Here is a 68743-nt window from a genome sequence, read left to right as displayed (position 1 = left end):
AGAACAGAGGGGAGGGTGGTCTGTGTTCTGTACCATACAGATTTTACAGGCAAGACAAAAACTGTAGCTGCTGACTTTTAAAATACAGACACTTACTTGTCCCTCGGTCCAGCGGTGTCCTCACCACCACTGGTTTCACTGGCCGTCTTCTCTCCCCAGCTCCGGCATCTTCAGTGTGGGCACCCGGCTGTGACATCCTGCAGCTTCCCAGCTGGGTGCCCACTGTGCATGCGTGAGCAGCACTGCGATTCTGTGAATGGCCCCGTAGTCTTCTGGTTCCTATCATGTGTCTCAGAAGACTAAGGGGAGGACAACTTCCGCTTCCGATTGCCTTAGGCAATCACAGCGAAAGTGGGAGCGGGTACCTGTCAAACTCAGGTACCCGCTCCCCAAAGGTGCTAATTCTTAATGGGGAGTGGAGGACAAAGGCCTAGAGTGGAACTTCCCTTTTGGGTGGAGCTCCGCTTTAATCGTACAGTAAAAACACAGTGGTGGGCAACAAGAGAGTAATCAGAATTGTGCTAACAAGACCAACAAAATCGAGAAACAGTCAAAGGCCCAAGTCAGAGTGCCACTGTGGCCGAAAGCTTCATTCACAGAGGCCTGAATATCCACCTGGCAGAACATGAAATGGCCTTAGAAAGCTGAGCATCGTATGCTTGATGGTAGAATACCCAGGTGTATAAGTTCTAAATGAGGAAAGAAAAAACAGAGGGAGCACAGGCCTAGTGCATTACCATAAAAAATGTTTAATAAAAAATAAAGTAGGTGTTGTACTCACAAATGACAATATAGTCAAGGCACATCTAAAGAACAGCTGGGTTAACACCACGCTGAGTAACAGTCCGCAATAGGGAGTGTAGACATCCAATAGGCTGACGCGTTTCGAGGACACAGTGGCTCTGATAGGGATGTCTACACTCCCTATTGCGGACTGTTTCTGGAACAGGACACTTTTTAGTAAATTCTTTCTCCAATGGATACAGCTCTGCAATAATTTTCAGAGGGCTGAAAACCTAAACCTAATTGTCATAAATTACCCATTCTATTTATTCAGGAATGGGGAATGTCTTTTAAGTCTTTGCAGGTCTCTTAGTACCCAGAGGGACCTCGTGAGACTAAGGAGAATCAGGTGTGACTATACCGAGGCTTTTGCGCACAGCAGAAATAAGCATATATAAAATAGCAAGCATACTACATGAAGCCATGACATCAGGTGTATGGGTGGGGGCTACATAGTTACATAGTTAGTCTGGCTGAAAAAAGACAAAAGTCCATTCAGTTCAACCATTAAAAAAAACAACAATATAATCCTATACGCACAGTTGATCCAGAGGAAGGCAAAAAAGCTCAGCAAAGCATGATCCAGTTTGCTCCTGCAGGTGAATAAATTCCTTCCTGATCCCCCGAGAGGCAATCGGATATTCCCTGGATCAACTTTACCTGTACATGTTAGTATCCAGTTATATTCTGTGTATCTAAGAAACAATCCAGGCCTTTTTTAAAGCAATCCACTGAGCTGGCCAGAACAAACTCTTGAGGGAGTCCATTCTACATTTTCACAGCTCTCACTGTGAAGAAATCTTTCCGTGTTTGGAGAATACATTTATTTTCCTCCAGACATAAAGAGTGCCCCCTTGTCCTCTGTGATGACCTCAGGGTGAATAGCTCTATACCGAGTTCACTATATGAACCACTGATGTATTTATACATGGTGATCATATCCCCCCTTAATCTCCTCTTCTCAAGAGAGAATAAATTCAGTTCCTCTAATCTTTCCTCATAGCTGATCTCCTCCATGCCTCGTATCAGTTTGATTGCCCTTCTCTGTACATTCTCCAGTTCCCCAATGTTCTTTTTGTGAATTGGTGCCCAAAATTGAACTGCATATTCCAGATGAGGTATTACTAATGATTTGTACAGGGGTAAAATTATATCTCTCTCTCTGGAGTCTATACCTCTTTTAATACAAGAGAGGATTTTGCTCGCTTTAGAAACCGCAGCTTGGCATTGCATGCCATTATTAAGCTTCTGATCTACCAGAACTCCCAGATCCTTCTCCACCATTGATTCCCCCAGCTGTACTCCCCCTAGTATGTATGATGCATGCATATTCTTAGTCCCCAAGTGCATAACATTACATTTATCAACCTTAAACCTCATTTGCCCAATTAAACAGTGCATTGAGGTCAACTTGTAAGTTGAAGACATCCTGTAAGGACGTTATTCCACTGCACAGCTTGGTGTCATCTGCAAAGACTGAAATGGGATTTTTAATCCAAGACCCTATATTGTTTATAAATATATTAAAAAGTAAGGGTCCCAACACTGAACCTTGGGGTACACCACTGACAACCCTAGACCATGCAGAGTATGACTCATTAACCACTACTCTTTGAATACAATCTTTTAGCCAGTTTTCTCCCATTTACATACAGATTTTTCCAAGCCCGTAAACTTTACACATTAGCCGTGAGTGGGGAACTGTGTCAAACACTTTTGCAAAATCCAAGTATACCACGTCCACCACCACCCCTCTGTCCAAGGTTTTGCTCACCTCCTCATAAAAAGAAATCAGATTTGACAACTTCCGTCTTTCATGAATCCCTGCTGTCTGTTGCTTAAAATATTTTTTTTCCAGCAAGAACTCATCTATGTGGTCTTTTATTAAACTCTCCAGTATCTTCCCAACTATAGAAGTTAAACTAACAGGTCTATAATTACTTGGTAAAGATTTTGACCTCTTTTTAAATATTGGCACCACATTTTCCTTACGCCAATCCAGTGGTACTATGCCAGTCATTAAAGAGTCCCTAAAAATTAGAAACAATGGCTTTGAAATGACGGAGCTCAATTCTTTACGGACCCGTGGGTGTATGCCATCCGGTCCAGGTGCTTTATTCACCTTTATTCTGTCTGAATATTTTTGGATCATATCAATTGTGAGCTAATGTGGATCATCTGGGGCTGTGTCAATACCATGCCCATTATGGACAAGAGTTCCCCCATACTCCTTTGTATACACAGAGCTGAAGAAAGTATTTGCCTTCTCTTTGTCCCCATTCATCCACTCTAGATTATTTTGTAAAGGGCCTACATGCTCAGAAAAGGCTAGGGTTGGGAAATCTTCCACGACCCCCTCTAACACCACCTCCAGGTTGTCTTCAGATTTCCTATGTCAACATCTTCTAAGGGAGGTAGTTCCACTTCCGATTCAGATAGTGAAGTTGGAGAAGAAGCCTGGTACTGTTGGGCTTTTGACAGTGATTGCTGAATTAAGGCTGTCAGTTGTCTGTGAAATTCTGATGTAATTGCAGAGAAACCTGCCTTGGTAAGAAAGGCCGTAGGCCACTTGTGTGCCTGAGACAGAGCTGGAATCAAATGCAGAGACCAGTGTTAAACTAAGGTCCAACTCTGGTGCAATGAAAGCACTGTCACTCTGAGTGGTTTGAGTCCTTTGCAGCCCATTGGCACAGCAAATATTTGCCTGACCTTTCTGCAATTCCCATGCACCTGGTTTCCACCAAAGCTATAAGTGAGGTATTCCCCTGTGGGTTACTCATGAAGTAGAGTGCAGAAATGAAGTAAGCATGTCTGGAGAAGGATACACAACACAGAAGGTGTTGACTGTCCTTTAGTGAAGTTATTGTGGCAAAACTGCGGCAGTATCCTAAAAGGGCTCTGGGTGAAAGCTGTCAGTAATAGGGAGACCTGCAGTGTGTTAACACCTGGTCATCCACTTGAATGGTGGAAAGTTTAAGTTCAACTTTATTAACATGTTACACCTGTATTTAGGGTGCAAAATGTAACATGTTCAGCACGCGCCCCCTCTCCCGAACTCCCTCTGACAGCATGCGTGGGATCTTCTGCCTGCACCAGCTGTCACAATTTGAAAACCCACATGGCTACACCATTGATCCAGTTTCCTGTGGATCAATGACTTGTGGTTCTCAATGAACTACAAGAGTACTGATGAGATCCTCTTGCTCTCAAGTACCTGCCTGCCCATATGGGAGGTACGGGCAGACAGCTATCCTGAGAATTTGCAGGAACCTGACAATGCACCCATGATCTACTGATTGAGGATGCAATGCTCTGCAGGCTTCTTTGAAAACAAATAATAAACAAGTAGATTTTTTTGTTTTTTCAAAAGGTGAGCTTATCCTTTAAACACTCAATAAGTGAATATAGGTGAACACAATTCACCATTTTTGGATAGTTATGTAAATACAAATACTATTCAGAGACACTAAGATGCATACTGCAAGCAGTGGAAATATTAAGTACCATACTTGCTATAGGGCTACTAGAATGACCCAATAAAGGACAAACCTGTCTTGTCTTTCTAATTTACTAGTCCCTGTATGATTCCAGGCTTCACCCATCATGGTGGGCATACCATGAGGCGTCTTTAGTTTCTGTGCTGAGGTGAGCACCCAAGCAGGATCCAGTGCCCGAACATTACAGGTCGTAACCACAGCATGCAGTCTGGGTACAGTTCCCAAGGTTTTACTGAGGTTGCACAAATGCAGATTTACTGCTTCTTTTGTAGTAGAAGGCAGTGAAGAGGTTGATTGAAGAAATCCATGTAAATAAGAACTAATTAAGCACAGAAACATCTTCATAAGGGAGAAGAGGTTCATCACCTACAGGACACGGGAGTGGGGTAGTGTTATAGGAGTATCTGTTCAAAAGCTTTGCAAGCGTCCTATCAAATGAGGGTAGTAACCTACAACCTAGGGTCTATAAATATACAGCCTGTGTCCTGTACTGTATGACTTTAGATAATCATTGTTGAAAACTAGATGGATTGCAGGAAATAAATGCTACATGAATCATACTTACTCAAAATGGCCATGGCTAGAAATTCTAGGGAGATGCTTAATAACCACCTCCCGTCTGGCCGTTGTATATAATGGCCGGACGGTGGCAGTGCAGGGGCGGGTGGCCATTTATAATGGCCTCCCCGCCCCCTGCTTGTGACCGCTCCCTGGGAGTGCGCAGCACCGCGATCCGGTGCCCGCTGTGTCCTCCGGACACAGTGGAACACCGATCATCCTATGGGACCTCTGTGTGAGGTCCCGATCATGTGATCGCTGATTGGCCAATCAGTGATCACATGCAGAGTAGTAAGCAAGATGTCACTTCTGACATCATTGCTTACTACGTGTGAGATCTGTGAAGGTTCACAGAGGTCACATTGTACATGGTTATTCACAACAGCCTTGTACCATGTGACAAGCTGTGATCAATCACAGCTCACACAGTATTTCTTAATGGCTGCAAGAAAGCAGCCAGAGAGAAGGAGAAATGATTGCTTTTACAGCCTTCATGGGTATAAAAGCAATCTGTGTTAAAAAAAAAAAAAAAAATCTTCATCACCCCCCAGAAGTAGTACAGTGTCACCATGGTGACACTGTACTGCTAGGGTGACAGTATGTAAAAACAAAAACAAAAATTAAAAAAAAATGTACAAAACATTTTTTAAAAATTATAATTTTTGGTTATAAACTAATTTGGGTTATTTTTTGTTTTACTAAAAAGATAACTGAATAAATTTTGGACAAGATTTATGATGAAATATTATTTATTTACAAAATTTTGCAAGAAAAACACTTTTTTTTCAAAATGTTTGGACTTTTTCATTTATATAGCAAAAAAAAAAAAATCCCAATGGTGAATAAATACCACCAAAATAAAGCTTTATCTGTCTCAAAAAAAATGCTAAAAAATTCATATGGGTACAGTGTTGCATGACCGCGCAATTGTCAAAGTGTGATAGTGCTGAAAGCTGAAAATTGGCCTGAACAGGAAGGGGGTAAAAGTATATGGACATGAAGTAGTTAAGGTGATTTCTCAGCAAATTAAAGCATGAAGACTTGGTTGGAGGGGGAGTTTGCTTTGAATATTAAAATGAAGCAAATCGTGTTTTCCATTTGTAGTTCTCAGATGCAGTGTAGTTCCGCTTTAGGTTAACTTGTTGGTAGTTTTAAAATCTCTCCTGAAGCTACTTTAACTTAGTTACTAAGGGCCTCACTTACCAAACTTTGGGACTAAATGGTATCAATTTGCCTTGGCAGTGTGCAACAATAACACTCTTATTAGTCAGGGAGGTGGCAAGTGAACAAGCTTAAGCAGGCCATATATGGGTCAAATGCCAAACAATTTTTTGATCGAAAATCAAAAACGTTGTTCGTTCTGTAATCCGATGGTGCCACCAATGATTTAAAAAATCGGTAGTTTTTCACGAATTTTCCAGAATGCCCAATAAACAAAATGGGGAGGATCAATGAAAATCGTTCGGTGCCATTGCCTCACTAACATAGCGAAAATCAGCCAATTATTCTTAGGTCCGATTTTCGAACAATAAATCGTTCGGAAATCGACCCATGTATGGCTGGCCTTAGTCTAGAAGTCAGAGACTAGTCCTTAGTAACAAAGTGAAACCAGTCTCAGATGTGTGCACAGAGAAGGTTTTTCTTCTAGCTAATAGGTAAAAGATATCCAGTTTATGATGAGCTAGACCACGTGTCAAACACAATGGCCATAAGCGAAATCCAGCCCATTAAGCCATTTCATGTGGCCCTCACACCTCTTCTGCAGGCCCTTCATGTCTGTCCCCTCACCTTGTCTCAGCAGTTAACAGCAGAAAGGATGACAGAACTCCTCCCCTAGATCCTCTAGCTCTTCATGCAGCCAAGGACAGGCTAGTCTCTGCTCCCTTCCCATTTTAGCAGTCAGCAGCAGAGAGGACAGAACTCCTCCTACAGATCCCGTGCCTCTCTATGCAGTCACAGGACACCCTCATCTCCACCTCCCCTGGTCTCAGCATTCAGCGGACTCCACCTGCTGACTACAGCCCTCCTCCAGACCCTGCACTTACTGCTTCTCAACTCCAACCCAAGATTTTCCCTTCACAGCAGCACAAGGTAAGGGAGGGTGGGGACTCTCAATGGGTGCTCTGGACATCTAGTCTTAGAAATACAATCACCCCCTTGAGGGTAACCATAATGCTGATGTGCCCCACAAAGAAATTGAGTATGAAACCCCTGAGCTAGACCAAAAAACCTTCCACTGAACCAGTGTGAATTTGTTTTCTGGATTTATGATTGAAGCAAAACCTATAGACACCTTCTCTTATGGAAGGGCTCTGATGTGCTTGGCACTGGTTCAGTTGACTTCTCAAGTCCTAGTCCATAGAAGCCATTTCTTCTATTTATTGCATTGGTGGTGGCTAAAAAGCCTGAAACAACTGTATGCTGCCTAGAATAAGCTGATCTATAATGTTAAGCTGCATAAACAAGAGGTTCTGGATGTACTGTACTATTGCCAAGGAGCATACACGAAATGTGAAGCATGCAGATACCTGTGAATATTATCCACAACAAAGCTAACCCAACCAGCATTCACAGCAGCCTTAATCATGGGAAAAAAAATATCAGGGAAGGACATAAGGCAATTATATCTCTGAAGTGAATGAAAGGGGTTTGAGTGGATAGTAATATCTTACACAAAGGTTTCAAAATCATATATATATAGTCAGGTCCATAAATATTGGGACATTGACACAATTCTAACATTTTTGGCTCTATACACCACCACAATGGATTTGAAATGAAACGAACAAGATGTGCTTTAATTGCAGACTGTCAGCTTTAATTTGAGGGTATTTAAATCCAAATCAGGTGAACGGTGTAGGAATTACAACAGTTTGCATATGTGCCTCCCACTTGTTAAGGGACCAAAAGTAATGGGACAGAATAAAATTCATAAATCAAACTTTCACTTTTTAATACTTGGTTGCAAATCCTTTGCAGTCAATTACAGCCTGAAGTCTGGAACGCATAGACATCGCCAGACGCTGGGTTTCATCCCTGGTGATGCTCTGCCAGGCCTCTACTGCAACTGTCTTCAGTTCCTGCTCGTTCTTGGGGCATTTTCCCTTCAGTTTTGTCTTCAGCAAGTGAAATGCATGCTGAATCGGATTCATGTCAGGTGATTGACTTGGCCATTGCATAACATTCCACTTCTTGAAATTTTAAGCCCTGTATGTATGTATGTATATATATATATGAATTAATTATATATATATTTATATATATATATAAAATGATTCATGGAACCTTCAAATAGCAAATCTTTACATCTGAGGTACCAGAGGAGAAATGGTTATACAGGTGAAACTCGAAAAATAAAAATATCGTGCAAAAGTTCATTTATTTCAGCAATGCAACTTAAAAGGTGAAACTAATATACGAGATAGACTCATTACATGCAAAGCAAGATAGTTCAAGCCGTGATTTGTCATAATTGTGATGATTATGGCTTACAGCTCATGAAAACCCCAAATCCACAATCTCAGAAAATTAGAATATTACATGCAATCAATAAAACAAGGATTGTACATAGAACAATATCGGACCTCTGAAAAGTATAAGCACGTATATGTACTCAGTACTTGGTTTGGGACCCTTTTGCAGCAATTACTGCCTCAATGTGGCGTGGCATGGAAGCTATCAGCCTGTGGCACTGCTGAGGTGTTATGGAAGACCAGGATGCTTCAATAGCAGCCTTCAGCTCTTCTGCATTGTTTGGTCGCATGTCTCTCATCTTTCTCTTGGCAATGCCCCATAGATTCTCTATGGGGTTCAGGTCAGGCGAGTTTGCTGGCCAATCAAGCACAGTAATCCCACGGTCATTGAACCAGGTTTTGGTGCTTTTGGCAGTGTGGGCAGGTGCCAAGTCCTGCTGGAAAATGAAGTCAGCATCCCCATAAAGCTCATCTGCAGAAGGAAGCATGAAGTGCTCCAAAATCTCCTGGTAGATGGCTGCGTTGACCCTAGACTTAATGAAGCACAGTGGACCAACACCAGCAGATGACATGGCTCCCCAAATCAACACAGACTGGGGGAACTTCACACAGGACTTAAAGCATCTTGCAGTGTGTGCCTCTCCATTCTTCCTCCATACTCTGGGTCCTTGGTTTCCAAATGAGATGCAAAAGTTGCTCTCATCAGAAAAGAGGACTTTGGACCACTGAGCAACAGACCAGGTCTGTTTTTCTTTAGCCCAGGTAAGACGCTTCTGACGTTGTTTGTTGTTCAGGAGCGGCTTGACAAGAGGAATACATTTGAAGCCCATGTCCAGAATCCGTCTGTGGTGGCTCTTGATGCACTGACTTCAGCCTCAGTCCACTCCTTGTGAAAGTCCCCAACACTTTTGAATAGCCTTGGAAGATTGGGGCTAAAGAGGATATTAGTCAGTGCAGAGCAGTCTGAGGTCAGTGCAATCCTGGTCCTACATTTCCGCCAAATACTCATGGAAAATTGCATGGAGCCGAGGAAGAGACAACGGAAAGGGGCAAGGTTCACCGCTTAGGATGACCAGAGGAGAGAGCAAGGATGAGTCAGAGTCAATTGTAAGGACTCGATCTCAGTCCACAGATTGGGAGGAAACTGGGTGGATCATGACGGAATGAAAACAGAGGTGAGTAGCATAATAGTAGGTCACGATATCCGCTGCCCTTAGGCCTCCTCTAGAGCGCAGAGACAGTAGCACACTGCGTGTAATTCTATACCGCTTATTATGCCAGATGAAGTGTAGAAGAGATTTCTAGAGGGAGTGTAGTTTGGACAAGGGAACAGTAACGGAGTCGCAAATAAATATAAAAGTTTGGGTAGTACAGTCATCTTTAATTACGTTGATACGTCCCAAGCATGATAAGGGTAGGGTATCCCAAAACTTTAAGGAACGGGAAATAGCTATAAATAGTGGGGGGTAATTGGCATCATAAATAGAACTGTAGGAAGAGGTAGGATTAGTACCCAAATATTTTAAAGAATGGGTGCACCATCGATATGGAAAAGAGTCTTGGAGGGATGAGAGGACAACTGGTGGTATGTGGAGTAGGAGCACTTCAGTCTTGGATGTGTTAACCTTGTAACCTGAAAGAGTCCCGAATTGTCGTAAAAGTTTACGTAATGCTGGTAGATTTGGGGGTTCGAGAGAGTAAGGAGAATATCATCTGCAAATAGGGATAGTTTGTATTCATGGCCATGAGACATTACCCCTTTTATGTCAGGATGGGCCCGGATTGCAATAGCCAATGGTTCCAAACAGAGGATAAACAATAGGGGAGAGAGTGGGCATCCCTGCCGCGTACCATTCGACATCTGGAAAAGAGGTGAATGAAAGGAGGCTAGTCTGACCTGTGAGGAAGGGTGAGAGTAAAGAGCTTTTAAAGCTGCCACGAAAGGGCCACGGAAGCCAAATCTCTCCAAGACCATAAACATACAAGGCCAGCTGAGGCGGTCAAAAAGCTTTTTGGGCACCTAAGCTCAATAAAATAGTGGGGATGGAGGACCGGTTAACCAAGTCAACCAGATCAATAGATCTTCTGGTATTATTCGCTGCATGTCTGAAAGGGACAAAGCCAACTTGGTCTCTATGTATGAGCTTGGAGATGAGCCTAGATAACCGATTGGCGAGGATCTTAGTAAAAATCTTGTAATCAGAGTTCAACAGAGCAATAGGACGGTAATTATCTAAGATGGAATGGTCCTTGTCAGGTTTGGGAATCACAGAGATATATAAACGGGAAAAGTTGGCTTGGGGAACAATACCTCTGAAAAAATCGTGATAAAGAGAAAGAAGATGGGGAGCTAGGATACCAATGAAGGTCTTGTAATAGGAGTAGGGAAGTCCGTCTGGTCTCAGAACTTTGCGTGAGGGAAGATGTTTGACTGTATCAAATAGTTCTTCAGATGTAATGTCAGTGTTGAGGGGAGCAATGTCAGAAGATGATAGCTTAGGTAATAGTAGGGGATTAAAAAAAACCTAACAAAAGAGGTTTCAATAAGAGGATGGTGGAGGTCTGAGGTCAAAAAGTTGTAAAGGGACTCATAATATGAGCCAAAAGGGAGACCATCACACGAGGATCGTAAGTAGGGCTCCCATTCGGCTGGACAAGAAGGTCCGGCAATGTAGAAGGGGACTGTGTTTTAAGTCTATTGACAAGCATACGGTGGGGTTTGTTGGAGAGTTCGTAAAATTTCTGCCTGACCCAGAGGAAAGATTTTGTGGACTTACAAGCATCAAGGGTTTTGATTTGGTCACGTAGGAAGGTCACTTTTTACAGCCTAGAAATAGACGGCTTTGCGAGAAGTCTACATTCAGCTAGGGTTAACTGGCGAACTAGGGTAATCCTGGCATGCTCTGAGGATTTCTTCAGGCGAGAACCCATGGAGATACAAAGGCCTCGAAATACCGCCTTGTGGGCTTCCCATACGGTCGAGGTAGATGGTACAGAGCCTACATTGTGCTGAGCTCTCACAGGACCTTGATATGTACTTTCAACACAGAGATGTTCCGTGGTTAAAAAGGACTCATTGAGACGTCAATGGCCTGATTTTGGCATAACATTGGGGAATAAAAAATTTAAGGTCAGGGAGGCGTGGTCAGACCATGTAATAGGGTTGATGTCAGAGGAAACTAGGAGTGGAAGAAGAGGAGCTGAAATGAAGAAATGATCTAAGCGGGAGTAGCAGCGGTGAGGTGTGGAGTAGAAGGTGAACTGTTTGTGGGTAGGATGTCGAATCCGCCAGGCATCAAAGAGACGATGCTCCCTGACCAATTTACGAAAGGATTTTGAGGAGGAGCACTGCCGCTTCAAAGGAGTGGACTCGAAGAGGACCTTCCTATCCTTGTGCGGTGAAAGGATTAAATTAAAGTCACCCCCTATAATCATGTGTGGAGCGGAAAAGGAGCCCAATTTGGCGAGAGTTTGTGTAAGGAACTGTAATTGACCTGAATTCGGAGCACAGATTCAGCAAACTAAGGGGAGTGTCACCAAGCATACATTCTAGGAGAATGAAGCGACCATGATGATCGACCTTGGAGGAGACGACCTGAAGGGAGCATGGTGTCCGGATCAGTATTGCCACTCCGGCCTCACCCGATGGGTCAAAGGCCGAATAGGATTGAGAACAAAAAAAAAACCTTGAGGCAAAACGAAAGGAGCCTGCTGACTTAAAATGAGTCTCCTGGACAAAAATAATATCTGCTCCTGAGGATCGGAATTCCTTCAAAGCCATCCACCGCTTCTGAACAGAGTTAAGGCCTTATATGACATTATATGACAGAAGTCATAAAGCCATCACAAAATGACAATGAGTATGGCACATGTACCAGCAGAAAAGATAAATGAGATACCATCGATGAGACAAAACAGAGAATAATAGACAAACCAAAAACATTGCAATAAAGAACATAGATATCCGTAAGGATATGGACTTGGGAGAAACATCAATACCCAAGTCGTCCAGACAATTGTCTGGAAGGGATTGGGGGCAACAGGACAACCAGAACATATCAGTCGGCAAATCCGTCCAGAAAAGTATGACATATGGGGGACCCAGCACAGGAAAAAAGAAAAAGGAGGGGGTTAAGGATACAACCCCGAAGTGCCCACAGAAGACCGCAGAGACGCATCAAGCAGGCACAGCACTGGAAAGAGGACGTTGTGGAGTACGGGAAGGACGCGGAAGGGCGAGATGGAGAAGGCAGTAATTAGGAATTGTCTTCTGGCAGTGGAGGTAGTCCCAATTGCTTCAGGAAGGAGTCTGCTTCAAAAAGATCACGTAGAGTAACTTTGGAATTATCTTTGGAGATGACCAACCTGAAGGGAAAACCCCAGCGATAGGGGACACGGTGGTGCTGGAGATGAGTGGTGAGTGGCTTCAGCGCTTGCCGTTTAGCCAGGGTAATCGGAGAGAGATCACAGAAGAGCTGAAGCCTGTGGATGGGATGTTGCGTACAGAGGCTAACAAGGCTTCCTCTCAAAAAAATGAAAGCGGATGATGACATCATGTGGTCTGGTGCGGTCAGCATGTCTGGGACCTAATGATCGAAGGGCCCTGTCCATGCGCCAATTCGCTTCTGGGACCAAGGGGGCGGTTGCGGTGGACAAGAGATGTCAGCAAAGTTGGGAATCAGCAATAGATTCAGACATACCGCAAATGCGGATGCAAATTGCCGGCGTTCCCCGTTTTCCAAGTCCTCTTGTTGGAGCTGAATTTGGGACATGGTGTGCTTCAGATACGCATTATCTTCAAAAACATGGACGTACTGCACCAATTCATCAAATTTATTCTCCAATTGATCCGCACGTTCCCCAATTCTGCGCTATTTCTCCCCGAAGATCCAAAGCCAACTTGCTCACTTCAGCGGCTATAGTGCCGGTAATATTGCATAAAAATACCTGCAGGTTTTCCTCTAGCGTAGATATCATGAGAGTAGCTGACACATGAGGATTGGCAGAAGCAGGTGGTGAAGGCCTCAATGCAGAATGCACTACTGCCCCCCCCTACAGGGGTCAGGGGCTTGGATTCCTCCATCTGGGGACACTGAGGGTGTGAGGAGGTTGGCTGCATTGCAGAGGCAGCTGCTGCAGTACCTCCGGTTATAAGAAATCCCTCCAAAGTGAGGGACCCCAGGATGTTATCAAGGTCACTAGAACTAGTGTCTCTGATTGGATTTCCCCTCTATTACTGTTCTGGTGTCAACCTAAAATTTGGGATTTTTTTTTCCACTTTGGATTAAAACAGTAAGCAGGACAAATAGGGTGACTCTGTAATGGGAGCACAGACAGCAATAAAAATATGACAAGAGTTACTAGGCAGCATTGCAATTTTGTTTCTAAAATATAATTAAAAAAAAAAAAAAGCTGAGCATGTACAGTATCCAATATTGAACTAAGGCTACGTTCACACTAGCTTTGTCAGCAGACGTCAGACAGGCGTTTGGGGAGCATTTTTAATGCTTCTCAAACGCCTATGAAAATTCTGCACGTGGCAGCACACAGTGCTGTTCACACGAAAGCGTTAGCGTTGCGGCAAACCTGATGCCTCGGGTCGAGTCAGGAGTTGAAGACTCCCATTCAAGTCTATGGTGCCATTCCGCAAATGCCTGGCAGGAGTTTGCGAGGCGTTTGCGGAGCGTTAATACCATCTAACTTCATCAGGAGTTTGTGGTGCGGTTTTAACAGTTGCCAAACGCCTATCAATTGCCTCAAAGGCATGCATGGGGCGTTATGGGAGCATTAAAAATGCTTCACAAACGCCTGTCTAACGTTTGTCAACCGCTATAGGGGCATTTGGCAACAGTTAGAAATAAAGTCAAGTGTGAACGAGCCCTAAGTAGAGCACGTGTAAAATCACAATTTTCCTATACAGCAGCTGATACTAAACTAACTGCATATGCTAAGCTGCCATTAAATAGCTTACTAATCATAACTGTAAGTGAAATTGCAAGGCAGAAAAAGCAACATGTTGCTAATTTCTGCCTATATAAACTATATTAGGAAGCAGAACTATTTTACTGTCCACCCAATATCCACAATGTTTTAAGAAACAAAACATGGAACAAACTTGTGTTTGCTCTATACAGTCATGGCCGAAATTGTTGGCACCCTTGATATTTCTCCAGGAAATCATGTATTTCTCACGAAACGTATTGCATTAACACATGTTTTGCTATACACATGTTTATTCCCTTTGTGTGTATTGGGACAAAACAAAAAAAGGGAGGAAAGAAAGCAAATTCGACATAATGTCACACAAACCTCCAAAAATGGGCTGGACAAAAGTATTGGCACCCTTTCACAACTGCGGATAAATAAGAATGTTACAAGCATGTGATGCTCCTGTAAACTCACCTGGGGCAAGTAACAGGTGTGGGCAATATAGAAATCACACCTGAAAGCAGATAAAAAGGAGAGACGTTCACTTAACCTTTGCATTGTGTGTCTGTCTGTGCCACACTAAGCATGGACAACAGAAAGAGGAGACGAGAACTGTCTGAGGACCTGAGAACCAAAATTGTGGCAAAATATCAACAATCTCAAGGTTACAAGTCCATCTCCAGAGAACTAGATTTGCCTTTGTCCACAGTGCGCAACATTATCAAGAAGTTTGCAACCCATGGCACTGTAGCTAATCTCCCTGGTCGTGGACGGATGAGGAAAATTGATGAAAGATTGCAACGCAGAATAGTCCGGATGGTGGATAAGCAGCCCCAAACATGTTCCAAAGACATTCAAGCTGTCCTGCAGGCTCAGGGAGCATCAGTGTCAGCGCGAACTATCCGTCGACATTTAAATGAAATGAAACGCTATGGCAGGAGACCCAGGAGGACCCCACTGCTGACACAGAGACATAAAAAAGCAAGACTACAGTTTGCCAAAATGTACTTGAGTAAGCCAAAAGCCTTCTGGGAAAACGTCTTGTGGACAGATGAGACCAAGATAGAGCTTTTCGGTAAAGCACATCATTCTACTGTTTACCGAAAACGGAATGAGGCCTACAAAGAACAAAACACAGTACCTACGGTAAAATATGGTGGAGGTTCAATGATGTTTTGGGGTTGTTTTGCTGCCTCTGGCACTGGGTGCCTTGACTGTGTGCAAGGCATCATGAAATCTGAGGATTACCAAAGGATTTTGGGTCGCACTGTAGGGCCCAGTGTCAGAAAGCTGGGTTTGCGTCCAAGATCCTGGGTCTTCCAGCAGGACAATGACCCCAAACATACGTCAAAAAGCACTCAGAAATGGATGGCAAAGAAGCGCTGGAGAGTTCTGAAGTGGCCAGCAATGAGCCCAGATCTAAATCCCATTGAACACCTGTGGAGAGATCTTAAAATTGCTGTTGGGAAAAGGTGTCCTTCCAATAAGAGAGACCTGGAGCTGTTTGCAAAGGAAGAGTGGTCCAAAATTCCGGGTGAGAGGTGTCAGAAGCTTATTGATGGTTATAGGAAGCGACTGATTTCAGTTATGTTTTCCAAAGGGTGTGCAACCAAATATTAAGTTAAGGGTGCCAATACTTTTGTCCAGCCCATTTTTGGGGTTTTGTGTGACATTATGTCATATTTGCTTTTCTGCCTCTGTTTTATATTTGTTCCAATACATACAAAGGGAATAAACATGTGTATAGCAAAACATGTGTTAATGCAATACCTTTTTTGTGTGAAATACTTGATTTTCAGGAAAAATATCAAGGGTGCCAACAATTTCGGCCATGACTGTATGTGCTAGAGAATAGTATTACCATTCCCACCAATACATCTGATTAACATTCATTAGGTTGCACTTGACAAATACTCTGCAACTTTAGAAGTTCTATTAAAAAAAAAAAGTTGCACTGGACTGCATTTCATAATTCACATAAATGAAAAAGCAGACATGAATGAGTGCATATGAATGCAGGCCTAGGCAAAGAACAAAGCACAAGTTTCCGTTAGCCACAGTATTCCAAATTCAGCTTGGATCATAGCAGTATTAAACCACACTGCATACTATGGGTTATGGAGCTTTGCACTGCCTTACTGATTATGCCCCTTATGCATAAATTTTGAAAATTTTAGGGGGAAAAAAAAAATCTAGTCAGGGCAGCAGAACTGCTTTTATAGTAGAAGATTTAAAACGTCTGCACAGTCATTTATTACCAGCACTAAGAATGCTGCAATGCACCTTTGCTGCACATTTCATCTAGGTTTTAATTTCATTCACAGGCCCACACCTTTTTAAAATAAACCATACTTTCCTTACTAAATGAAGTGGTGTAAGCTTACAGATCACTATGACCAAAAATTGTACACCTTCTGAGCACCCCCACCACCTCCAAAATGTACGTTTATTTTACAAGCTTTCAGGGCAAGAACACTTAAATAAATCTCTTCTGCAGAAATGAAAACAAGAACACAATCTAAAGGTTCTACATGAACAAAAACACATGTACTTCTGTATTATAAAGAAAATATAATTGGTGGACATTTGCATTGATGGGATCTGTATTTTATAGCTGCTGCAAAGTCTGTGCTCCATTTCCAGAACATTTGTTAAGCTCAAAATCGCAATTTCTATTGAAGATGATGAATTTACTTGATTGCTACTGCATGCATTTTTATGTTATAATTAGAAGGCGTTAGGTATTCAGGCATTTGTCTACGGCAGTTAAGCCAACCAGCTGTTTAAACATGATACTGCAGCTGTAGCACGGTACTCAGTCAGCATAAACGAACATTCACAGAATAGCAAGCTCGGTATAAAAACTGCACTTGGTTTGTGCTTTGTAAAATGCTGGAGGCAGGAGCAGGTTGCTCTTACCAACATGGAGACCTTACAATATTCATAACGGTCCTATTTGTTAAAGGGAAAGTCAGCACCTATAAAAAGGTGACTATTGTCTACTTTCCTAACCAAAACCATATTCCTTTCTTTAGACATTCTGCCTTATTTTGTTTATACATGTTTGAGTTTTAAAATGTATTTGCCCAACTCCTACAATTCTCACCTAGGCTAGAATGACTTGTTCCTTCTAACAAAGGAGGCTAGATTAGGAACAAACAGCAGCCATGGGCAAAGCATGCACACATCATCAGAGGCCAGCTGTCAGAACCTGGAAAGGGCAGCTGGCTAACTATCACTGAGAATGACAGAGATGGTGCAGCAGAACCTGGGTTGTGACCCCTGAACAGAGGATCGCACCAGGACAAAGCTGGATCTGCTGGGCAGGCAAGTATGTGTGATGAAGACAAGCCATCATAACTAGTAAGCGGGGCTTAAAAAAACAGTATGCTCACACTCTGTTAACATATTAAAATTGTTTTGTATTGAAAACATAAATAAAAGAACCTATAGCAAATAAAATATTCACAACATACATGACGCAATTAAGACTTTATTCAGCAAATTGATGTATTTACACTGTGGAAAATTGGGTCAGATTGCATCAAACAGGTTAAAAACAATTCTGCATGGACAATACTGAACTAGAGAGACTCTGAGGTGATTTTGACTATTTGTATCCTTACCTGTACCAGGACTTCAAGTGCAAGTGGAATAGCATCATGGGGACACTGATGTTACAATACACTACAATGTTCCAACAATACTGAGGAGTTGAATGGGTGCAAATTTTAGTTAATATTATAAAAAAATTATCACAAATAGTATTCTATCAGTGAAAAAATGATGCCACTGGGGTTAGTTAAAAGCTTACCAGATCATGAAGCGCAAAGAAGCATAATGCTCCCAAGCTTCTTGTCACTGTACCTGGAGTCATTTGAGGCTACTGTATTTAGTGGTCCTTGAAGCAGTACATGAGCAGCAAGCACCTTAGAGAACTGTTCTCTTTGGTGGTCAGGCACTAAATGCTGAAATGCAGCTTTGTCCACAGCACCAAGATCTAAATGCAGAAGTTGTCAAGATGATCCCAGGTTTAGCAACAAAATGCTCATCCTGATTGTTTTTTCTCCAGTGCTCGTAAACACGCAAGCCCATTTTTAATGAACACGCATTAAGAATGCTGAAGAGATTACCACTGCACCGACAGTGAAGAACCATTATCTATTTATCCAAGTTTTCTAACCCACCCAGTAGACTTCCACAGAAGGTAGGGTGCTAAAAAAAAAAAAAAAATCCAGAAAGGTTGTCCAAACCTTCAAAATCCCAGAGTACCTGGCATCTAATACTTATAGTCCACTTTAGTACAGAATTAACAGTATAAACTCTGCTAATGATCTGATAAGAATTTAACTTCAATTTAATTAAAAAAAAAAAAAATTATACATAAAAAATATAATGTTACGGAGTTTAGAGCACAGCCCCTTTGAGAAATGATATTTGATATTCCAGACATAAAAAAAAAGGAAAAAAAAAAAAAAAAAACACTTCAACATGAAGCTACCATACAGTCTTGTTTTGGTTTGGAAATAGTTCATGCCGTTTAATCTGGGCTTTTTAATGAGAAAGATAATTTCGGCCTGGACTTTCCCTTGCCCAAAATAATTTTTTGCTCTTCTTTTTGTTGTCGTTGTCTCTCTTGTTCTAATTTCATTCTCTCCTCATGTATTTTTCTTTGTTCTTCAACAATTTTCAATTGCTCCTCAGCCTAGGATTGAAGAAATGGAATAGCAATCAAAAAACGTTCATAAGCACAAACTACACCCTCTACACAAAAAAATTGTTACTTAGTTTTGGATAGAGTGAGGAAGAGGTATTAACCTAACTGTCCAGGTTTTGTATTTTTATTTCTATTTGTGTACATTGTGGAGATTTTCCTATTTTTTCCTATATTGTCCCCTCAATAGAGAGCCAGATTGCAATACAAACGTGACAGAGGCTCCACCAACCCTATGAAAAAAAATGTTCTGCTGGAGTTGGGCTGGGAAAACTGATACAAAGCATGTTCAAGATGGTCATACAATGAGTGTTCTTTAATCAACTGATGGTATATAGTGCTTTCAAAATACTTAATAAGCAATACTTATACTTTATTTAACCACTTGCAAACCGCGCTATAGCCAAAAAAAAAAAAAATGGGTACAGTGCAGTCAGCTAGTCAGTGGTAAGCAGCGAACTAAAGAAGGGACACCTACAATGATAATTAGTGGCGCCTAACAGTGCCGCCACATTAGCTCACATAAGTGAAGGAAAAAAATAATTGACTTACAAAACTTTATAAACAAACTTTTTTTTTTTCTTCAAAATTTTCAATCTTTTTATATTTGTTTAGCAACAAATGAAAAACCAAGTGGTGATTAAATACAACCAAAAGAAAGTTCTATTTGTCTTAAAAAAAAAAAATTATACAAATTTCATTTGGGTACAGTGTTGTATGACGGCGCAATTGTCAAAGTGCGACAGGGCTGAAGCTGAAAATTGGCCTGGGCAAGAAGGGGGTGAAAGTGCACGGTAGGTAAGTGATTAATAAACTATGCGATTCAAAAAAAAAAAAAAAAATGTAAAGTGGTTGTAAACCCTTACGCATACCCAGTGAAGGGACTAACCTCAGGCAATAAACAGATGAAACAAATCCTCCTACATAACTTGTACTCTTAGCTGCAATCTTCTCTACATCCAAAGGACTGATGTTATAAAAGCTTGTCTGATAGTTCAGAAAAAAGGAAGCAGTGTGCTGAAGTTACAGTGTGCAGAGCTCAATGAGGAGAGGTCTGAGAACGGATTGAAGGGAAGACACCCCCCCCCCCCCCCATACATCACATGATCAGTTGTGTCTGTAGGACACAGTGATCATGGAGATCGTCGGGTGCACGCCGCTGGATGCGTGTTTTGGGAGGACATCCTTCCAGAACTGGACAACCGCTCTTTAGCCGTCATTTGGCTATAGCGCGATTGGCAAGTGGTTAAATAGCCCAACACACTAAGGATAAGAAAAGAACAGCTCATTTCAGCAACTTGCTGCTAATGACAAGTAACAACAGAACTGAGATGTTAACCTGGAGGAGAAAAGATGAAAGAGAAACACCTCAAAGCACAACTGGTTAAGAACCTTTCAGATAGGCATTTGGAAAGTTTGCATGGCCTGCCTTTAAAAAAATGTGTTTTCACTGGGGGGAGGGGCGCGCGGTTCGGGCGCTCGCTGTGCTAAGTGAAGCTCTCTCCCCGCTGCCCTGTACTCACCGGAGGAGTGAGCTAATGGCCGTACAGTCCCGGTAGTAGCTGGAGGGGACGGAGGATCTCCCTGGAGCCGGGTCTCCTGAGCGGCCGGAGGGTCTGTGGGTGGCGACTGCAAGGAGCCATGAGATCCTGACAGTCCAGGAGCAGGAAGAGGAGAGCTGGGTAACCCAGTCAATAGAGGAGTTCCCTGACAATAGGGGAATCTTAAAAGGTCCAGGAGAGCAGGGAGGGTCTATGGACGAAGATTGTATCGAGCTCGGGAAGGACACCTCCCTAGGATGACGCCAAAAATATGAGTCCTAGAAACCCCACGAACTACTCGCAAAGACACAACAGTACCCCCACAGGTGTTCCTGAAAGTCTGATGGGGCGGCCCTGACAAGAGTCCAGGGGGAATCGCAGTGTGGGGGAGGCCTGTGGGACGGGTGATAAAGAGTCCCTAGGTATAGTTTTGGCAAAGGGGATGCTGTTCCTGTCTCTTCCCCCCTTCCCCTTTTTTTTTTCTCCGATGCCACGTGGCCCTCTCCCGGTTGTGCCATGAATTCCCTGCCCTCGGTTTCCCCCTGCCTAGGTGTGATGATGGTCGAGAGGGATGAAGGGGTAAAGAAAAATTGTTCAGGTGGGTAACCCGGAGAATAGACATGCTGTCAAACTCCAATCTAACCAATGTTACAAAGTAGGGATTGGAGCGAACATGTGTTAGTTCCACCCCAAATTAGGAATCATCAGTGGAAAATACCTACGACAGATTCCAGGCCACGAGGGTCTAAGGGGAAGGGGAAGTGGTGGAGGGGAGGTTGTAGGAGGGGGGAGGGGAAGGTCCATATCTTAAATAGTTTTTATCTGTGCCCGTGCTGGGCAAGTGGATAAGATAAAGAACACCAGAAATAAGCGTGATTAAGTTTCACTTACAACGTAAAAGAATTAAACTCCCCGACAAAAAGACAAAAGATACTTAGGGAAATATACAAACATTCCATAGATGTAGTGTTTCTACAAGAGACACATAACTTTTAATACAAACGTTAAGTTATATTCGAAGTACTATCCAACATGGTATTATGCTGATTCCCCAGTTAAAAGGGCTAAAGGGGTAGCAACTTGGTTTTCAAAAAATGTTAGCTTCACCCCAGAGGGGAGATTGGAGGACCCAAAGGGTCAGTTTCTATTCTTGAAGGGAAGATTACAAGGAACTGAATATACATTAGTTAATATCTACTATTCGAGTAAAAATCCAGTAACATTCTTGGAGGCTGCGTTAAGAAAAATCTCTGAATTTAAAAAGGGGCAATCTGGTTGTGGCAGGAGATTTTAATCTATGTCTGGATCCGCATTTGGATACGTCATGTGGTACGGCAAAAGAGGGTGGTAAGAAATTAAAATCATTGAAGAGGTTACTACATCAAGGTCAATTGACCGACTCTTGGAGAGTAAAACATTCAAGAGAAAGATTACTCCTACTCTCCAGTACACGGAACATACTAAAGACTGGATGATATATAGATCGAGCATAGACAATTGGAGTTGCTGGTTAGCTCCAATATAGATGTTATGTCTATCTCTGATCAAGCTCCTGTCACAATGAGACTTCGGGTGGGAGTGGAGCAGGACAAAAAACTACCTGGAGACTAAATTAGATGCTCATACAAGATCCTGAAATAGAGAAAAAGATTAGACAGGAAAATCAAGCAATTTTTTTGAGTTTAATGAGACCAAGGAGGTTTCTGTAGCCACAGTGTGGGAGGCTCATAAGGCATATATCAGAGGAATATTGATAGCGATTGGGGCAAAAAAAAAAAAAAAAAAAAAAAGGAGGAGGGGGGGAAAAAATAAAGGTGACGGATGAGCTATAGAAGTTAGAACAGTTACATTTAAAAAAAAAAAAAAAAAAAAAAAAAAAAAAAGAAGAGGCAGGGATATTTATCAGAAGATAATCTTTAAAAAAGAACTAAAAGATCTTACGGAACAGGAGTTGAGGAAGATATTTAATAAGGTATCAAGGGAAAGATATCAGTAGGGGAATAGACCTGGAAAAGATCTAATGAGGAGGTTAAAGGAAAAGAAATCCCAAAATTTTATAGATAAAAATCAAACTGGTAAAAGGAGAACTGGTGTATTTCACCACTGATCTCGCTAATCGGTTTCTAGAATACTATACTATAATTAAAGGAGGTAGAGATGCCAAGATTAGCAGAAGAAAAACTAGAGGCCCTAGAGAGAACTATTAGCCTGGAGGAATATAGTTTGGCCTTAAAGAGCACGGCCCCAGGAAAGAGTTCTAGTCCGGATGGATATACTGTGGGTTATTTAAAAAAATTCAGAGATCTTCTGGTCCCCAAAATGTGTGGTTACATGAATGCAATCGGGGATGGGATGCAAATGAGGGAAGAATCATTGCAAGCACATATAACAATCATACTCAAAGAAGGCAAGGACAGCTCAGTGTGCTAGCTATATTTCCATATCTTTACTAAATGTCAATACAAAATTGTTTTCTAGGGTTTTGGCAACTAGATTGAAGGAGCTGATGCCTGAGTGGGTACATCTGGATCAGGTAGGATTTATCCCTGAAAGAGAGGGATGGGACAATGGTCTGAGATCATTGCACTTTTTACAAAAAGTAAGGAGAGAGAAACAGCCAACAATATTTCAATAGATAGATGCCGAGAAGGCTTTTGACAGGGTCGACTGGGGACTTATGTTTGATGCGTTAGAATACTTGGGACTAGGGTCCAAAATGTTGAAGTGGCTAAGAGGGCTTTACAAAGGTCCAACAGCGGCGGTCAAGGTCAACAGATCCCTCTCCTAATTTTTTAAAATGCATAACGGTACCAGACAGGGATGCCCACTATCGTTGTTTATACTATCACTGAAACCTGTCTTGGCAAGGGTAATACGGTGTATAAATATAGTGGGAATAAAGATAGGGGAAGTGGAGCATAAGGTGGCAGCATACGCAGACGATATTCTAGGATTCACTATATAAAATAACATAACGTTGCCCAATTTAATGAGGTTGTTAAAACAATATGGTGAGCTGTCAAATCTGAAAATAACCCCTGCAAAGTCAGATCTTAAAATGTTAACATCCCAAAGCAAGAGAAGTTGAGTCTTCAAAAAGAGTTTCCATTTACATGGAAGGAAAAGGAAATAGGCTACCTGGGAATAAAACTAACTCGTTCAATAAAAAGGTTATACGAGGCAAATTACATCCCCTTAATTAATGAAATAAAGGGCGAGTTGGGGAGACTATCAAAGGGAGGAGCTTCCTGGATAGGTCATATAAACCTGGTAAAGATGGTGATAGTCCCAAAAATTACAAGTTTCATATGCTCCCAATAAACCTGCCAGGGTTTTTCTTCAGGGTAATAAAGAAGTTGATGCTCAGGTTTATATGGACAAATAAGAAACCGAGAATCAGTTATGATGTATTGTGTAGGGTAAAAAGGAACGGGGGACTGGGGTTGCCAAATTTTAGGAATTATTATTTAGTGGCGTTATCACGAATAGTAGACTGGACATTTAATTCACAAGGGAAAGGTGGGTAAATATGGAAGGAACACTAAGTAAAGTACAGCTAGGGAAGATTGCATGGATACCACATAAATTTCGTACACTAGATGAGAATATTAGTCCTTTAACAAAAAAAAGTGTTAAAGTATGTGGGATAGAATCTATAAGCACAAAGCATGGAAATATAATTCCGGTTTGATTCCTTTGGAGGGTACAGAGTATTTCCCTCCAGGAAAGGATATAATTTCTGGTAAATGGATTAAAGATAAAAATGCACGTTTGAAGGATATTTTGCATAAGGGGAAATTATACACATATCAAGGTTTAAGGGGAAAAAATTATTTTTCACATTAGATGAGTGGCGGTATGGACAATTAGGACATTTTGTTTCATTACTCCCTCAACCACTAAGGGCCTCAGAGGATATGTACCCATTTGAAAACGTGTTGAATGGCAATACAGTTCCAAAACAAGTCACTTCCAGGATATACAAGATCCTGATAGATATGGAGGGAGCTGATCCTCCCGGGTTCTTAGAAAAATGGTAAAAGGAGTTTGGAACAGAACTGAATGAACAACAAAAGGAATAAAATATTTAAATTAACACATGGGGTTACAAATATGAGCACAGTAGAAATGAATTACAAATGTTTGAGGAGCTGGTATATTACACTGAGTGTGGCACAAACAGCAAGTTGATGTTTCACCTTTATGTTAGAGAGGTTGTAGGAAAAAGGGTACAATGGCACACATGTGGTGGGACTGCCCGAAAATACATGGTTTTTGGAAGGAAATAATTAACTGCTTCCAAAAATCAGCGGGATCACTATACAAATGGACCCGTGGACATGTCGATTATACTCAGAGCCCATTGACAAACAGTATAAAAACAGGGTATTATATAATTTAATCAGTGCGGCGAAGAGCTTGATTCCCAAGTTTTGGCGAGCTCCGGAGTCACAAAGAGTAAATGATTGGCTAAGAGTAGAAAATATTTTTAGGATGGAGGAACTATGTCATATGGAGGAGGATAAAATGGAAGAATTCAGGAAAATGTGGATCAGTTGGTTAGACTTTAAAACATCTCAAAGATTCTTAGAACTGGTATGGAGAGAGCTTGACTGAGAACTTGAAAGAGCGAGAGGTCGGGAGAGGGATGGGGATATAGACAGATAGATAGGTTTATAAGGAGTAAGAATTTAGTTATCAAGATCTGGACAGTGGGAGGAAGAGAGGGGTGGGGGATAAGATGTTGGAAAAGAGATTTATGAAACTGTGAGTACGATACATTTTGGGTTGTTATATTTTTGTACTGGAAAAATTTAATAAAGATAATATAAAAAATATATCTGTTCTGTCAAATCTAAAAGCTGCCTACAAATATGTGAATAAAAAAAGTCAGGTTTGAAACCTTGTACAATCACTACTGATAAAGATAAAGGTGTGTGTTCCACCACTGCTCCCCCCCCCCCCACTTCTAACCACCCCAGAAAATGTGGCTGAGAAAATTATTATTGTTCGCAGCAGCAAAAACACTCATGGGTGCCAGACAGTCAGATCATGCCTGCATGTCTGCCTGCCGTTTCAAGTCTGTGGGAATCCTAAACAATGCCTACCAAGCACCTATTCAGACCAAACCATGAACTTAGAACAAAATGACGATTTCTAGGAGTCAGGGAAGAAATGCCAGCTGTTATTCTTAGGAGTAAAGGCTACCTGATTTTTGGGATTTATACAGTACTGTATTATCCAAAGACAATTTCCAAGGCACTAGATATTTGTAAAGTTTAATTTTTATACATCACAAAGAATAAGGAAAACATTACAATATATGAGGTTGTAACAAAGAGTGGATAAAGTAAAAAACACTAAAAAATTGTCTATGCAGGACTGTTATGGACAGAACCCTTACCAATTTAGCTTGTGCTTCAGCAATTTTACGGTTATTTTCTTCAAGTATTCGCTCCAACTCCTCACGCTTTGCCCTTTCTTCTTCCTATATGGAGGATATAAAGAGATGTTAGAAAACTGCAAAACTCAGGTGTTCATCTTCCTCTAATTTGCCTCAATTCCTATTAGGACTTAAGGGGCGGCACTATAGCCACCGAATACTTTCAATAACACATCAAACTGCAATCATCACTAGCATACATTTTTCTATCACTAAGTTCAGCCTAACCCTCCCAATCCAAACAGCAAATAAACCCTCCCTATCCTGCCCTGCCAGAGCTGTTTTAATTACAGTCAGACATATCAACAAGGACAACTACAAAACCGGGTAGTGTATATGAAATTAAAGGAAAAAACAGAAATATATAAAGATAAGGGAATAGTTTTTCTCACCAATAATGTATACCTACGTATTCTTTACCTATACTCCTTTAATCAGCATTAAAAGTTGAATATTTACTGTCTTGTCCAGTGTCCTGCAGAGTGTGATCCTCAGCTGCCATACGCGCCAGCTTCCTCTTTAAAATGATTTGTACTGTTAGCTTGGCAACACCTGCCATCAGCAGCTCAACCAATTTTATGAAACATACAAGGAAGGCTGAGCTGAGGAATGCAGATGTTTATCATAAGAGGAAACAAAAATATGTAATTCATCATTCCTAAGGCAAACAAGTAATAACAAATAATACATTTTATTGTTAGTCAAATGCAATCCATTCTGAGGCTTTGGGGAAAACTTAAGTGTAAGATGCAATGCTTTGTGTGTTTAAAGGTGCAATCCATACTCTGGACAATCAAATCAAAATCTTTATGACTGGTTTTCCAACTAATTTCTATCAATATAATATTTGAATGACAACTGCATGGACCAAGTATGACTGCAGATGACTCCTAGAATTATAAGGGTGCTCTCTATAAAATATTTTATTTGTAGGAGTGCACCTTTAAAGCTACGTTCATATTTAATAAAATCGATATATACATTAACTTGCGCAAAATAAGAAATTTTTGTTAAGTTTATGCAAAATTCAAACTTCTCTAGATTGTTGAGAAACACTAAGTACACAGTGGGGTTAAAGAAAAACAATGGTACATAAAAGAAGACACATAACAGGCTACTGCCTATTGTTTTAAAACTTATTTTACTCAACCCCAGTAAATTAAGGTAGGAGAACTAACAGAGAAAGCAGAAAAATCTCTTAGCTCCAAAACTAACAAAAGATACTGTAAAAGGAAAGATTTGGTTGGTGACTGTATGTAGAGAAATGCAATAAGTGTAATGCTTCACTGTCAAGCACTACCTGCATTATAACATAAAAATAGTGCAGCGCTAAAAGTAGTGATCATAAAACAGATATGAGTCCACTGTAAGTCCAGGTCATAAAGACGTGTCAAGTGACAAGTAGGGATTCAATGTTGGTGATCCGTGAGGAAACGGCTGAAAAACGCACTCACCAGAAAGAAGACACAAACGCAGTATTTATCCAGAGCTCATGGATCCTCAATCCAGAAGAAAGTAAAGCTGGTCCGGTTACAGGGAAAAGGGTCCCTCCTCTGTTAATGCAGCAACAGATCCTCCTCTTCCCAGTTAGATGAAGGATTCCAAAGTCAGGGTTCTGCAAGCAAAGTGCTCCTCATTATAATGCGCCTATACGTCTCTTTTCTGCCAGGAAACTTTGAATTTCTGTACTCAGGCAGCCTGTGGTAGCTACAAAAGAACTACTAATTCCAGCATGGACTCTGCCCTTCCTAGCTACCTTTGTAGCTACCACAGGCTGCTTGAGTACAGAAATTCAATGTTTCCTGGCAGAAAAGAGACGTATAGGCGCATTATGAGGAGCACTTTGCTTGCAGAACCCTGACTTTAGAATCCTACATCTAACTGGGAAGAGGAGGATCTGTTGCTGCATCCACAGAGGAGGGACCCTTTTCCCTGTAACCGGACCAGCTTTACTTTCTTCTGGATTGAGGATCCATGAGCTCTGGATAAATACTGCGTTTATGTGTCTTCTTTCTGGTGAGTGCGTTTTTCAGCCGTTTCCTCACGGATCACCAACATTGAATCCCTACTTGTCACTTGACACGTCTTTATGACCTGGACTTACAGTGGACTCATATCTGTTTTATGATCACTACTTTTAGCGCTGCACTATTTTTATGTTATTCTGTTTTAAGTCTATATCAGTTGCTTAGAGTGCTCAGCCGCTTTTAGGACAAGCGCTCACTTTTCTTTTCCTATTTTGACTACCTGCATTATGATTGGGACTGCTTAGATGAATGGAACAGTCAGGCTCAAAGTGTGTGTTAAACAGTCTGGACCTCAACCATTTACCTTGCCTTCAATACAAAAACAACATGTTCACTTTAATAGCAGTCGCACCAGCTACATATACATAACATCCTCCCCCTTACCCACAACAAGCAAACAGAGGAAGCCCCATGTAAGCTCCAGTCGGGAACTAAAGTTTATACAGAGCAAGAGAATGTTACCAGCACACTATGGAACTCCAGAACGGGTCCCAAAGCTTTATTCAGAGATCACATCATTGTAACGTTTGGGAGCCATGTTGTGACATGCCCGATGAAGGGGTCCTGCATGGCTCCCATACAATGCTTCTGTTGCAATGTGATCGCCGAATAACACTTTTGACCCATTCTGAAGATCCGTGGTGTGCTGGTGACATTCTCTTGCTTTGATTATTTGCAGTTCCAGCCAGTGGTCGCTGCAGGACCCATTTACATTACAGCCACTCCGCACGAGCATGTGCATTGGGAGTATTGTGTTAAAGTTTATACAGGACTAATGAATCTCTCTACCCATCCTCGTGTGACAAAGCAGGCTGCCTGAGGACCCAATTATCAGGCAATAGCACTGTCACATGGAACGAAAGCAAGAAAGTCACTTGCTTCCATTATCCAAATGTACCCGGTGTTTTTCTTTGTACTCAGAAGCTGAACCAAGCAGCAGGGGAATGAAGTAAATGATGAGCATGTGCTGTTGGGGCTGATATTTAAGTGAATCTGTTGCTTTCCCCTGCTTAAACTAAACACAGATTTGCTAAACATATATAATCCTATCCATTCTAACCTGAATGGCTTCTGAACCCCAATAAATGCAGAAGACTTAAATGCAGAAGATAGTTTTTGTATATTCCAAGACATGCAGAAATGAAATTTTAGGGTATAAAGTTTCCCCTTTGGAATTTATTAGAAAAGAAGGGAAAAAATCAACTGTAGTTACAACTGATATAAAACTACAACTGCTTCAAAGGTCGTTTTGTAATTATGTATAATTTAAAAAATGATTTTTCCATTTTCATCTGCAGTCAGCCATGATTTGCTCATTTCAACTGACATCTGAAATTTGACTTCCTTCTTCTGACACTGTTCTGTTTGTGGATAGGATTTCCATCTAATACATCAGTAAGTGGCTCACTGCATGTCAAAGATTTGTGCAAAACCTGTGGTTGAATCAGAGGCAGCCATTAACATGGCATATGGCAGGTAGGTTTACTGCACTGGGAGTTTCACAAGTTTGCATGTTTAAAAGAATGCCAGTGGCATGAGATGTCTCATGAAACTGTAAAAGGAAAAATTCCCACTTGGCAATAATTTTCAGAATTGCAGTAGAACAGCTATGCTTGGTACTGATAAAGCAGAGGAAGGCATGGGTTTTACAATAAACTTTGCAAAAACAGCCCAGCAATGATTTTTAGTATACTGGAATTACATTTTACTTTAACAAAGCCATGGGCTTTCAGGATATCACTAATAAAATGTGCTTGTGCCCCATTATCAACTTGCTATAAAAACACAGGCAAGCTGCACAAAGGAAATATATTTGGAAAACCCCTTTTAAGGGATATCCAGTTTAAGGGGTGTCAACATTTTAAAATTGACCAGAAACAAAAATATCACATCACAAGTTTGTTTTAATGGCTTTTGACAACAGTATATAAAACAATAGTAGTCAGTAGCCAATTACTGTCTTATATGGATACATTTTCTGTTTATGCTCCACCTGTTGGAAAGCAATATATTTAAACTTAAATGAGGGCAACTTGATATCTTCCAAGAGATCTATGAGGAGGAAAGGATGTTATGACTAGTTGTTCAATATTCGTTAATGATGAACTGGACAAACAAGTGGGAAGAAAAACAAAGGTTATTTTGAGAATAAGCACATTCAGCGGGTTAGTGCTTAAATGAAGGAAATAAAAAACATCCTCTAAAGCAGGGAAGCCAAATTAACTTAGCTCCTTGTCAGTTACTGTAGCATTTAGGCCAACTGTTTCAATTCTTTACAGAGCTTGGCACATTAGCTGTCAGCAGCTACAGTTTTCTTTCTTCAGAAGAATATCTTGAAATAGGATCAAATGTTCAAAACACTACAGCCATGGCAAAAGTTTCAAGTGCATGTCAACAACTCTTCAAAACCCCTAAAATGGCATCTTTCAGGAATAAAGTCTTAACAGTTCAACAGATTACAAGCCACATGTGATGCCAATCACACCCAACGCAGAACAATGATATTCTTTTAAGAACTCAGTAACTGACCCAGAAAGAAGCAGAAACAAATCTGTATATACTATCTGAAAAATAAGAACGAAACAAAAAAAAAAAGAGAAAGTTTTGCCATGGACTGTCACTACTTTCCAAACGACCGAGCGTTACCTCTCTGGCTTTCTGTGCAGCTAGCTCTGCCTGCCTCTGTCGCTCGAGTTCTTCGAGCAACTGCTTTTCCATGATGCGTTTAGCTTCCTCAACCCTGCGCAGAACTTCTCGTTCTATTTCATCTTTACGCTTCTCCAATTCTTCTTCTACGCGCTTGGCCACCAACTCTTCTACACGACGCGCTGTCTCCTCCTCTATGAGTTTTTCTTCAATTTCTTGCTGCCTACTGAAGAGAGAAAAGTGACAGACGCATTAAAACATATACAACTTATGTCTACTGCTATACAGATGAAAAAATCCTGAATGTTAACATATCTGGGGCATGCATGTTTTAATTTTAGAACCTAAAATGTCAAGCTGAACTCCAGGCAAATGTATTATTTGATTACCTTTTAAATGATCTGTAAATATGTTCAGCCAATTTTGTGACCCAGGCACCACTGCCAGAAACCACAGCTGGGTAGTGATATCATTGTTTCTCCACTGCTGTTAAACAATACAGCTTGGTCAGTAACCTGCCTCCAACCTAAGATTGGAGAAGGAAGTAGAAGCAAAACACTGATGAAATCACACAGCTCAACTCTTCAGGAAATGTGCTCAGATTGTTAGGCAACACTACAGAGCAATACAGCACTCAGACTGCTTCGTAATGCTGCCCTCAACACTTTGAAAACACATCAGATCTCATGCTGGATATCTATACTGATATGGACTGGGTAATGTGTTAGGAACGTAAGGATGCCCCATCGTTTGATGGAAATGAAAATTATCAACCTAGAGGACTGAATTCAAAAACACCCCGAAAATCAAAGTGAAAAGATGGAGCAGGCTAGTCCATTTTGCTGGAATTTCATTGCAACTCAAAATGGCACTCAGTAGTTTGTATGGCCCCCACATGCTTGTATGCATGCCTGACAACATCAGGGCATGCTCTTAATGAGACGATGGGTGGTGTCCTGGGGTATTTCCTCCCAGATCTGAACCAGGGCATCACTGAGCTCCTGGACAGTCTGAGGTGCAACCTGGCAGCGTCAGGCTGAAACATGAGATCCCAGAGGTGTTCTATTGGATTTAGGTCAGGCAAGCATGGGGGGCCATTCAATGGTATCAATTCCTTCATCCTCCAGGACCTGCCTGCATACTCTTGCCACATGAGGCCGGGCATTGTCATGTACCAGGAGGAACCCAGGACCCACTGCTCCAGCGTAGGGTCCGATAATGAGTCCATGGATTTCATTCAGATACCTAATGGCAGTTAGGGTGCCATTGTCTAGCCTGTAGAGGTATGTGCGTCCCTCCATGGATATGCCCTTCGCAGACTATCACTGACCCACCACCAAAACGGTCATGCTGGACAATGTTACAGGCAGCATAATGTTCTCCACTGATTCTCCAGACCCTTTCACGTCTGTCACATGTGCTCAGGGTGAACCGGCTCTCATCTGTGAAAAGCACAGGGTGCCAGTGGTGGACCTGCTAATTCTGGTGTTCGATGGAAAATGCCAACTGAGCTCTATGGTGCTGGGCAGTGTGCACATGTCAGGCCCTCAGGCCACCCTCATAAAGTCTGTTTCTGTTTAGTCAGAGACATTCACACCAGTGGCCTGCTGAAGGTCATTTTGTAGGGCTCTGGCAGTGCTCATCCTGTTCCTCCTTGCACAAAAGAACAGATACTGAACCTGCTGATGAGTTAAGGACCTTCTACAGCCCTATCCAGCTCTCCTACAGTAACTGCCTGTCTTCTATAATCTCGTCCATGCTCTTGAGACGGTGCTGGGAGACACAGCAAACCTGGCAATGGCATGTATTGATGTGCCATCCTGGAGGAGTTGGACTGGCTGTGCAACCTCTGTAGGGTCCAGGTATCGCCTCATGCTACCAGTAGTGACACTGACCCTAGCCAATGCAAAATGTCAGTGGCCTCCACTTGTAAAACCATTACTGTTTTGGGGGTCGTCTCATTGTTGCCCAACTAGTACACCTGTTAATTTCATTAACACCAAAGCAGCTGAAACTGCTTAACAACCCCCCTCTGCTATTTAACTGACAAGATCAATATCCCAGGAGTTTAATTGACTTGATGCTATACTCGGATTAAAAAGTGTTCCTTTCATTTTTTTTGAGCAGTGTATACACACAATGGTGAAAATCACATTGAAGATGTTAATATACCAATGAAATAAAATGCTGCTGAAATTTATTGAAAATAAATTAGGTCCATATATAATTGGACACAGGCACACTTTATGTTTTGGCAAATACCTGAAAAAAACTAATTCAGGCTATAGTTATATAATGGATATAGACTGAACGTGCACACTCTCAGGTTTAATTTGAGGGTATGTACATCCAAGTTCGAGGAAGGGTTTAGGAATTACAGCTCTCAAAGAGTAGCCACCCCACTTTATCAAGGGATCAAGAGTAATTGGACAATTGAATCAAAAGCTGTTTCATGGCCAGGTGTGGGCTACTCATTTGTTATTTCTTCAGCAATTAAGCAGGTAAAGTCTGGAATTGATTCTAAGTGTGGAATTTGCATTTGGAATCTATTGCTGTGAACCTATATCATGCGTTCAAAGGAGCTGTCCATGCAAGTAAAACTGGCCATTGTAAGGCTTCAAAAACGAAAAAAATCCATCAGAGAAATAGCAGCAACATTCGGAGTGGCAAAATCAACAGTTTGATACATTTTGAGTAAAGAAGAATGCACTGGTGAGCTCAGCAACATAAAAAGGCAAGGACGACCACAGAAGACAACAGTGGTGGATGATCGCAGGATCCTCTCTATGGTAAAGAAAACACAACATCAAGAAAAGCGGAGGACACTCTCCAGGAGGTGGGCGTATCATTGTCAAAGTCTACAATCAAGCGAAGACTTCACAAGAGCAAATACAGACGGTTCACCACAAGGTGCAAATCATTTATAAGCCTGAAGAATAGAAAAGCCAGATTAGACTTTGCCAAAAAACATCTAAAAAGCCAGACCAGTTCTGCTAAAGCATTCTTTGGACAGATGAAACTAAGATTAATCTGTGCCAGAATGACGGGGAGAAAAAAGTGTGGAGAAGGTTTGGAACAGCTCATGATCCAAAGAACACATCATCTGTAAAACATGGTGGAGGCAGTGTGATGGCATGGGCATGCATGGCTTTCAGTGGCACTGGGTCATTGGTGATGTGACAGAAGCAGCCGAATTCTTCAGTGTTTAGAGATATACTGTCAACCGGGATTAAGCCAAATGCAGCAATGGCGATTGGACGGCGCTTCACAGTACAGATGGATAATGATCCAAAACACACCGCAAAAGCAACCCAAGACCTTTTGAAGGAAAAGAAGTGGAATATTCTGCAATGGCTGAGTCTATCACCTGATTTCAACCCAAGTGAGCATGCATTTCACTTGCTGAAGACAAAACTAAAGGCAGAAAGACCCACAAAGAACTGAAGACAGCTGCAGCCTGGCAAAGCAGCAGAAAGGAGGATGTCTTTGGTAATGTCCATGGGTTCCAGACTTCAGGCAGTCATTGCCAGTAAAGGATTCTCAACAAAATATTAAAAATGAACATTTCATTTATGATTATATTCAATTGTCCAATTACTTGTGGTCCCTTGAAAAAGGGGGGGGGGGGGTGGCTACTCTTAAGAGCTGTAATTCCTAAACTCTTCCTGCAATTTGGATAAACATCTCAAATTAACTTGAGTGTGCGCACTTTCAGCCGATATCCATTATAGAACTGTAGCTTGAATAAGTTTTGGTAAATACCTGGAAAAAAAAACTAAAATCGTGCCTGTGTCCAAATATATGGACCTAACTGTGTGTACACACACACTATATTTTTTATAGCTCAGCTTCATTTATATTTTATTTAGTTTCTATTGATATCAAGCATCAACACAAAGGAGCACATTGTTTATGTACTAACATCACATGAATGAGAGGTCGAAAGTTAAAAGTCATTCTTTCAATTAGGAAATTACTATATGTTCCCAGGGATGTCTGACTCCTATTGCCAGACACATGTAGTTCCGGGCGCAGGGCAGGTTGTTTTTTTTTTTTTTTTGGTTACCTTTAGCCTTGCTGCGGGCAAGCAGCAGGGCACACCTGTCAGGTGGAAGCATTCGGGTGGTAGCGCTGCCGCCGATTGCTTCCACAGCGCCAGCCTCTCCCCCCTGCCCGATATATGTCCCGGGCTCCGCTTGCCCATCTGCGGGCACGGAACTAGTTTGATGATTGCCAGTGGGTATAGGGGAGCGGACACATCCACTCCCCTCATTGCCCTGACCCGGAAGTGATGTCATGTCACTTCCGGGTCCCCAGAGACAGATTCTCAACCTTCGAGACTGGTAAAGAATGTAATGCAGTGAGATGTGCACTGCATTACATTCAGTAAAGCACAGGGCAGACATGCAGGGTCTTTTAGACCCTAGATATCTCAAAAAGAGAACTTGTCACCAAAAGTCATCATATAGGGAACTTTTTGTCCCCAGCTAAAATTTTTATTTTTTTATTTTTAAAAATTAAAGCTACACCCAAGCATATAACCCCCCCCCCCAAAAAAAAAAAATGTTCAAGGCCCCCCACCCCCACATACAAATGTAAAAGCACGCGCTGGGGCGCCAACGCATGAAAATGGCAACCGCGATACACGTTACATATTGCCGCGTACACCAGAATGAGAGCAATAATTCTAACACCAGACCTCCTCCGTAACGCTAAACTGATGACCTATAAAGGGGCTTTAAAAGTGTCACCTATAGAAAATATAGGGTTACTAATGTTTGTCGCTATTTCACGAGTGCACGAAAATTTAAGGCTGGACATGTTGGATATCTATTTACTCAGTGCAACCTCGTCTTTTATAGATTACAAACAAATTGGATAATTTATTGCTTTTTGTGCCCTAAAATTAACAAGTTTATTTTTTACTGAAATTTTGCATTTCCTAGACCTTTGTGATACAGTGTGACAAAAAATTTGGAACTACCGCTAATTTATTCTCTAGGGTCTCCGATTTCAGAAAATATATGTTTTGGAGTTTTGTGTAATCTTCAGGCCTTAAATTATTTTTTAAACGTGTGCAAAAAATGCAAACACGGCTCTGGTAGCGAAAGGGATAAAGGATAAGCCCAACACTCCCCTTTCCTGAGGAGCACTCAATCGGTGCTCATTACACTGCAAGGTCTCTCCCCTCCCTGCTAGTCCCTGGGTGAGGTGAAGGAGATAGGCAGGGAGGGGGAGGAGTAGCTCACTTTATTCACTAAAATTCTATTGTAAACAACAGCATAGCAGTCTTTAGTAAATCAAACCCCAAGAATCAACCTGAGGGATAGCAATTTCCTCTCACTGAGGTCTCAGGGCTGTCATTATCCCTCCCTTTGCCGCTGGCAAGTAAACCTTAAATTGGAACTTCTTATCCACTTTGATTCACCAAGAAGCAAGGACAGGCATGTCAGCCCTCTAGCTTACATCTAGAACACAAAGTCATCAATAACACATTTAAAACCAGACTGCTTTTAATTAAACCAGCATCCAGACTATTAAAGGATGTAAGCATTCTGAAGAATCAGAAAAAGCACTTAAACCCTCTTTCACCTAGGCAGCTATATGCATTATGGATAAATTAACCTTTAGCGTTCACAAAACTGAAATTTCAGCTCCCCCTCCAGTTCTGTGCACAGTGTCATTGGAACTGAAGTAGCAGCTTAAAAAAGCTACAAGGAGTCTTAAACATTAGAGAAAGTCCAGTTGAATGTGACCAACTACTATCTCTTCTCCCAAAAATTTCTATGACAGCAGAGATCTAGCCATTTGTTAGTCTTCCAATGTAAACAGCAGGTGTTGTAAGCTGTCAGACATGAATGAAACTAGACTTCAGAGCCTCTGTTGTGATCTTTGAGGATCAATTATTTTGGACAGAGGTGGTTAAAAACTACTGTCACTTTTTTGCCTATACCCCATTTGTAAGATATCTTTAATTTCCTGTCCTATAAACACAGTAAGATGTTAAAGAACCTCACAAGTGAGGTAAATCCCCTTACACAGCTGTACCCATTTGAAGATTTCTATTCTGCCAACATGTCAAAAGTGTTTGCTTTTCCCTCAGTGTCAGCCTGTGACAATGGTTACCAAGACAAACAGAAAGAGTATGATCCCAACAGGGACACAGCAATAAAACCTGGCAAGGGATCTAACCCGTCACGACTCCATAACTAAAACAAACAAAAAAAAAAAAGCTTGACTTTAGATACACTTTAACTTGTAGCTACAGTGGACATCGGCTTGTTTAACCGGCTGCCAACCAGCCACAGTACATATACTGCGGCAGGGCAGCACCGCTGCGCAAAATCACGTATATATACGTGATTTTGCATTTCGGGTAGAGGGCACGTGTGAGGTGCGCAACTGCCCTACCCGCACCGCCGATCGCGCTTGTCAATCACCGGGTCCCGACCGGTGATTACCGGCAATCACTGACAGGGAGCACGGCTTCAGTGGCTGCAGTGTTTACACTGCAGCTCTCCTCCCTGTCAGTTTTCCGGATCAGTGTGTTACTGTGAGGTACAAACCCTCTGCCCCCTAGTGAAACACTCCCCTCACACAGTTAACCCTTCGATTGCCTTCAAATGTTAACCCCTTCCTCCCCAGTGCCATTAGTACATGGTCAGTCTTTTTTTTTTTGCACTAACGATATTGGTGTCACTGGGGATGTCAGTGACCCCAAGTCAGTTCCCCCCCCAGAGTCAGAATGTCCGCCGCAGTCCCGCCATAAGTCACTGATCGCCGCCGCCATTAATATATATATAAAATTCTAGTATATATACACCGCCATTTGTAAACGCTATAACTTTCACGTAAACCAATTAATTTGCACGTATTGGGATTTTTGTTTAGCAAAGAAATGGATCAGAATACATTTTGGCCTAAATTTGTGACGAAATTTGATTTTAACATTTTTTTTTTTACTGGACATGTTTTTTTTAGCAAAAAGTCCAAAATATTGTTTTTTTTTCTCGAAAGTGTCTGTCTTTTTTTTTATAGCGCAAAAAAATAAAAAAGTACAGGCGATCAAATACCACCGAAAGAAAGCTCAATTTGTGGGAAAAAAGGACGTAAATGTCATTTTGGTGCAGTGTTGCATGACCGCGCAATTGCCAGTTAAAGTAGCTCACTGCCGTAACGCAAACCGCTTCTTTAACTGCTTCCTGACCGCCCTATAGCAGAAATACTGCTACAGGGCAGCACGGGTGCGCAAAATCACATGTGTGATTCGCACTCCCGTGGTTTTCACGCCCCTCCCAGATAGCATCAGATTGCCCATCAGTACACCAGTCATCACATTTAACCCCCCGATTGCCAGGAACACGCTCATATACAATAAACCTCCATTGCTAGTAAAGTGTCTGAACGGATCAATATCTTTGATCAGATCAGCACTATACCAGCGTTCACATTAGTATAGTGTCCCCAAAAACACAGCGTTAGCGGGATTAGCAGCGGCACCTGTGTTTAGCCCCTACGCTCCCCCCCCCTTCTCCCCCAGCAAGTGCAGTGTCAGTAGGTCACTGTCACTTAATACATTTCACACAAACTGCAGTGTTGGCAGAATCAGACCTGATCTCGGTTAGCACTTGTCGGTAAATTTTGATGACTCTCATATGCAGCAGAGTGCCAGTACTAGTGCCGCTCTACCTTTTGGTGAACTGGCGAGCACCAGCGGCCTAGTACATCCTGGTCTTTCACATACCAGCACTGCAGTATCACTTGGTGATGTGGCGAGTCCCATAAGTGTAGTACAAGCTGGTGCGGTGGCGAGCACAAGTATTGCCCCGCAGCCACCAAGAATTCGCACACAGGCCCATAGAGCCCCTAGTATCCTTCCGGATGTGCTTGCAAATCCCGATTGGCAGCCCACAAATTCTGCAGTACCTGTACCTCCCCCATCCACTGCCCAGCCCGAAATTCAGGTGGAAATAGCAAATTTAACTACTCCCCTTGATTTTTTGAAGATGTTTTTCACGGAATATCTGTATACATTGATTGTGGATCAAAGCATTTTACAGTCAGGTTCATAAATATTGGGACATCGACACAATTATAAAATTTTTGGCTCTATAAACCACCACCATGGATTTGAAATGAAACGAACAAGAAGTGCTTTAACTGCAGACTGTCAGCTTCAATTTGAGGGTATTTACATCCAAATCAGGTGAACGGTGTAGGAATTACAACAGTTTGCATATGTGCCTCCCACTTGTTAAGGGACCAAAAGTAATGGGACAGAATAATCATAAATCAAACTTTCACTTTTTAATACTTGGTTGCAAATCCTTTGCAGTCAATTACAGCCTGAAGTCTGGAACGCATAGACATCACCAGACGCTGGGTTTCATCCCTGGTGATGCTCTGCCAGGCCTCTACTGCAACTGTCTTCAGTTCCTGCTTGTTCTTGAGGCATTTTCCCTTCAGTTTTGTCTTCATCAAGTGAAATGCATGCTCAATTGGATTCAGGTCAGATGATTGACTTGGCCATTGCAAGTGGACAATGTTTATTCAAGCAAGCCACCATTTAGACATTTGTACAATCTTGGAACTGGTGCATGTGGCACCATGCAACCTAATATGTGGCCACCATTAGTAGTGGGTGGATGCAGGGCAAGTATATTCTAATGGTTGGCATACCACACACTTTTTCTGGCAGAGATTCCTTCTCTTTTTCATTCAGTCCACAGGCTGCATACAAAAAAAAGATTAGCGACGTACTGGTACATCCCTGGACTTTGAATGGTTATACCAGGATGATGCCTACAGCTGCAGGCATCATCCTGGTATCATTTTTTTCAGCCAGCGGTCGGTTTTCATGTAAAAGAAATCCTAGTGGCTAATTAGCTGTAGGATTGCTTTTACAAGCAGTGGGATATGATGCCCGCCCCTCCCCCTCTGGCTTCCATGGCCTTATAGGGCAGTGCCGTGCCATTGGGGGAACCTGAGAATGCAGCCGGTGTTTATGCCAGCTGACCATAGAACTGATCAGAAACCAGAATGGTGCCAATCATCTCTATAGTCTAAGAAATCGGAAGCTACGAGCATTTCATCACTTCAGTTTTGCAGGATATAAACAGCGCCATTTGTAAATTGGGAAAGCATCTGATCATAGCAATCTTCGTTTGATTAGATAATGTAAGGGCAGAGCAGATATGTAGAGTCTGATAAACCCCAGATTTCTCAAAAAAGAATAAGTGACAATGCCCATTGAAGTTATAGGGGATATTTGCATTCCCTGTGATAGCATTACAAGTGATAAAAAAGAAATGAAAAAGAGTGTAAAAATAACACACACGTGTGCGCGAGTGTTGACCCTGTGCCGGTATGTAAACAGCGGTTGCACCATGCATGTGAGGTATTGCTGTGAACGTCAGATCAAGAGCAGTAATTCTAACACTAGACCTTCTCTGTAAATCTAAAATGGTAGCTTTTAAAGGCTTTTAAAACATTGCCTATTGATATTAAATATGTATGCAGTTTGTCACCATTGCACGGGGCATGCGCAGTTATAAATCATTTCATGTTTGGTATCTATTTACTTGGCATACCATCAGCTTTTATATTTTACCAAATAATTGGCCAATATATTGTGCTTTTATGCATTAAAAGTAAAAAAAAAAAACTTACTTACTGGGATTTGTTTTAACCAAAAACATGTAGCAGAATACATTTTGGCCTAAATTTGATGAAATTTTCGGTTTTTGGATATTTTTTTTTAAATTTGCTTTTGAAAAATCGCTGCGCGAGTACTATGTGACATATAAAAATTGTAGCACCCACCATTTTATTCACTAGGGTGTCTGCTTTAAAGAAATATATAATGTTTGGGGGTATAAATTAATTTCCTAGTAAAAATACTTATATTTTTTCATGTGAACAAAAAGTGTCAGAAAAGGCTTGGTCTTCAGGTGGTTAGAAGAGTGAATGATGTGCGGCATAAACGTCTAACTTCAATGCCAAATTTTTTTTACACAAAATTGTCACTTAAATGATTTACTGCTCACACATGCCATGGGTATATGTGGATTGACTCCCCAAAATACATTCTGCTACTTCTCCCGAGCACAGGGGTACCACATGCAGATAGCTTAGGGTATCTACTTTCTGAAAAGGGGTAATTTGGGGGTGTTTGTACTATGCTGGTATTTTAGCACCTCAAGAAATGTGATGAGCAGCCAGAAAGTAAAAGCTGTGTAAATTCCATTATCTATACCATAGTTTGTAGATGCTATAACTTTCACACAGAGCAATAAATATACACTTACTGGGATTTGTTTTAACCAAAAACATGTAGCAGAATACATTTTGGCCTAAATTTGATGAAATTTTCGTTTTTTGGATATTTTTTATGACTGAAAAGAGAAAATATTTTTTCAAAAAAACATTTTTTTCTTCAACCATTTTTTGTTTATAGCGCCCTAAATAAAAAGCGCACAGGTGATCAAATACCACCAAAAGAAAGCTCTATTTGTGTGAAAAAAAGGACAAAGTTCATTTATGTACCATATTGCATGACTGTGCAATTGTCCGTTAAACTAGTGCAGCACTGTATAGCAAAAAAAAAAAAAAAATGGCGTAAATTGCAGTATCTATACCATAGTTTGTAGACACTATAACTTTCACACAAAGCAATCAATATACACTTTTTGGGATTTTTTTTTTTTTTACCAAAAACATGTAGCAGACTACATTTTGGCCTAAATTTATAAATAACTGAGTTTACTATTGTATAGCCTAAAGTAAAAAATATTGTTTTTCTTCAAAGTTTTCGGTCTTTTTTTGTTTATAGTGCAAAAAATAAAAAAGCACACAGGTGATCAAAGGTTGTATATTTTGTTTGGGTGCAGCATTGCATGACCGCACAATTATCAGTTGAATTAGTGCAGCGCCGAGTAGCAACAAGAGGCCTGGTCATTAAGGGGGGTAAATCCTCAGGAGGGCAAGTGGTTAAATAAATTATGGGGGAGATTTACTAAAACTGGTGCGCTTATAATCTGTTGCAGCTGTGCATGGTAGCCAATCAGCTTCTAACTTCAGCTTGTTTAAGCTTTGACAATCTTGGAAGGCGATTGGTTTCTATGCACAGCAACATCAGATTTTGCACCGTCCAACTTTAGTAAATAAACCTCAGTGTGTTGCTTTCAATTTCCAGTTACAGGGTGTGGGCAAGAACAAGACCTGTAAGTGTTGCTGAAATGAAGCAGAGATGACAAAAAAAAAAACTATGCCCTGCTAGACAGTGTTGTGCATTTTATTAGACCTTTTTAAATCTTAGGATGGACAGATATGCAAATACACTTGCAGGTAAAATTTCATTTGTGGGTCTAGATGACTGCCAAAAATTAAGATTTTAGAAAATATATAAATCTGCATTAAAAAATAGGAATAAAGAGCAAGTAAATAGCAGCTGAACACTGTACAAAAATTCAGATTTACTTCTAAAAACGTTAAAGCGGAACTTTACACATAACAACTTGATAAAAAATAATTTTCTTTAGCAAGGAACATACATTCCACATGAATAATTGTGCTACCAAAATTAGTGTGTGCTGTAAATTGCCTCCAGCATTACTCCCGTTTCTTCTTGCTGGAGGCTGCCATTTCGCTGAAGCCCAGAGTCCCAAAGGCAGGCCATAGATGTGATTTTTTTTTTCCTGCAACCATAGGGGGGATCCATGAGGAGCCGTTCATGCTGGGAGAACAACATGATTATTGTTAGCAGCTATAGCCGCTGACAATAATCCCATGCTGAAAAAGGGGGTGTTTTTTAAAGTAATTTCTCAACAAATCAAACCATGGATAGATGGGGGAGTTTTTTTTTTTAATATTAAAAAATGATTTAAATTGTGTTTTCCGTTTGTGGTATTTGGGTACAGTAAGAACCCTTTCACACCTGTCAACCATTCAACTATTTTTCATCTAACAGAAGAAAAATGGATATCAATGCATCTCTATGGAAAAACGGACGTAAACAGATCATCTGTTTACAACCAAACCTGTCAACATTTGTTTTTTGAAATGTATCAAAGCCCTATTTTTGTTCAGTTAAAATAAATGGAACGGAGAAAAAAACAGATGTAAATGGACAAATGGTCCGTTTTTCCATTGGTAGTGGATGTAAAAACTGAATGAAACATCAGCCAAAACGTGACTGAACTGATGAAACCAACTGTCCACATGTGAAAGGGGCCTTTAGGCTCAGTCTACACTTGTCTGCAGGCTGGTTGCTGATGCTGGAATCACAAATGTTCCCACATACAGACAAATCGCACTGCTCCTTACGAATGACATCCCCATGCATCAGTTTCCCTGCAGCAGCATTTTTAAAAAGGTGCATGCACCTTTTTGTTGTGGGAAATGTGGGCACAACATTCCATTCAAATGAATAGGCTGTTGTGACCAAGCAAATGAGGGATGCACAGACCACAATAGTGTGAACCTATTATTATACAGGATTTATATAGCGCCAACAGTTTGCGCAGCACTTTACAATAAAACCTAGGCTAAGTTTTGGTTTAGGCTGGCCACACACTGATCAAAATTTGCCCAGTTCAGCAAGGACTGGCCAAATACTGATTAATGCATCGCCAGCTTAAATCACATAGTAACTTGTACTTGTTTAGACTGTCAGACAAGAGCCTTTAGTTGTGCTTGGAGTAAAAAGTATGGAGGCTGCCACTGCTGACCCCCAACCTTCTGAAAACGCCAAGTATCTGGCTGATATGCAGACACAATGATTTCAGTACTTTCTGAGTTAAGTTGGTTATAGTTTTTTTTTTTTTTGTTCAACCAGCAAGTTGAAAAGAAAAAAAAAAAAAAAAAAAAAAACACAGATCCCCCACCAACACAAGCAATGTTGATGAAGTGATCTCCCACTCTGTGCAATTGTATTCTGACAGCAGGGACTTCCCCGTTAGAATACACAGATCAGTTCTTCAGCAATTGGCTGTGCACACTGATCGAATCTTGTTGAAACAGGTGAATTTCAGTGCGTGTATACCGGGCTTTACAGACCTAAAGTAAACATGCAGATCAAGTATGTCAGTGTCACTGCATCAGAGCACTGAAGCTGGAGGTTGCCGGATGAAGCCAACAAATCTCTTGCATTGCTAGATTTTCCTTGAGCTACAAGTGGCTAGACATGGCTACAAGGGAGAGTGCAAGTAAATGTAAACTACTTAATTACTAAAATTTTAACATCACAAATGTACAGCCTATTCATCAAATCTAAATTTTATTGTGAGGGTGAGAAAAAGGGAACCTGTATTGTGAAAATACACAGCCTTTTCGCCACTGGTGAACTCCTTTTGAAAATGCTAATTTTCTGACTGTTATATCAATACAAATGCTCTATTAGTTTCAGAATCACTGACAAGGAACAACGCATATTAGGACTGACTTTCCTCTGACCTAACTAGCACTTTTGTACCAAGTAACTGACTCAAAGTGCACCTCAGGAGTGTGGAAATTTAAAAAAAAAAAAAAAACTACTTGTAAAATTGCGCTGTTTATCTTCTGCTCACCTCCCTGTCTGTCCCCGGCACCAAACCCCCGTAAATAGCAGAAAATGGAGAGACCTTGCAGTGTGGGGTAAAGGGGAGCGTTGACTCTCAACGCTCAGCAGAAGCGCATCTGTTAAGCGAGTAAATGAGGCGCTGGCCCCAATGAGGAAAATAAAATTCCTTCAGGTTACTCTTGCAAACGGAAGCACTTGGGTACTCTGTCCAAAGCGCATGCTGAGCAGCCAGATCAAGCTCCAGTGTCCGTCCGTGAGGCTCCATTCACATCTGGAAAATGCACTACAATTGCAAAGTGCAGGTTCAAGTGCCATTTTATTCAATGGCACCTAAAACGCAGTCCAGTTTTGCCGCGATTGTTGCACGATTTATTGCATCTTATAAAGCTTGGCTTCCAAAAAAAAGCTCCTGCTCCTTTTTGGGCAACAAACTTCACGCTGTGTAGTTTGCCACGACTGCCACATGATAAATCACGTGGTAAATCCACACTGTGTTTTAGGTGCCAGTGAAAACAACCAGAACCTGCAATCCAAACTCACACAGCATACAGTATAGTGGCATTCTGAGATAACTGTTCACATAAAAGTGTCTGGAAGGCAGTTTTGCATAGAAGTAGCTAGAAGACAGATTTACATTGCACTTGAACTGCAGAACACCTATGACAATCACACTGAAAACTGACATGAAAAAAAAAAAAAAAAAAAAAAAACACACCACAAAGTAAACATTTGCCCGCAGCAGGGCTAAATGTAAAAAACCCACCTGCCTAATGCCGTAATTGCATGTCCCAGGTGTGAGGATATATGATTTGCACATCCCTGCCCCTCAAGGCAAGCCATACAGTTTGCAATTGTTAAACTCCTATTGAAAATGCTATCTGTGGGGTCGACTCACTAAGAGATAAATACCGCATACATTTTTGCCTTAAAATAACTTGTGGTATTTCTTGCAATAGTTAAAGCAGTAAAAAAAAAAAAAAAAATTAATGTTTTGCAATATTTAGCACTTATAACCAGTCCATCCCCCACAGTAGGGCCCTCCTATCCCTCTTGTATTGAACTGTATTGTCTCCCGTTATATTGTAAAGCGCTGAGCAAACTGTTGGCACTATATGAATCCTGTATAATAATAATAACTTACACCTAGTTGTTTTTGCTGTGTATCACACTTTGTCACAGGCTAACACTGCGTTCATTCACAGAACAATCTCCTGGTGAAATGTTAGAATTTATTTACATTCCTGAGCTCAGGGCAGAACATTGCCACAATGATACATTGTATACTTGTAACTTTCTGGCTAGTGCAGAGCTCCCTTCATTGTTACTTTGTACGTTCCTAAAATATGAACTGCCTGTACCATGAGATGAATAGATTTTTTTTATTAAATTGACTAAGGATTTCTCTCTTTTTGCAGTATTGCAGTATTTACCTCACAAATTTACCTCAATTGGATATTTTATTTGATGAGTTGACTTTTTATTATTACGTTTGATGTTTCCAAGAAAAAACACAAATCGCATGCAACAATCTCTAGATCTCGGTTTCTCTCAGTACAAGTACTTTTAGGTGATCATGACACCTTACCTAATTCAATGAAGTACATGTCAAAATACCCAATAACAGCATAAGCTGTGGGGGGGGGGGGGGGGGGGGGGAAAGTCCCTGCTCCAGGCTAGTCTGATCTTGCTGAGGCTTTCCACCCCGGTTGTAATGGAGCACTGTACTGGTCCGGCTCCAGAAGTTTAAATAACTGCAATGAGAGCCTTCTACATCAAAGCATCCTTCTCTATGTAGGCCTCATGTACACAGCTTTATTGTAAATGCTGTTTCTCCTGACAGGAGAAGTCAGCGTTTAAAACTTTTCTAAGCTGCATTTTTTTTAAACCAGTCTAACAGTTTAGCAGTGTTTGGGTGATTGTTTCATTTTAATTTATTCTGGGCATTGAAATGAATAAATGCTGAAGTGCTAAATTCACCTTGCATTTAGGGGAGCTTAGACAACTTTATGAGCATTTGTTGTTTTAAATGCCAGTAAACTCTTGTCCTGAACACAGTTTTTGTGCTTTCAGAGAAATGCCAGTATACTCAGCTGCGTGTAAATGCCTCTAAACAGCTGTGTGTATATGGACACACAGGAAAACCAAGAGTTCAGGGGGCTTGAGAAAAAAAAATGCCCAACTGCCCTAAACATTAGTTTAGCAGCTGCAGTGTACATGAGACCTAACCCCTGGTTCACATCTATGCGACCGTGCGGGCCATGTTTTGCACGGGTACGAGAGCCCATTCATTTGAATGGACTCCCGTGCCAGTGACACACAGAGAAAAAAATCCCTGCACTTCTTCCAAAAACGCAGCCTGCACGGAAACCTCAGTTCCCAGTACAGCTGCGTTTTCCAGTGCAGGCAGCGTCCCATTAGAACTATTGGCACCAGCCCGCGGGTCTGCATTTCTCTGTGCGGGAGGTGCGGCTGCACAGATTTCTGTACGGATCCGCAGCGGCACAGAAGTGAACTTAGGGTAAGAGTCCAAATTATATGTGATCTGCTATTGGTTTCAGACTACTGACATCCCTGCTGCAGCTTAGTCCCATCTGCCCAGGGATTCCACCTCCAGCTGTAATGGAGCACAGTTTCTGTATTGATCCAGGCTGTTATAAGGACAGTCTGTATCAAAGCATCCTTCCCCATGCATGTCTAGGAGGCCCACTGTCATCTATGATCTATCAGCTGGCAACTACTGACAATCCTTGTTGAGGCCTAGTCCAATCTTCCTGGGCATTCCCACCCTCTAGCTGTAATGGGCACACTGTATTGGTCCAGCTCTAACACTTTTATTGTTATGAGAACCTTCTATGTGTAGAGCAGTTTTCCCCACATATCTAATAGGCCCACACATCTTTGGTAAAAATACACTGGTTGCCCTCTATTGACAGTAGGGCACAGTTCCTGTACTGGTCCAAGTTGTTACGAGAACCGTCTATATCAGATCATCCTTCCCCATGTATGTTTAGGAGGCCCACTCATCTGCAATCTGCTATTGACATCCATGATGTGTCTACCCAGAATTTCCACTCTCCAGCTGTAATGGGGCACTATTCCTGTTTTGTTCCAGGTTATTATGGGAATAAATAGAACATTTATAGGGGCAATTCATGAGCGATTCCTGCTGCCTCCTAGTCCAACCTGCCCAGGGATCCCTCCCTCCAGCTGTAGCAGGGCACAGTTCCTGTATTGGTCCAGGTTATTAGAACTTTCTATATCAAATCATCTTTCCCAAAGTATGTCTAGGAGTCCCACTCATCATGATCTGCTATTGGTTACACACTACTAACATCCCTACTGTGGCCTACTCCCATCTGGCCAGGAATCCCAACCTGTAACTGTTATGGGGCACAGTTCCAGGATTGACCCAGGTTGTTATGCGAACTTATAGATCAGAGCATCTTTCCCATGTATAGGGGGAGCCAACTCATGTGTGATTCCTGCTGTAGCCTAGTCCTATCTTCTCACTCTCCAGTTATCAGAAACAGTTCCTGTATTGGTTGGGGTTGTTATGGGAGCCTATATATCACATCATCCTTTTCCATGTATAGGGGGCCACTGTGTGATCCCTGCTGCGGCCTAGTCCCATCTGCCCAGGGACCCCCCCTTCAGTTGTTATGGGGCACAGCTCCTGTATCAGTGCCGTTTGTTATGGGAACCTTTTATATCACTGCATCTTCCTCCTGAATAGGGGACCCACTCATATGTGATCACTGCTGCAGCATAATCCTTTCTTCTCATAGATCCCCCTCCAGGTGGTTTGGGCCACAGGTTGTGTACTTGTCCAGCTTGTTACCAGAAGCTTCCATATCACATCATCCTTCCCAAATGTATATATCAGAAGCCCACTAATATGTTATCTGCTATTGGCTTCACACTACTGACATCCCTGCAGCAGCCTAGTCCTATCTACCCAGGACCTCACACCCTCCAGCTGTTGGAGCACAGTTTCTGTATTGGTTGGGATTGATTTTGGAACCTTCTATGTCAGATCATTCTTGCATGTATAGAGGGCACAGTCATGTATAGTCCCTGCTGTGGCCTACTCCTACCTTCACAGGGATCCCCCTCCAGATATTGTGGGCACAGTTCCTGGATTGGTCGGGGTTGATAGGGGAACCTAAGTCAGAACATCCTTCCCCCATGTGTAGGAGGCCCAGTCATGTGTGATCCCTGTTGTGGCCTTAGTCCTATCTTCCCAGGGATCCCCCTCCAGATATTAAGGGGCACAGTTCCTGGATTGGTCAGGGTTGATAAGGGATCCTAAGTCAGATCATCCTTCCCCCATGTATAGAAGGACCAGTCATGTGTGATCCCTGTTGTGGCCTAGTCCTATCTTCCCAGGGATCCCCCTCCAGATATTAAGGCGTACAGTTCCTGGATAGGTCAGGGTTGATAGGGGAACCTAAGTCAGAACATCCTTCCACATGTATAGGAGGACCAGTCATGTGTGATCCCTGTTGTGGCCTTAGTCCTTTCTTCCCAGGGATCCCCCTCCAGATATTGTGGGCACAGTTCCTGGATTGGTAAGGGTTGATAAGGGATCCTAAGTCAGATCATCCTTCCCCCATGTATAGGAGGCCCAGTCATGTGTGATCCCTGTTGTGGCCTTAGTCCTATCTTCCCAGGGATCCCCCTCCAGATATTGTGGGCACAGTTCCTGGATTGGTCGGGGTTGATATGGGAACCTTCTAGATGAGACCTTTCCATGTAAAGGAGGCCCTCTGGTGTGTGTGATCCCCGTTGCGGCCTAGCACTCACATCCGCCTCTGGCGTTCATACTCCATCTTCTTCTCCTCATCCTCCCTCTTCTGCTTCTCATCCACGCTGCTCCTCTTGCTGACCGTCCGCCCGAAAATATCGATGCGGTCCGGCGGAGTAGCGGGTCTCTCCCGCTCCCTCCTGGAAGCCGTGTTGGAGCGAGACCTGGAGCGAGATTCCCGCCGCCTGTTCCTCTTACTCTCCCGGGACTTTGAGCGCTTCCTCACTCGCTCCTTCTCCCGGGACCGGCTCCGCTTCTTGTTGTGTTTGCTACTCTTGGCGTGCTTGGAGCGGGAAGAGCTCCGACTTCGGGAGCGGCCCATGGCTCAGCACTGCCGGGGCCACACAGTCGGCAAGGAGCGGCGGCCTGGTGGTAGAAACTAAGGGACGGAGACAAGATGGCCGACCCTCCAGTCCTGCGCCACTGTACCTAGCACCCACAATGCAACAGGACACGTCCAGCGAGCATGCTCCGAACGTCCCACAATGCACTGGGCGACGCGACTTCCACACAGGTGGAGGGAGCGCACATGCGCAGTCACACAGCTGAGTTGCCGTGTGATTACGGCTCAGTTATGTAACAGTAGTCAGAAGCCCAGAACTGGGATGTCTCTGGATGTGATTAGCAATTCATCCTCTAGCTTGTCTACTGGCCACTCAATGCCAACATTCATCATTATTAGTCTTTGGAGAACTTAAAATAGAACTGAAAAGGCATAAGTTGTTTTTATTGGAGAAAGATTGGATCCCTTGTCAAGTTATTATTGCAGTCTGTGCCCATGTTAGGGAGATTCACCCTCTCTATTCTGTATACTATTATCATCAAAAGTGAAAGAAATTCCCTGATTTTGGGTTGTCCTTAGAATATTAACCACTTACCCTCTAAAAGAGTTTACCCCCTTCATAACCAGACCTTTTTTTTTTGCTATTTGGCACTGCACTACTTTACCTGACAATTGCACGGTCATGCAACACTATAGGCAAACTAAATTTATATCATTTTTTTCACACAAACATACCTTTCTTTTGGTGGTAATTGATCACCACTTGGATTTTTATTTGTATTATATAAATGAAAAAAGCCCAAAAGTTTTGAAAAAAAAACCTTTTTGCTATAAAACATATCTCATAAAATTAAAAAAAATCTAATTTCTTCATAAGTTTAGGCTAAAATGTATTCTGCTACATGTCTTTGGTAAAGAAAAATCCCAAAAAGCGTATATTGATGTGTGAAAGTTATAGCGTCTACAAACTAGCATATAGATACTGGAATTTTTTTTTATACTAGTAATGGTAGTGATCAGTGACTTATTGTGGGACTGTGAAAGTGTGGCAGGCAATCTGACGCTAGCTGATGCTGGCTGGGGGGTGCACTAACTGACACTGACACCAATAGTGACACTAATACAGTGATCAGTGCTAATACTATACATTAACACTGTACTAATGACACTGGCTGGGAAGGGGTTATCCTCTGTGTGCATGACAATGTGTAATGTGTCTACTGTGTGCTGCTTTTACCAAGCAATTTGTGTTTATTTTCCTGCTTTGCAGGAAAAAAAAAACAAAACAGCAAGATCATTTCTCAGTGTTGATAAACAACACTGGGCTCTGTTTTGTGATTCACTGAGCTGATCAGCAGGTCCCAGCCATAAGTCATTGGCTGGGATCCGCTGATCGGCTTGTGTTGTCCCAAATCACAGCACAGCTGGGGAAGTTGGCACACGCGCACCCCCAACTCGGAAAAGGAGATCACGTACTAGGTATGTGATTCAGTTCAGACCAGCTGCCCTGCAGCCATAGATGTAAGTGCCAGTTCACATATATGCAGATTGAATGCGGTTTGAACCGTGTCCAATCCGCATTACATGTGAAAAAATATTGCTTCCTATGGTGCCTGTTCATATATGTCCGGTGCACTGACGAATACAGTGCAGTTTGAAAAAGAGTCCTGTATTATTTCTGAGCAGTGTAGTCCGGTTCAGGTGCGGATTACAGGATATTGACTTCTATGGGAACCGTCTCTAAACTGCATATGTGTGAACAGGATAATCGTGAGAGTTAAACCTTTCCTGAACCTGATGTAAACCTGACGTGAACCGCTGAACAACTACTGTATCAATTAGCTATGAAACCTGAGCTTCAATCCGCACCGCACATGTGTGAATCAACTCTAAGTGGGGCAATCTGCAAGCGGTTAATAGAGTGGAGATCTTCCAATGGGGACTCTGGTGACACCCAGAGATTCCCTGACTGGAGAAATTTCCTCTAACTTCCTGTTTTGGCTATGGGACAGGAAGTCGTGGGATATATCCCCAGTAGAACACATGGCATAGCCTGGGCGTGGTTTTCACGTAGCTAAGCAAGAGGGTGAGTTGACGGCTTGGAGGAGATGGACAGGCAGCTTTTACAATCTACTGCCATCCGCCTCATTATAAACACCGCAGCTGGATTTAAAGTGATACATGCTTATGGTTTAGAATTTTGCATATGAGTGGCTTTTTATTTTTTCATTTATTTATATAAAACATCAGTGAGCACTATACCAACTCTTATTTTATTTTAACATTCAGGAGACATTGGGGTCCTTTCACTAAGAGGTAACTACCGCATGGATTTTTGAGTTAAAATAACTTGTATTTATTTCAAATGTAAATTCACTAAAAAACATTTACTGAATGCGTTAAATATTTATGTTTTGCATTATTTAGTACTTAAATTTTGCGTTATTTTTGGTATTATTTTTTCACAACTTTTTTTTCAGGCTAACACTGCACCAGAAAGCGCACAGCAATTATGTGAAACTACAAAAACATTCTAGTGTGCTTTCTTCAACAAAAATCTCCTTTGAGAGGAGAACATTTTCACATTGATACATTGTATACTTTTCACTTTCAGGCCTGTGCAGAGTTCCTCTATTGTTATTTTGTACATTTCTAAAATACCTCCAGCAAACACCAGGTGATAAATAACGAATATGTGTTTTTTAATGAATTGACTTAAGGATTTATCTAATTTTTTTGCGGTATTTATCTCACTATTTTAAGAACTGCTACCTCACATTCGATATTTTACTTTGATGAATTGACTCATATTATTTCATGCAATATTTCTGAAAAATGAGTAACATGACCTTCATATTGCACACAGTAACATTTAGTGAATTGACTCCAAAGCCCCATATACAGTGGATATAAAAAGTCTACACACCCCTGTTAAAATGTCAGGTTTCTGTAATGTAAATGAGACAAAGATAAATAATTTCAGGGCTTTTTACACCTTTAATGTAACCTATAAACTGTACAAGTTGAACAACAAACTGAAATCTTTTAGGTGGAAGGAAGCAAAAATAAAAAACGAAAATAATATGGTTGCATAAGTGTGCACACCCTTAAACTAATACTGGTCCATTCTAAAACTTTAATCTTCTTCTGGTGAAGCCATTCCTTTGTTGATTTGGATGTATGCTTTGGGTCGTTGTCATGCTGAAAGATGAAGTTCCTCCTCATGTTCAGCTTTCTAGCAGAAGCCTGAAGGTTTTGTGCCAATATTGACTGGTATTTGGAACTGTTCATAGTTCCCTCTACCGTGACTAAGGCCACAGTTCCAGCTGAAGAAAAACAGCCCCAAAGCATAATGCTGCCACCACCATGCTTCCCTGTGGGTATGGTGTTCTTTTGGTGATGTGCGGTGTTGTTTTTGAGTCAAACATATCTTTTGGAATTATGGACAAAAAGTTCAACCTTGGTTTCATCAGACCATACCACATTTTCCATATGTTTTTGGGAGACTTCAGATGTGTTTTTGCAAAATTTAGCTGGGCTTGGAGGCTTTTCTTCATAAGAAAAGTCTTCCGTCTTGCCACTTTCCCCAGACATATGAAGAATACGGGAGAGTGTTGTCACATGTACCACACAGCCAGTACTTGTCAGATATTCCTGCAGCTCCTTTAATGTTGCTGTAGACCTCTTGGCAGCCTCCCAGACCAGTTTTCTTCTTGTCTTTTCATCAATTTTGGAGGAACGTCCAGTTCTTGATAATGTCACTGTTGCACCATATTTTCTCCACTTGATGATGACTGACTTCACTGTGTTCTATGGTATATCTAATATCTTGGCAATTCTTTTGTATCCTTCTCTTGACTGCTACCTATTAACAATGAGATCCCTCTGATGCTTTGGAAGCTCTCTGCAGACCATGGCTTTTGCTGTACAATGCGACTAAGGAAATGTCAGGAAAGACCTACTAGAACAGATGAACTTTATTTGGGGTTAATCAGAGGCACTTTAAATGATGGTTGGTGTGTACTGACTCATATTTAACATGATTTTGAATGTGATTGCTTAATTCGGAACACAGCTACATCCCCAGTTATAAGAGGATGTGCACACTTATGCAACCACATAATTTTAGTTTTTTTATGTTTTGTCACCCCCCCCCCCCAAAAGATTTCAGCTTGTTTTTCATTTGAGTTGTACAGTTCATAGGTCACATTAAAGGTGAAAAAAGTTCTAAAATTATGTATCTTTGTCTCATATGCGGCCGCTCGGCGTCAAGGCCCAGACGCCGAGAGGCTGCATATTTGCATGCGCTCGGCGTCAAGGGGTTAACATTTTTTGTTTACTTCCTCTTTAAAAATTTGCCTACACTGTATGCATAAGGATATTTACTGCTTTTTTTTTTTGTTGGGCCCTATTTTCCTTTTTGTGTTAAACACTATCACCCATCACCTGCTTACTCTGCTGTTGAGATAACATTTATCAACATTCACTGAATGTGTATTTGGGGGGGGAGTGGATGTTATAACATTTGTCTTATTTATGATACGGCAGATGTTCCAATTGCTTCATTTTTACCAGACACATTTATTTTGCACATACAGTACACATTTACATATGTACAGATTTTGGTTGTGCACCATCATATGTTAACACAAATGTGCAATTGAGGGTTTATTTTTATTTATTATTTTTCTAGAAATAAATAGCCCCTACCAGCTTACCTTGTACAGCAGATATGCAGGTTGGAATCTCCATGACAAGAGGGTTACTCGCTATCATAATGGTATCAGTCCACATGCCTTTCAGCAAGAGGAGGGCAGTTCAGAGGGGTACTCAAAATACATGCACTTCTTTAAGCACTGGTGTTAATGGGCAGTTGGCAAGGGTGGGTTATGTGCAACCCCCCCATCCCCTATGGGAGGAATGTTTCCGGTTCCTAATCCCTAACTTTAGTTTAAATGTATTTTATTAGAACATTTTTAATGGGTACAATACCTTGAGACAAGTATTAGTATTATTAGAATTAAACATGGTCAATTAATAAACACACTCAGAGACAGGATATACAAGAGCTGGAGCAAAAGTGAAAGAATTAAACCACATGCAAAGTCGGGGGTAGTAGAGAGTTGTTGATGTATATTCTGCTAGTCTGTATACAGCTGTAGAACTCAAGGCATCTAAGATATATTTATGGCTATTGAACCATTATAGTTCACATGTGTCTCAACACAAAACTCCACACATAGTCCCCATCAATTTAACAAAAGTGGAGGGAGTATAAAGGAAAGAGCAGGGAGGAGGAACCTACCTAGGAAGTACAGGGGGAGAAAGAAGAAGGGCAAATGGGGGTGGGGGTTGGGAATGTCTAGGTGCCGCCATAGTGGGTCAAATCTGGGAGCATGCAATTAAGTAAAAGTAACAAAGCGGACTTAAGGTTTACACATGCAATGATAGGCAGAAAGAGTGTTCAGTGTTCAATCTGGCCATAAGGGCTTCCATGAGCTTAGAGTGTTACTAAACCCACAACAGCGAAATCAGTCTGTATATGCAGTAAAGCATGCTTGTTATACTCACTGTGGAACCTAGGGGGTTATCCTCTGCATTGTGTAAAAAGGCTGTTTGATCCTGACGTCTCTGATCCTCCCCTTCTTCCAGTGTTTTCTGATAAGACATATCATGTGGAGACATTCTACACATGCTCAGTTTGGTGTGTACTGCTTGAGAGGTTTTTATTTTCTTGAGAGTGTGCATGTGATCAGCACAGGGCCAATCAGCACTGTCCAGACAGAGGGTCAGGGGTCCTAGAGTAGAAAGAAAACTCCTCCTACAAGCTTTACCCAGTGCTCTACCGGACACTGATAGAAGTCACAAGACTGCTCTAACTGCTAATGAGAAAAGGTATTTTACATAGTCTGGATGAAAAAAGACAAAAGTCCATCCAGTTCAACCAAAAGAAAAAAGTTATAATCATATACCCACAGTTGATGCAGAGGAAGGCAAACCCCCCCCCCCCCCCCAGGAAAGCATGATCGAATTTGCACCTGCAGGGGAAAAAACTCCTTCCTGATTCCCCGGGAGGCAATTGGATATTCCCTGGATCAACTTTACCTACAAATGTTAGTATCCAGTTATATTCTGTGTATCTAGGAAGGATTCCAGGCCTTTTTTTAAAGCAATCCACTGAGCTGGCCAGAACCAACTCTTGAGGGAGTCTACTCCACATTTTCACAGCTCTTACTGTGAAGAAACCTTTCCATATTTGGAGATTAAATCTCTCCAGATTCACTTTAGAAACCGCAGCTTGGCATTGCATGCCATTATTAAGCTTCTGATCTACCAGAACTCCCAGATCCTTCTCCACCATTGATTCCCCCAGCTGTACTCCCCCTAGTATGTATGATGCATGCATATTCTTAGCCCCCAAGTGCATAACCTTACATTTATCAACATTAAACCTCATTTGCCACATAGTTGCACAATTAAACACTACATTGAGGTTGGTTTGTAAATTGGAGACATCCTGTGAGGACGTTATTTCACTGCACAGCTTGGTGTCATCTGCAAAGACTGAAAAGGGATTTTTAATCCCAGACCCTATATCGTTTATAAATGTATTAAAAAGTAAGGGTCCCGACACTGAACCTTGGGGTACACCACTGACAACCCTAGACCATTCAGAGTATGAATCATTAACCACTACTCTCTGAATACAATCTTTTAGCCAGTTTTCTATCCATTTACATACAGATTTTTCCAAGCCTGTAGACTTTACCTTACACATTAGCCGTGTGTGGGGAACTATAGAAAACGCTTTTGCAAAATCCAAGTATACCACGTCCACCGCCACCCTTCTGTCCAAGGTTTTGCTCACCTCCTCATAAAAAGAAATCAGATTTGTTTGACAACTTGTCTTTCAAGAATCCATGCTGTCTGTTGCTTAAAATATTTTTTTCCAGCAAGAACTCATCTGTATGGTCTTTTATTAAACTCTTCAGTATTTTCCCAACTATAGAAGTTAAACTAACAGGTCTATAATTACTTGGTACAGATTTTTATCCCTTTTTAAATATTGGCACCACATTGGCCTTACGCCAATCCAGTGGTAGTATGCCAGTCATTATAGAGTCCCTAAAAATTAGAAACAATGGCTTTGAAATGACAGAGCTCAATTCTTTAAGGACCCATGGGTGTATGCCATTTGGTCCAGGTGCTTTATTCACCTTTATTATGTCTAAGTATTTCTGGATCATATCAGTTGTGAGCCGATGTGGATCCTCTGGGGCTGTATCAATACCATGCCCATTATGGACAAGAGCTCCCCCCATGCTCCTTTGTATACACAGAGCTGAAGAAGGTATTTAATAAATTAGTCTTCTCTTTGTCCCCAGTCACCCACACTAGATTATTTTGTAAAGGGCCTACATGCTCGGACTGGACCTTTTTTCTATTAATATTTTTGAAGAATTTTGGGGGGTTTGTCCTACTATCGTTTGCAATCTGTTGTTCGTTTTCAATTTTTTCAGCTTTGATTTCCTTTTTGCATATTCTGTTATATTCTTTGTAATGTTTAAATAATGATAGCATTCCTTCATTTTTATATTTATTTTTATATAGGTTTATACATTTTTGCCCTTTAACTGTTCCTGTAGTGCCATTACTCCAGTCAATTTCTGTGTAGGTAAAACCCCCCATTATTATCACTGTCCCAGCCCTTGCAGCCCTTTTGATCTGTGCAAGTAGCTGAGTCTCCATTTCCTCATTAACACTGAGTGGCCTATAACAAACTCCAATGATTACCTTTGTAGTACGCACCCCCATGTGCAGTTCCACCCATAATGCTTCATCCTCATCACACTCTCCAGTTTAGCAGTTTATATTTCTTAATATAATTGCACTTCCATGTTCTGTGTACTGTGGGAGACCAGATAGAGAGAATCCAGGGTCCTGGGTTTAGTAACACTTTAAGTGCTATAATCTGAGTGTATATGTCAGGAATGGTGGGCCTCTGTGTTTACCACCAGTGGAAGGAAAAAAAACAACTGTTAAGATGTGTAATATTGGCATTCTGGCATTCCTAGACATATTAAGTGACAACAGGCCCAGTAGGTGCAAGGTACATGGCAAGATCTAGTTTGATTCAGAGATATATTGGGGTGATTCCATACATTTCGGCAAATGGTGCTGATTGTGGAAGACATCTCCAGCAATGTTCTGGGATGCTGGGGCTGTGGGAGTCTAGAAAGACAGGGGTATGGTGCCAGTGATAGAGAATCTTGAATCAGTAACCTGAGAAAAGAGAAGATTTATGTGAAGATTCTCTTATACTGTTTCATTCCTCTGTCAAGGTGATTGTAGCTGTATTAGTGCACTTGCGACAGAAACAATTGAGTACTGTCCGTGATACTTTTTTTATTTGCACTAACATACAATTTTGAGGACAGGCTTTCAGGGAGTGTCCCTTTCTTCAAGGTCCAAGCAGTACTAACGTAGTTACTTAGTACTGCTTGGACCTTGAAGAAGGGGACATTCCCCGAAAGCTTGTCCTCAAAATTGTATGTTAGTGCAAATAAAAAAAGTATCACGGACAGTACTCAATTGTTTTATTCCTCTGTCATAAATTCTCTTTCTAGAATGTGCTCCATTTAGCTATGTAGTTGTGTTTCAAAGGAGGGTTGGAGTTGGTGATCATAAAGCTATGATATATATTATAAACCAGATCTTTGACACTCGTAAAGCAAGTTTCTCAAAGGTAATGGAGGCAGAGAAGATTAAGTTAGTTGGAAAGGATTCTGCAGTGTTTTATTTGGAGGCAGTTAAACAGGGATCACGTAAAGTAGAGAAGAGAAGGCCCCAGTTATACATTGCAGGACCTCAGAGCAGAGTTTTACAGAGTGCACTGGGACTAAAGCTTCTCAATCTCATAATATACACACGCACGCACGCACACACACACGCGCGCTAGGACACAAAACCATGAAAAACCATTTTGAGCAATTATGAGCAAAACATAAGTGCTCATTATTATCACCTAGGGCCCTATTTTTTTCTAAATGAAAAAAATGTGGTGCATTCTCATCATAAATAGAAACATAAGCTTTAGAAACATAAAGTAACAGTCCAAGAAATTTTTTTTCAGATAATAAACGTCCAATCACGTATATGTGTTATCATCCAGCAATAATCAACACCGAGCTTGACTTGTGACCTCACTCCCTGCTCACCTTGACCATTGACCTATAGATTATAATAGGTCAAAAACACGCTTTATAAGGAAAATGTGTCTCCAAATTTCTGATCCGTGACGTGTTCCTTCCACGCATTATGCTTCTTTAAACTCCAGATCCGTGCAAAATAAAATAAAAACATACCATAGTGAACACCGTTTTATATAACCAAATATTAAATGTATTACAGTATCCACTCACATTAAACAAATTATATGTGACTCCGAGCTATGGTGAACATATATGCATTACTCCACCGTGCCAACTATATTGTGGTGTCTCCCATCACTGGGTAGGTGCACCATGCACTCACCTTCTTCCCTGACCTAACAAATAGGTCATACACGCTTAGGGATGAAACCAAATTTTGCGTATCCACTGTCGATCCTTAGTAGCTACATCATTAGTTCTGGATCTTTAAGGGAATATCCAGTGGAATTATGGTGTATATGATCAAAAATAAAGGGAATAGATCATAGTGCAACCCCATAAAATATGAACACTTTATTCAAATACAAAATGCACTCACAAAAGTAATGAATCAAAATCATATCACAGCCATCAATCAAAATGGTTCCTCACATCATTCATGCCGATTTGGGCATGACTGGAAGTGACATCACTAGGCTCCACCCAATATGGTTCATCACAGGTCACGTGACTTCTTCAGGGTTTTTCTAGTGTTCCTCCAGAGGTTGCAAGGTGTTTCTTAAGCAGTTAGCTAATTCTGTCTCTAAGTAACCACTGACACTAGTGATCTTTTTAGCTGTCTGTTAGCGGTACAGTCTTCTCATGGATCAACAATATAAGAGGCTCCTTCTCCCAATGACCACTAATAAAAGATACAACTACACTGGCAACCATTTTTTTTACACTGGCCACCAATAAAAGGGGGGCATTTCTCAACTCAACACCAATGTAAGGAAGGGGGGTGAGTTTTCATTGACTGTGTTATTTTTCTTGCCATTAAGATTTTTTTCAGTATTATTACTAAAATTCATTTTATCTTAGGCCTCTTGCACGCAGGAGTAAAAAACTAGATGCATTGTTGTCTGTGGAGTAAAGGTCAGTAATACAGTATTGAGTACAGAGCCGTAAAAAAAGTAGAAAATTTTACATTTGAGTGCAGCAATTTACGTGAATATGTGTGTTTATGCATCTAAAAGTGTGTTTACATAAATATAAATTTGTATATTACAACACTGGCAATGAAGAAGAATGTTACATGTCTATACACTTACGCATCTTTACGTATCTATATGCGCGTTTACGCAAAGTCTTTATGGAACATTTTACTCAGGGTCTTTCTGTCACCAAGATTCTGAGAATAAACATCAGTAAATACGTCCGTGAGCAACTGACCTAACACTCTGGTCACATCGGGTGAGACTTGGCATGCGATTTGCATGACAGGCGACTTGCAAATCGTATGCCAAGTCACACGCTATTGTCCACAATTACAGTGGTCAAATCAGTGCGGTTGCAACTTGGTCGGATCTGCACCGATTTCTAAAGTAGTACATGTACTACTTTTGGTGCGATTTGCATAGACAGCTGTGTCAGATGTCTTGCAAATCGCACCTGAAATTGGCATCTCACCCGACTTTGAAATCATGCGACTTCACTGTAAGTTGCACGATTTCAAAGTCAGGCTTGATGTGACCGGAGGATAAGGCTAGGTTCACACCTATGCAGTTTGCGTTTGATCCGTTTCTGCAGTGCGTGTTGCGGTGCGTTTTTTGGCATGCGTTTTTTATGCATTTTGCGTTTTTTTAACTTGTTTCTGGGCAGATTAAAATGCAAATGACAAAATGCATCAAAAATGCACTACATGCATTTCTGCAGGATCTCCAATGAAGTCTATTGAACCAAAAATGCTATGTTTTACATTTAAAAATTCCCTGACCCTTTCCAAAAAATGCACCTGGTAAAAACGCAGAGATGTGAATGTGTCCCATAGGAAATCATGTTAAATGGACTGCTGTGCGTTTCTGTAAAATGCAACAGAAAACGCATAGGTGTGAACCTAGACTAATAGAGCATGGAATGCTACAAAATGATCTGCTCTGGGTGTCAAACTGGGTGTCAAATTTATAACCACTTTAATAGCCACAAAGGATATAACTGCACTTTGTGTGCACAAAATGCCTTAACAAACCCAGATTTTACTTTGTAAAAGTAACAGTGACATCATCAGTGAGCTGCACAAAACCAGTAGAGAGAGCAGAGCAGAGCTTTGGGTGGGACCCAGTGGGCCTACCTACTATAGGCTACCTGCACAAAACTACCATATACAAGGAGAGCAGCAGTGCCTGATCTTTATCATGGGAAAACTATTGCACATAGGCAAAGTTTCACACTTGATTACTGCACAGATTTGAAAGTAAAAAGGACAGCAAGATTCAAGAATATATAGGCCTCTTTTATTTAGACAATATTTGCTTATCCTGAAGTCAGGGGCGTCCCTAGGGTTGGTGTCATTCGGTGTGATAACACTTGGTGACACCCTCTCCGACAATTCCTGAAGAATGGATCGGATCTGCGGATTGAGCAAAATGGATAAGACTCCGATCTATTATGCTCCCCAATCCGCAGATCCGATCCATCCTGCGGGGATCATTGTCTTTCTCTACAACTTATCTTTTCGTGGAGCGGGTCCGGTGTCACCCCATATAGGTTGCATGCCGACGATCCCCACAGGATGGTTCGGATCTGTGGAATGAGCATAATGGATCGGAGTCCAATCCATTATCCTCCCCAATCCGCAGATCAAATCTATCCTGCGGGAAATGTCTGCTTGCTTTACAACTTACCTTTACGTGGAGTGGGTCCGGTGCCACCCCGTGCAGTAGGTGTCACCTGGTGCGGCGCGCACCCCCCGCACCTGCCTCGGGAGGCCACTGCCTGAAGTTCAGCTTTAGTGTCTATACTTTGCTTGAACTGTAAAATGTGGAGGGGTTCTAAACAAAATAAAATTTGAAAATGTTTGCAATATCCAGAAAAGGGACCCTAAGAACTGATTCACAGGATTTCCAGAAGGGATTGTTCTCCAATGGCAAGTTCATTAATTGTGCAATGAGATGTGAATCAGTACAGACAAGTGCTTTGCAAAGTGCTGGTTAGGCATTATCATGTGTTATGCAAGCATAAATACAGTCTAATTTAGTATAGTATACATATAGTCTGTACACGAGTCAATGCCTTTTCCTGATTTATCTAAACAGTCAACCCACATGAGATTTAAGCATGCAGGCCAATACACGCGTGTTGGAGAAGTATGTACATTCGTTTATGTGTCTGTTAACCTAGTGCCTAGCCTGTGACCCTTTTACCCTTGGGTGGTTTTAGTACTTATTCAAGCCAGTAAAAAAAAATAATCTTTAGTTTGGCTTCTAATAGTTAAATGATTTAGTTTATTTCTTTCACACTGGTTCACTTTTTTCTGTGCTGTCCATCCATTTTGTCTTTTTATGTTTTGCTCCTATGATCTTTTATAACGTGGAAGCATCAGTTTGTAAAAGGGCAGTCTCATTTAATGTTTCTCTAGTCTACCACTTTCTTCTGAACCATGTTTCTAGTCTCCAACAACTCTTATAACATGAAAGGTCTCGGGGATAAAACATATCAGGAAAGGCTTGAGGAACTTAACATGTACAGTCTGGAGGAAAGAAAGGAAAGGAAAGACATGAATGAAACCTTTAACCACTTGCCTTCCAGAGGATTTATGGCCCCTTCCTGACCAGGCCATTTTTTGCAATACGGCACTGCGTTACTTTAACTGACAATTGCGCAGCCATGCAATGCTGCACCCAAATGAAATTAATGTCCTTTTTTCCCACAAACAGAGCTTTCTTTTGGTGGTATTTGATCACCTCTGTGTTTTTTATTTTTTGCGCTATAAACAAAAAAAGACCCACAATTTTGAAAAAAAAAACAATATTTTTTACTTTTTGCTATAAAACATATCCAGTAAAAAAATTTCAAAAATCAAATTTCATCATAAATTTAGGTCAAAATGTATTCTGCTACATGTTTTTGCTAAAAAAAGATCCCAATACATGTAAATCAATTGGTTTATGTGAAAGTTATAGTGTCTACAAATGGCAATATATATATATATATATATATATATATACAGTATATATATACAGTTGTGCTCAAAAGTTTACATACCCTGGCAGAAATTGTGAAATTTTGGCATTGATATTGAAAATATGACTGATCATGCCAAAAAATGTTCTTTGGCCTGTATTTTTCTTGTGGTTACCTATGGGTTTCCCTTTGTATCCCGAACAATTCTTCTGTCAGTTATGGCTGCAATCTTTCTTAGTCTACCGGACCCTGTCTTGGTATCAAGAGATCCCCAAACTTTCCACTTCTTAATAGGTGATTTAACAGTACTGATTGGCATATTCAAGGCTTTGGACATCTTTTTATGTCCTTTTTTATCTTTATAAAGTTCCATTACCTTGTTACGCAAGACTTTTGACAGTCCTTTTCTGATCCCCATGGCTCAGTATCTAGACTAGTCAGTGCTTCCACGTAAGAGCTAACAAACTCTTTGACTATTTATACACTGACACTAATTGCAATTTAAAAAGCCACAGATGTGGGACATTAACCTCTAATAGGCATTTTAACCCGTGTGTGTCACCTTGTGTGTCTGTACCAAGGCCAAACATTGCAGGGTATGTAAACTTTTGATCCGGGCCATTTGGGTGATTTCTGTTATCATTATGATTTAAAAAGGAACCAAACAACTATTTGATCATAAATGGCTTCATATGATCATCATCCTTCAATAAAAGAGCCTTTTTTGGCATGATCAGTCATATTTGCAATATCAATGCCAAGCGCAATACAAAGCAGCATGCTGCTGCTGACAGGGGAGAGATCTGTATTGTTTACATACAGACCTCTCCCTCCTCAGTGTTCCTCGGCAATTGCCAGATGCCGGAATCTCCATCCGGGACCCGGTGATCAACAGCTGTAGCTGCCCTACCCGGATATACAAAATCATGTACATATATATGTGATTTTGTGGTTCTGCTAGAGGGCGGTCGGGAAGCGGTTAAAGTGATTTTAAAGGTTTTTTTTTTTTAAATACCAAATATGTTATACTTGCCTGCTCTGTACAGTGGTTTTGCACAGAGAAGCCCCAATCCTTTTCTTCTCAGGTCCCCCGCCGGTGCTCCTGGTTCCTCCCCTTTGACCAGTACCCTCAAAAGCAAGCTGCTTGCTATGGATTACTGGTGCGTGCTCGTTCCCGAGTTCCGCTCTATGTGTCCATAGGACACATAGAGCCCAAGCTTGGCCTGCCCCCCCACTCTCTCCTCATTGGCTTATTTACTGTAATTAACAGTAGTGGGAACCAAAGGCCCACACTATTCTGTTTCAGTCAATGAGGAGAGAGACACCTGGGACAGCTGAGGCTCCCATGCACATCACTGGATCGAGATTAAGTTCAGGTGAGTATTGGGGAAGCTGTGAGAGGAACAGCACACAGAAGGTTATTTTACCTTCATGCATAGAATCCATGAAGATAAAAAACCTTCAGTCTTCACAACCACTTTAATCACCTCCCGCCCGCCATATAGTCCAATGACGGGCGCAAGGTGGTTCTCTCGTTCTGAGAGGACGTCATATGACGTCCTCCCATTCTCACCGCGCATGCGCGGCTCAGGGAGCATGCAGCGTGGCAATCGGCGGTGCACTGTGTCCAGGGGCAGACTGACAACTCATGGGGCCCCTGGGCAATAGGGGATCATGGGGCCCCTGTGTCCTTGCCCAAACTCAAAAAAGCCTATGAAAAAGGTACTAGGGGCATCTCCTGGGGCCCCCTACTGACCCTGGGCCCTCGGGCAGTGCCCGAGTTTCCAAATGGTAAGTCTTCCCCTGACTTTGTCCCTCGGACACAGCGGATCACCGATCACGGAAAGAGCCAAAGATGTCGGCTCGGTCATGTGATCAGCTGTGTCCAATCACAGCTGATCACATGTAAACACGGAAATGCCGGTTAGCGGCATTTCTCTCCTCTCGAGCTGTCACGCTGACAGCTCGAGAGGAGAGGAGAGCCGGTAATCGGCTTTCCGCGCAGGGGACATGTACACTGATCATCAGGGCACTGATGATCAGTGTGCCCTGATGATCAGTGTAGCCCCAGCAGTGCCACCTGTCAAAGTCCATCAGTGCCAGCTGTCAGTGCCAATCAGTGCCAATCAGTGCCACATATCAGTGCATAAATGCAATTTCTCCTGCGCTCCAGGACCCAGGCCGGTGGTGAGTAGATCAAATCCCAACAAAACAACCACCGGGGCATACAAGGTCGTGCAGCTCCAAACCAAGGCTGGGGAAGCCCGAACAGAACTGTGAAGTAAAACAAGAAGAAGCGCACCAACCTTGCGCATTACCTCAGTAACCAAATTTATTTAGTAAAAGAATGGTACTCACAAACAGTGAATAAAAACAGGCATGTAAGTCCTCCCAGGGACTTCAAAGGCAAGAGGCCAGTGCGAATCCCATCATGGGGGTGGACACTCAGTACAGCTGACGCGTTTCGAAGGTCATGCCTTCTTCCTCAGAGCTGACAGAGTCAGCGCTGCCTAACAGTGCCATATATCAGTGCTGCCTTTCAGTGCCCATCAGTGATGCCTGTCAATGCCCATCAGTGCCACCTACCAGTGCCTCCTCATCAGTGCCCATCAGTGCCACCTATCAGTGTCTATCAGTGCAGCCTATCAGTGCCCATCACTGCAGCCTCATTAGCGCACATCAGTGAAAGAGAAAAATCACTTACTTACAAAATTTTATAACAAAAACTAAGAAAAAATGTTTTTTTTTTTCAAAATTTTCTGTGGTTTATGGTTTGTTTAAGAAAAAATAAAAAACCTTGAGGTGATTAAATACCACCAAAAGAAAGCTCTATCTGTCACAAAAAATGATAAAAATTTAATATGGGTACAGTGTTGCATGACCGCGCAATTGTCATTCAAAATGCGACAGCGCTGAAAGCTGGAAATTGGCCTGGGCAGGAAGGAAGTATAAGTGCCCTGTAGGCTAGTGGTTAAATACATCAAGGGGGTGAATAAAATTCAGGAAGGCAGTATTTTTAATATGAAGCCAAGAAAAAGAGCACAGAGATATGACTTCAAACTAGCAGGAAGAAAGTTCCAAACTATTCCTAGAAAGTATTATTTTACCAAAAGTGTAGTTGATGCTTGGAATAGACTTCCAGCAGAGCTAGTAAGTCAGTCAATGTTAAGTGGATTCAGATATGCTTGGGACAAACATAAATCTATACTCAGACAAAAACAGTTAACAAAAAACATGGATAAATTAAAATTGCAAAAGCAAACGGCAGACTTGATGGACCATTTATTCTTTTTTCTGCTGTCACTTTTCTTTGTTTCTATGTGTCTCTGACCATTTCCAGTAGCATGAACACAATTGATTCCTGTTGAATTGGCTGAAATTCAATTTGAGATGTAGTCACTGACTGTGCCACTGTATTCAGGTAGTAGCGGGGGCTTGAATACAATAGTTGGCAGTGGAGATTCAAAGAACAAAGGTATACCGCTCAGGCAAACAATCCAGATCAATCCACAACAGGTGCAGGCTCTGGATCACCACCACTCACGATGCAATAGGAAGAAGGGTCAGCCGCACATTGGAGGATAGATGTGTATTTATTAATCCATAGGACACACAAAACACCAGGACATGAATACAGGACCTGTTAACGCATTTCACATGATTAAGCAAGAGATCGTGTGAAATGCGTTAACAAGTCCTGTATTCATGTCCTGGTGTTTTGTGTGTCCTATGGATTAATAAATACACACTATATTCATCTATCCTCCGATGTGCGGCTGACCCTTTTTCCTATGGCAGTGGAGATTCCTTTATCCATACTGTTAAGCCAGCCATAGATGGTTCAAATCCCAGCAAGTTCAGCAGGGACTGGTTGGGTTTCAAACCATCTATGGACAGGCTGATTGTACCCAAGTCAATTGCTGTACGTTTGGCTTTTTCATGTGAATATTGCTAGTGGCTATTACAACCAGTATTAGTAATCACTGTGTTCTCCCAGTGGGGATGGTTCCCCCTGCCCCCTTGCCGGGAAAACAAAATAGCTGAGTGGGAGGGATTCTCCCATCAACACTGTGTTGATGGGGAAATCAAGCAAATTTCTTCCACGGGTTGCAGGAAAGAAAAATCGCATCATGTATGACTGGGCTTAGTGTAGATGCAGGAATCGACTGGTTTTGAGTCAATGAGAAAATCAAGAAATCTATGGCGAGCCTAAGATAACCACCACTGTTTTAATATTTTGCGGTATTTGCATAGAAAAAAATCATTTTTATGCAAACAATACCATTTGACCTCTGTTAATCATGCTGTATTTTCTGCTTCCAGTGATTGCACAATAAAACTGTACCTTCATTATTTAAGTACTGATAATCATGTCCAAGCTTTTTAGGAAAAATTACATAATAATGCAATTTTTATTTTTTTTTCGGAGGAAAGTTACCATTGCTATTAAAATATAATTTATGGCCATTTGTAGGTCAGAAGGGAAAGTTGATGTAATGTGAAATTTAATCAAACGAAGGCCATATATCATAATCCGACTCTTCCGTCTCCGTTTCACATAATGAAATGAGGATTACTGCACAGTTCATTATAAGACAATTTACATTTTTTTTAAAACCTCAGTATTGCCTTTTGAGCAGGTTGGAAACTCTCTACAAATGCAATTTTCAGACACAAAGATAATTTTTCTTTCTACATGCTTTGCTTACTTTTGATATACTCAGAAATTGCGTTGATTTTTACCACTGGATGTGGAATCTGTCTGGTCTTTGTTTTTGTATATGTCTAATTTCCCAGATAAGTTGGTATTTACTGATCTGATTTTTCTATGCTAACAGTAAATCTGGCTGGTTAATTGGGAATGTGGAAAGCCAAGCGCCACTTGAAGCAGACCTTCACCCTCTCTACCCACTTTCCAATAAAATACTCCCTCCACCCCATTTCACACACAGGAATTTTTTTTGTAAATACCTTTTTTATTGCCCGCAGCTTCTAGGATACTTACATCACGCATCCCAGGAGGTTTCTGCAAATCCAATGTGTAAACGGCATGTCATCAGGGACCATCTGCAAGAACCAGGAAGAGATAGTCGGCTCCTGATGACTTTAGAAATGAAGATGGTGGCACAGAACGTGGGGTGCAGTGGCGGATCACTACAGATCACTGCTTGGTATGCTAGGCATGTGTATTTTCATGGACAACCCAGTGAAAAACATAGGAGGGGGCTAAAAAACACATAGTGGGTGAAGTTCATTCTCAATTTCCAATATGTATATGTATGTGTATAAGTATATATGTCTGTATTGTATATGTGGCTGGATGCTTAGTTGTGAAAAAAGGATTGGAGGATACATACAGTATAACCAAGTAAATCTATGTCACTATCTTTATCATAAAGCAGTCACCCGATGAAAAGAAGATAATCCACCTGTGTCATTTCCCTAATAGTGTTACAGTTGTACATTTTAGACTATTTTTAATAATATGCAACTTAAAGTGGAACTACACTGCATTTGAGCACAAACCAAATACGCAATTTAATTCATGTAATATTCAAAGCAAACTCCCCCATCCATGTCTCCATGCTTCATTTTGTTGAAAAATCACTTTGAAAAACATCCCTAGCATTTTTTGGCCCTGGCCATCTTGAGTAAGGGCAGATGATTCATGTAGCATTTACCTCTGGGAATCCATCTGCCCTTAGCTCAGGCATTAGGCAGGAGGGTGTGCTTAGCTAAGAAAACGCCTCCTGAAGACTTCTGGGATTTATGACATAATTTGCCTAGGCCTGAGAACCAGGAAGTAACTGAAGAAATGTAAAAAAAAAGGTTAAAACAAGTAAATATAATATACCTCCCTATCTATTTACTAATGCTAGCTACATAAGGATTAAAAATAGTTAATGTTGATTGAGAGAGTAAAGTTCTGCTTTAATTTGTAAAGCATCAATATAACTGCAAATTACAAACTTTGGAAAAAAGATTTTGGGTTGGCCGCTTTGTAATGAATGATTATTAGATAAGCAGCTTTGAAGGCATAGGTCATAAAAGAAATATTACGTTTATTAAATGTGTGGGCAAGTTTAATAGAACAAAGAAGAGGGTTCAAGACAAAAAAGGTTTCCCATGGGATGAGGTCATGGCAGTTATCACCATTGTGTTTGTGAACAGAATG

General features: G+C 41.4%; 1 protein-coding gene across 2 annotated transcripts; it reads right to left on the bottom strand.

Annotated features, from left to right (window-relative positions):
* Window positions 1–17716: 17716 nt before the first annotated feature.
* ARGLU1 (arginine and glutamate rich 1) lies at window positions 17717–49418 on the bottom strand. Of its 2 annotated transcripts, none has more exons than XM_089693606.1 (4): window positions 48972–49418; window positions 30611–30833; window positions 25899–25982; window positions 17717–18944 (listed from the first exon to the last, which is right to left on the bottom strand). In XM_089693606.1, the coding sequence occupies exons 1-4, from the start codon at window positions 49292–49294 to the stop codon at window positions 18780–18782; spliced, it is 795 nt and encodes a 264-aa protein (XP_089549732.1). In that variant the 5' UTR covers window positions 49295–49418; the 3' UTR covers window positions 17717–18779. The 2 variants fall into 2 exon arrangements, with proteins under 2 accessions (XP_089549732.1, XP_089549731.1); XM_089693605.1 differs by having other exon boundaries at window positions 30611–30836; window positions 48972–49415.
* Between the last annotated feature and the right edge of the window lie 19325 nt (window positions 49419–68743).

The sequence above is a fragment of the Staurois parvus genome, unplaced genomic scaffold, assembly GCF_062004578.1.
Source record: "Staurois parvus isolate SC_StPar_1 unplaced genomic scaffold, SC_StPar_1.0 ptg000634l, whole genome shotgun sequence".
Taxonomy (NCBI): domain Eukaryota; kingdom Metazoa; phylum Chordata; class Amphibia; order Anura; family Ranidae; genus Staurois; species Staurois parvus.
Note: the sequence above shows the minus strand (reverse complement) of the source record. Positions and strands in the feature narration are given on the sequence as shown.

Bases quoted from the DNA above. Each gene is read 5' to 3' on its own strand.
- ARGLU1 (XM_089693605.1), bottom strand. From the start codon at position 49,294: ATGGGCCGCTCCCGAAGTCGGAGCTCTTCCCGCTCCAAGCACGCCAAG. The intron at 30,837-48,971 runs GTGAGTGCTAGG...TTCTCTCTTCAG, and splicing joins TATGAACGCCAGAGGCGGAT to TAGGCAGCAAGAAATTGAAG. The intron at 18,945-25,898 runs GTAAGGGTTCTG...CTTCAATCCTAG, and splicing joins CTGAAGCACAAGCTAAATTG to GCTGAGGAGCAATTGAAAAT.